Below are 72,089 nucleotides of genomic sequence, written 5' to 3' on the forward strand. Positions count from 1 at the left end.
TTTTCAAAATTCTCCTCATGTATTAGCCAGAGAACTTGATGACACATTAATTAAGAGGTTTGTTATTTTTAGAACTTCCTCATTTCTCAAATGCTTCATTCTAAATCATTTATGAAAATGAGCTTCACATTGTAAAGACATAATAAGCGATTTCAGCCTTTGACATTTATGAAGAAATATCATGCTTACTGAGAGCCCACTGTGGGTACAATTTTATTCTGGGTTTTTCCAACCTGAAGAGTATACTCGCCTTTAAATTCAGAAAACACCTAAAAGTATAGAAAAATGTCTATTTCTCAACTGATGACATCAATAGCAACTACTTATAAAACATCTCTCCCTGAAATAGGTCTTTATATAAAAACAAATTCAAAAGAGAGGGTCCTCATTCAAGCAGAGGAACCCACAAAATCTTGTTTCCTGATTGTAGGACTGGAAAATTTACATTTGCGCATCAGCCCTGATTTCAGATTTGTGGTAATGCCACCGATATGAATTACAAATTCGCATTTCAGAGACCTGTCAATCTAGGCGTCTATACCTTTAAAAAAAAAAAAAAGAACAACCTATCAAAATCAAGTAAGGAAAAAATAGCTTGTCCTTAACATGTTTCCAAGGTACTGTATAAAGGAAAAAAGAACAAGAATTAGTTCATGGAAATTTCTATTTCTTTTAGATCAAATTAATAAAGTCTCCTTTAATCACAGCCTTTAAAGATCCCAATAGTAGGAAGAGAAACATTTAATCCAGTAATAACTGAACATTTAACCTATCAAGGTGTTAAGTGAATTGGGAAGGGGAGGTAGCACGTACTATGACACAGCAGTAAATCTTAGGTACCAAAAAATTTAAAGGAAGTAGCACCAAAAGAGTAGGTATCATCAAGAAACTACATCATGTACTCACCCCAAATGGAATAATGAAGCATGCACCATCCAAAAACCATCACCATAATTCAACAGGTTCCAATGAGTCCCCTGAATCTACCTATTCCACCTATCAATGAATGTTTATGCTCTTATTTCCCTAACTCTACTGAATCAAGGAACTTTCATTCTTTTTCATTATATTCTACATGAAAGGTAGGCAACTGTTACTTAGAATTCATTGGTCCTTTCATCATTTCATTGGTGGTCTCCTAAATCCACTAAAACACATGTGGGTGGGTGGGCAAAGCTGATGAGAGGGATGAGAGAGAAAGAGGCAGTGACTCACATTGGCCTTTCGTAAGGTCTAATCTAAAACAGGTGAAACTGAGGGCTGCAATCTGGACAGGCATAAAAAGTCACTGTTCTATCCCCCACATCTATACCCCTCTTCTTAAAAGAAAAACCTTAGATGTGTTTCCAGATCAAAGAGTAAAAACTGCAAACTGCCCTTATATGAGAATCTGAACAGGTAGTAGGTAGTGTGGCCAGTTTCTAAACCTTGCTCAAGAAATACCACCCTCAGGGATCCAGGTTCAGACACAGCAACTGGGCCTGAGGCACAAATTAGGGCTGGGGACACCAGCTTTACTTACCACAACACAACTGCTTTTCTGAAATTACAGAATTACTCGCTTTGGGAAGGGTGAAATGTTTCTATAAAAAGAAATATTCAAAAACTTTTCTCATCATGTTAGAACAGAATATAAGCAGAGTAACATTTTAGTGATGTTGGTGTATCTTTTTAGTCCAAATCTACTTATTTTCCTCCTTGCTAACAAACTGCCCCCTACCCCAAATAAGGTGATCACATAGAAATAGTCTTGATATCAACCTGTTATAGGTTCGCTTTGCTATTTCTGTGGTCTGAGAAGATATCAGGGCTCACATTTGCAAAAGTAAATAAAAGGATCAACTGACACGATTATTATATTTTATTTAAAGGTTTTAAAAGATAAGGGGCAGAGCTCACAAAAATTACCTGAATCATTAAAAACCACAAAGTTGGAGAACTTTTTTTTAAGAGTGGATACCAAAATAGCTTTTAGGAAGAAGATAACCTATAAGTCTTTTAAATTGTTGAAGAAAGCAAAAGAAGGCTTAAGATATGAAAGATAAAAGTTATATTTATAAACATGCTAAAGAATACATTAAAAGAAACAAAAAAGAATGAGGAAAAATAAACTGTCTTAATCCTGTTATACATGAACATCGTTTCTATGGGACTCTACAGTCCACTTCAACAATATTCAAACAACAAAATCCCCATCACTGAAAGAGCTTCAACACTCCTTTGGAGTTGGCTATTACAGAATTTATCCTGCATATAGGGTATGCATGAAAAACATCCTGGAGACTCAGAATATCTGCAAACATGAAACTGTTTCTCTAAATTGCACTTATTGGTCTTGAATCCCGTAAAGGGGGGTCAACTACAACTTGAAGCTTGTCATCTTGCAGTGGGAAAGCAATTTGAAGCCAAAGGGAACTTTGCTATATAGTTCATTCATGTGGCTCTAAGTATATTCTATAAGCTTCTCCTCAATGCCAAATATCTACTGAGAATTAAAGAGGAGATGAAACTTTCTAACCAATTCTAAGAATTCATGTAATAAAGAGTTTGTATCATTTTAATCATTAATCATTACAGAGTTTATATATACTCAGTTTTCTTAAAGCCATAGATTTTATTATAGAGAGGAGAAAGAAAATGGCATTAATAGATCAAGCACATGAATTCCAGAATACTGAATTCCTTTTCCTCTTCCTTAACAACCAATTACATCCATGGACTGCAAAATTACAGCCACTGCAAAATTTTTAGTGTTTTGCATCTTGTCAAAGAAAGACCAATATTTTTGCTTGAGTGTCCCCTTAACCTTATGAGCTATTATTTTTTAACTTTCTATAAAATTTCTTTTCAAATAATTTATTAATTATAACAACTGGGAAGAGCAGTGTGAGGACCTGAATACTTCAGCCAAGCAGTGAAGGCAACAAACTTCCTTAAACCTGCTCTCCTGCCTGGATTTTTATATACTAAAATAACCTTTCTCTCTCACTTCTCCAGGGGTACCCAGAAGAGAGTGGCATTTCTTGGCCATCACAAGTCTCAGGTAGAATCTTCTCTGTTCTTCTTCAGTGTTCTAACAAAGGCCTCTGGACCTCTAGCTCATGCCTCTGGTAATTCAGTCTTGTTCTCAATAAGAGAGATCTCCAGCACAGGTAAAAGTAGCTGAAAGGCATCCTGAATGTAGGAAGCACTGTTTGATGCCTATAAGGATAAGGATTGAAAAATAAGAAAAAGAAAATATTGCAGTCACTTAAAAGAAAATATAAGACAACAAAAAAACAAATTAATTTTAACAATCTAACTGAAGCTGTAGCCTGGCAAATAAGAATACAGACTTAACCATTTCACTAAACTTATAGGGGAAAGAATGATCTAGCTCTTAAAACGATATGACAGCACCAAAAAAGAATGTCACCATTTTTGTCCAACTTGCCCATTAGAATGATAGCCATTCTTTGGCATCTTGCTCAAATTCGGCATTCAAAGCTTATTTATTCCTTGATTGAATGGGTAGATCCTGTCACAGCATTTTAGTCAATTACTCAAAGAGGATTTCAGAAGGCTATGAATCCTACATCAATAGGATTTCTAGTCCATTGTGATTGTTCTTCTTCCATGGACTCAACATAATCAGTGAACATGCGACAGGTGCTCACAAAGATAAACAAGGAATACTGCTTTTAAAGATGATAAAGTACAGATATGTTTCTGTCTACTACAAGAGACATATGAAAAACTTGGAATCATTATGCTCAGAGTTTGCCAGACTTCATTTATATCTGACAAGTTCTGACTTTCCAGAAGAATAAGAGTTCATTACATTAAAACAAAAATGTATAATTTCAAGGACAAGAGTGTTTCAAATCTGTAAGCAAGAACAACCAACTCAGAATAGCAAAAGGGTATCCATATCAAGTGAGTTTACCTTTTTTTGATTTATCAATGGCAAGAACCCTTATTTAAACTTCAGTGTGACGTTTGATACCAAATTTTGCAGCCAAAAGAGACCTCACAGCACATCTAGTTAAATCTCTTATTTTGTATATAAAGATAACAAGATTGCCAAGAAGGTAAACGCCTGGTCCATGGTCATAGTGCAAATCGGGGGACACCTAGGACAGGACTGGGCTCCTGGTTTGCAAACTTCTTTCATCTCTACCACTCTGCCATCTACTAAATCATAAACTTATTTTTTTAAAATTGCTTAAGTGATCAGAATAACTTCCCTGACTATTAAAGGAAAACTATGCAGTTAAGGAATGAAAGGCATTTCTTCATCAGTAATTTTAAAAGAATCTAAAACTAAAGAAGTAACACTCTAGTGGCAAAAATATTTCTTTCAATTCATATTTAAAACCTAACTGATTATCAAATATATTTTCTCCCCTCAGACTTAGATAAATATGTTTTAAACAAATCATCAAACATCTAAATTTTTGCACAATTAATTTACAAGATAGAGTTCTTTTTTTTTTTAATCTTTCACTTTTTCTGCCTTCTGTGGTTTTCTCTTTTTTTAAATATAAATTTATTTATTTATTTATTTATTTATTTTTGGCTGCGTTGGGTCTTCATTGCTGTGCGCGGGCTTTCTCTAGTTGCGGCGAGCAGGGGCTACTCTTCATTGCAGTGTGCGGGCTTCTCATGGTGGTGGCTTTCCTTGTTGTGGAACATGGGCTCTAGGCACACAGGCTTCAGTTGTTGTGGCACACAGGCTCAGCAATTGTGGCTCACGGGCTCTAGAGCACAGCTCAGTAGTTGTGGCGCACAGGCTTAGTTGCTCTGCTTCCCGGACCAGGGCTCGAACCCATGTCCCCTGCATTGGACCAGGGCTCAGACCTGTGTCCCCTGCATTGGCAGGTGGATTCGTAGCCACTGCGCCACCAAGGAAGTCCCAAGATAGAGTTCTTAAATCATGGAATCCAGAAAGCATCATACATGGCAGCAATATAATCCATCCATGGACTTAAACCACCTACCTTCTTAAATCTAATGAACTGACACGGATTATGTAAACACAGGTAGCTTTCTGACATAATAAAGCAAATTTCTGGGCAGGGAAATGACAAACTGTTTTGTTTTCTTCTGTTTTGTTTTGTAACTAATCTCCTCTGCATAAACCTTAGTCCTTTAAGGAGCAGTGCTAGCCTATCTGTAATTTTCAGCACATCATGTTTACTAGCTAGTCTCCAGAAGATGTTTCATTAATGAGAATTGTCCGTTAATTACAAAGGGGTAGTACTAAGTAATGACAACCTACTGCTTCTTCCTCTGCACTTTACCTGGCACCTTCATCTTTATGGTTTGTAATTAATGAACAGGAAATACGATAAAATATACACCATTTTGGTCATATCTGCATGAACACGGCTAAACTAGTGGAAAAAACAAAAAATAAAAACTTAAAGAGTTATTAATACATAATGCCCTAGAAGTTAGAGACTTAAAAAACAATTAGTACTACTAACCTCTAGAAATACTGCAGTGATTAATGGATTAAGGACGTCTGCCTTTTCCTTGACCTAGAACAAAGGATCATGTGTTAAGCGAGCATAGCACATTAAAAAAACAATAGGTAAAATATGATGGTTGGTTCAAGATGGCAGAGTAGAAGGACATGCTCTCACTCCCTCTTGCGAGAGCACCAGAATCACAACTAACTGCTGAACAATCATCAACAGGAATACACTGGGACTCACCAAAAAAGATACCCCACATCCAAAGACAAAGGAGAAGCCACAATGAGACAGTAGGAGGGGCGCAATCACAATAAAATCAAATCCCATAACTGCTGGGTGGGTGACTCACAAACCAGAGAACACGTAACCACAGAAGTCCACCCACTGGAGTGAAGGTTCTGAGCCCCACGACAGGCTTCCCAACCTGGGAGTCCAGCAACGGGAAGAGGAATTCCTCGAGAATCACAGTTTGAAGGCTAGCGGAATTTGATTGCAGGACTTTGACAGGACTGGGGGAAACAGAGACTCCACTCTTGAAGGGCAGACACAAAGTAGTGTGCGCATCAGGACCCAGGGGAAGGAGCAGTTACCCCATAGGAGACTGAACCAGACCTACCTGCTAGTGTTGGAGGGTCCCCTGCAGAGACGGGGGTGGCTGTGTCTCACCATGAGGACAAAGACACTGGCAGCAGAAGTTCTGGGAAGTACTCCTTGGCGTGAGCCCTCCCAGAGCCCGCCATTAGTCCACCAAAGAGCCCGGGTAGGCTCCAGTGTTGGGTCGCCTCAGGCCAAACAACCAACAGGGAGGGAACCCAGTCCCACCCATCAGCAGACAAGTGGATTAACGTTTTACTGAGCTCTGCCCACCAGAGCAACAGCCAGCTCTACCCATGACCAGTCCCTCCCATCAAGAAACTTGCACAAGCCTCTTAGATAGCCTCATCCACCAGAGGGCAGACAGCAGAAGCAAGAAGAACTACCATCCTGCAGCCTGTGGAACAAAAACCACATTCACAGAAAGATAGACAAGATGAAAAGTCAGAGGGCTATGTACCAGATGAAGGAACAAGATAAAACCCCAGAAGAACAACTAAATGAAGTGGAGATAGGCAACCTTCCAGAAAAAGAATTCAGAATAATGATAGTGAAGATGATCCAGGACCTCGGAAAAAGAATGGAGGCAAAGATAGGGAAGATGCAAGAAATGTTTAACAAAGACCTAGAAGAATTAAAGAACAAACAAACAGAGGTGAACAATATAATAACTGAAATGAAAAATACACTAGAAGGAATCAATAGCAGAATAACTGAGGCAGAAGAATGAATAAGTGACCTGGAAGACAGAATGGTGGAATTCACTGCTGTGGAACAGAATAAAGAAAAAATGAAAAGAAATGAAGACAGCCTAAGAGACCTCTGGGACAACATTAAAAGCAACAACACTCACATTATAGGGGTCCCAGAAGGAGAAGAGAGAGAGAAAGGACCAGAGAAAATATTTTAAGAAATTATAGTTGAAAACTTCCCTAACATGGGAAAGGAAATAGCCACCCAAGTCCAGGAAGTGCAGAGAGTTCCATACAGGATAAATCCAAGGAGAAACACGCCGAGACACATAGTAATCAAATGGGCAAAAAATAAAGACAAAGAAAAATTATTGAAAGCAGCAAGGGAAAAACGAAAAGTAACATACAAGGGAATTCCCATAACGTTAGCAGCTGATTTCTCAGCAGAAACTCTACAAGCCAGAAGGGAGTGGCATGATATACTTAAAGTGATGAAAGGGAAGAACCTACAACCAAGATTACTCTACCCGGCAAAGATCTCATTCAGATTCGATGGAGAAATCAAAAGCTTTACAGACAAGCAAAAGCTAAGAGAATTCAGCACCACCAAACCAGCTCTACAACAAATGCTAAAGGAACTTCTCTAAGTGGGAAACACAAGAGAAGAAAAGGACCTACAAAAACAAACCCAAAACAATTAAGAAAATGGTAATAGGAACATACATATTGATAATTACCTTAAATGTGTGAATGGATTAAATGCTCCAAACAAAAGACACAGGCTGGCTGAATGGATACAAAAACAAGACCCATATATATGCTGTCTACAAGAGACCCACTTCAGACCTAGGGACACATACAGACTGAAAGTGAGGGCATGGAAAAAGATATTCCCTGCAAATGGAAATCAAAAGAAAGCTAGAGTAGCGATACTCATATCAGATAAAACTGACTTTAAAATACAGAATGTTACAAGAGACAAGGGAGGACACTACAGAATGATCAAGGGATCAATCCAAGAAGAAGATATAACAATTATAAATATATATGCACCCAACATAGGAGCATCTCAATACATAAGGCAACTTCTAACAGCTATAAAGGAGAAAATCAACAGTAACACAGTAATAGTGGGGGACTTTAACACCTCACTTACACCAATGGACAGATCATCCAAACAGAAAATTAATAAGGAAACACAAGCTTTAAATGATACAAGAGACCAAATAGATTTAATTGATATTTATAGGACATTCATTCCTAAAACAGCAGATTACACTTTCTTCTCAAGTGTGCATGGAACATTCTCCAGGATAGATCACATCTTGGGTCACAAATCAAGCCTCAGTAAATTTAAGAAAATTGAAATCATATCAAGCATCTTTTCTGACCACAACGCTATGAGATTAGAAATCAATTACAGGGAAAAAAACGTAAAAAACAAAAACACATGGAGGCTGAACAATACGTTACTAAATAACCAAGAGATCACTGGAGAAATCAAAGAGGAAATCAAAAAACACCTAGAGACAAATGACAATGAAAACACGACAATCCAAAACCTATGGGATGCAGCAAAAGTAGTTCTAAGAGGGAAGTTTATAGCAATACAAGCCTACCTCAAGAAACAAGAAAAATCTCAAGTAAATAATCTAACCTTACACCTAAAGGAACTAGAGAAAGAAGAACAAACAAAACCCAAAGTTAGCAGAAGGAAAGAAACCATAAAGATCAGAGCAGAAATAAATGAAATAGAAACAAAAACAATAGCAAAGATCAATAAAACTAAAAGCTGGTTCTTTGAGAAGATGAACAAAATTGATAAACATTAGTCAGACTCATCAAGAAAAAGAGGGAGAGGACTCAAATCAATAAACTTAGAAATGAAAAAGGAGAAGTTACAACAGACACCGCACAAATACAAAGCATCCTAAGAGACTACTACAAGCAACTCTATGCCAATAAAATGGACAACCTGGAAGAAATGGACAAATTCTTAGAAAGGTATAACCTTCCAAGACTGAACCAGGAGGAAATAGAAAATATGAACAGACCAATCAGAAGTAATGAAATTGAAACTGTGATTAAAAATCTTCCAACAGGGCTACCCTGGTGGCGCAGTGGTTGAGAATCTGCCTGCTAATGCAGGGGACACGGGTTCGAGCCCTGGTCTGGGAAGATCCCACATGCTGTGGAGCAACTGGGTCCGTGAGCCACAACTACTGAGCCTGCGCGTCTGGAGCCTGTGCTCCGCAACAAGAGAGGCCACGATAGTGAGAGGCCCACGCACCGCGATGAAGAGTGGCCCCCGCCTGCCACAACTGGAGAAAGCCCTCCCACAGAAACGAAGACCCAACACAGCCAAAAATAAATAAATAAATAAATAAATAAAAATTAAAAATCTTCCAACAAACAAAAGTCCAGGACCAGATGGCTTCACAGGTGAATTCTATCAAACATTTAGAGAAGAGCTAACACCCATCCTTCTCAAACTCTTCCAAAAAATTGCAGAGGAAGGAACACTCCCAAACTCATTCTATGAGGCCACCATCACCCTGATACCAAAACCAGACAAAGATACTACAAAAAAAGAAAATTATAGATCAATATCACTCATGAATATAGATGCAAAAATCCTCAACAAAATACTAGCAAACAGAATCCAACAACACATTAAAAAGATCATACACCATGATCAAGTGGGATTTATCCCAGGGATGCAAGGATTCTTCAATATATGCAAATCAATCAATGTAATATACTATATTAACAAACTGAAGAATAAAAACCAAATGATCATCTCAACAGATGCAGAAAAAGCTTTTCACAAAATTCAACACCCATTTATGACAAAAACTCTCCAGAAAGTGGGCATAGAGGGAACCTACCTCAACATAATAAAGGCCATATATGACAAACCCACAGCAAACATCATTCTCAATGGAGAAAAACTGAAAGCATTTTCTCTAAGATCAGGAACAAGACAAGGATGTCCACTCTCGCCACTATTATTCAACATAGTTTTGGAAGTCCTAGCCACAGCAATCAGAGAAGAAAAAGAAATAAAAGGAATACAAATTGGAAAAGAAGAAGTAAAATGGTCACTGTTTGCAGATGACGTGATACTATACATAGAGAATCCTAAAGATGCCACCAGAAAACTACTAGAGCTAATCAATCAATTTGGTAAAGTTGCAGGATACAAAATTAATGCACAGAAATCTCTTACATTTCTATACACTAATGATGAAGAATCTGAAAGAAAATTAAGGAAACACTCCCATTTACCATTGCAACAAAAAGAATAAAATACCTAGGAATAAACCTACCTAGGGAGACAAAAGACCTGTATGCAGAAAACTATAAGACAATGATGAAAGAAATTAAAGATGATACAAACAGATGGAGAGGTATACCATGTTCTTGGACTGGAAGAATCAATATTGTGAAAATGCCTATACTACCCAAAACAATCTACAGATTCAATGTAATCCCTATCAAATTAGCAATGGCAGTTTTTACAGAACTAGAACAAAAAATCTTAAAATTTGTATGGAGACACAAAAGACCCCGAATAGCCAAAGCAGTCTTGAGGAAAAAAATCGCAGCGGGGGGAATCAGGCTCCCTGACTTCAGACTCTACTATGAAGCTACAGTAATCAAGACAATATGGTACTGGCACAAAAACAGAAATATAGATCAATGGAACAGGATAGAAAGCCCAGAGACAAACCCACGCACCTATGGTCAACTAATCTATGACAAAGGAGGCAAGGATATACAATGGAGAAAAGACAGTCTCTTCAATGGTGGGAAAACTGGACAGCTACATGTAAAAGAATGAAATTAGAACACTCCTTAACACCATACACAAAAATAAACTCAAAATGGATTAGAGACCTGAATGTAAGACCGGACACTATAATACTCTTAGAGGAAAACATAGAAAGAACACTCTTTGACATAAATCACAGCAAGATCTTTTTTGATCCACCTCCTAGAGTAATGGAAATAAAAACAAAAATAAACAAATGGGACCTAAAGAAACTTAAAAGCTTTTGCAAAGAAAACTACAAACAAGACGAAAAGACAACCCTCAGAATGGGAGAAAATATTTGCAAATGAATCAATGGACAAAGGATTAATCTCCAAAATATATAAACAGCTCATGTAGGTCAATATTAAAAAAAAAACAACCCAATCCAAAAATGGGCAGAAGACCTAAATAGACATTTCTCCAAAGAAGACATACAGATGGCAAAGAAGCACATGAAAAGCTGCTCAATATCACTGATTATTAGAGAAATGCAAATCAAAACTACAATGACGTTATCATCTCACACCAGTTAGAATGGGCATCATCAGAAAATCTACAAACAACAAATGCTGGAGAGGGTGTGGAGAAAAGGGAACCCTCTTGCACTGTTGGTGGGAATGTAAATTGATACAGCCACTATGCAGAACAGTATGGAGGTTCCTTAAAAAACTAAAAATAGAATTACCATATGACCCAGCAATCCCATTACTGGGCATATACCCAGGAAAACTATAATTCAAAAAGATACATGCACCCCAATGTTCATTGCAGCACTATTTACAATAGCCAGGTCATGGAAGCAACCTAAGTGCCCATCGACAGACGAATGGATAAAGAAGATGTGGTATATATATATATACACACACACAATGGAGTATTACTCAGCCATAAAAAGGTACGAAATTGGGTCATTTGTAAAGACGTGGTTGAATCTAGAGACTGTCATACAGAGTGAAGTAAGTCAGAAAGAGAAAAACAAATATCGTATATTAACGCATATATGTGGAACCTAGAAAAATGGTACAGATGAACCAGTTTGTAGGGCAGAAATTGAGACACAGATGTAGAGAACAAACGTATGGACACCAAGGGGGGAAAGCGGCAGTGGGTGGGGGGGGGGTGTGATGAACTGGGAGATTGGGATTGACATATATACACTAATATGTATAAAATGGATAACTAATAAGAACCTGCTGTATAAAAAAATAAGTTAAATAGAATTCAAAAATTCAAAAAAAAATAAAGTATGATCCCACTTTGAAACACACCCACACACACCCAAATATAAATATAAGCATAGACAAAGTCTGGATCAGACTCAGGAACGGCTTTAAATTTCGTTCTTTATTTCCTTCTATCCAAATTGAGAATGTATGCCTTTGTAGTTTTTACTGACTTTAAAAAGTATATTCATTTTGGAAGGGAGATAGAAATGGTATATTTGACCACAAAAACTTTAGAAAAATTTTAAAACAAAATATACAGATATGAAACATGCGCTCAAAATACTCAACTGGTTTTTAAGATGGGCTGTTTGGAAAATGTGGAAACAAATAATGCAAATTTAATACTCCCATGTGTTAGCACCTTAGAGTTGACTTGCTGGGTTAAAGTATCTTTATGAAACACATGGAAAACTTTAGCCACTGAAGATTAACTTCAGGAAACCCAGAAGCTCTTTTAAAGAAAATACTAAGAGGAAAAGAGAAGCTATATCATAGAATTATCCCTTATAGGAAAAATCTAAACTCAAAGTGAGAAGAATTAATTTGGGCCATGCTCTTAACTAAAATAAATTTAAGGGCCCAGAATAACTTTGCTGCCACACTGACTCTTACACACTTAACTACGAGCTGATTTTTTTTTAATTGAGGTATAATTGACATACAACACTATACTAATTGCATATGTACAACCTAATGATCGCTATCTGCATACATGGCAAAATGATGATAAGACTAGTCAACATCCATCACTATACAGAGTGAAATAATTTTTTTTCTCATGATGACAACTTTTAAGATCTACTCTCTTAGCAACTTTCAAATATGCAATACAGTATTATTAACTATAGGTATCATGCTGTACATGACATCCCCAATGCTGTACATGCTGTACATTATTTATTTTATAACTGGAAGTTTGTACCTTTTGATCCCCTTCACCCATTTCACCCAGCCCCCACCCTTTGCCTCTGGCAACCACCTATCTGTTCTCTGTATGTATGAGTTTGGTGTACTACAAAGTGATTTTTATTTGTCCATTTAAAATGCCCTTGATTTTAAGCCAATTCATGATTACTGATGTCTGAATTGTCTTCCATAGTTCACACACCTTCAGTAAATTTTTACAATTCCTTAAAACAAAACAAAAAAACTTTAGCTTTAATTACAACTCTCCTACTGGCTGGCAACTGCAAAATATGAGAGTTGACATAGTCTAAGTAAGGCGCTGCCCCTTAAAACTAGAATCCAACTTTGGGATTTTTATCTTATCAAGGTTTACATTCTCAGTACAGGTCTCGAGAGAGAGCAGCACAAAATATACTGAAGACTGTATAAAAAAGAACAACAATGAGTTGCAAAATTCAGTTAGACATAGACAAACTGATCCTAAAATTCATATGGAAATGCATAGGGCCCCAGATAGACAAAAAAATCTTGAAAAAGAAGAACAAAGTTGGAAGACTTACACTTCTTGATTTCAAAACTTACTACAAAGCTACAGAAATCAAGACAGTATGGCACTGGCACAGGATACACACAGATCAATGGAACTGAAATAAGAGTCCACAAACAAATCCCTATGACTATGGTCAATTGATTTTAGACAAAAAGGGCCAAGACAATTCAACAAGGGGAAACTTTTCAACAAATGGTGCTGGGACAACTGGATATCCACATGCAAAAAAAAATGTTGGGCCCTTACCTCACACCATACACAAAAATTAACTCAAAATATATAACAGACATAAACAGCTGCAACATAAAACTCTTAGGAAAAAACATGAGTAAATCCTCATGATCTTGGGTGAGGCAATGATTCTTTAGATACAATACCAAAAGAACAAGTGATAAAAGAGAATATTGACAAGTTGGACTCTATCACTATTCACTATCAAGAAAGTGAAAGGACCACCCATGGACTGGGAGAAAATATGTGCATATCATATATCTGGTAAGGAACTTGTATCCAGAGAAAATAAAGAACTTCTATAACTCAATAATAAATAGTAAATAATAAAAAGACAAATAATTAAAATCAGAATAAATAATAAAATAAACAACCCAATTTATAAAATAATAAGAAAAAGACAACCCAATTTAAAAATAGGCAAAGGACTGGAAAAGACATTTCTCTAAAGAAGACATACAAATGGCTAACAAGCACATGGAAAGATGCTCAACATCATTAGCCATCAGGGAAATGCAAATAAAACCCATAATGAGATAACACTTCATACCTACTAGGTCTGGTAAAATTTTAAAAAACAAAAACAAAAACACAAAAACAGACAATAGCAAGTGTCAACAAGGATGCGGAGAAACTGGAACCCTCATACATTGCTGGCAGGGATGTAAAATGGTGCAACTACTTTGGAAAACAGTCTGACAGTTCCTTAATGGTCCATATTACCCATATGACCCAGAAATTCCACTCCTAGCTATCCACCCAAGAGAAATAAAAACATACATGCATGCTCATAGTAACATTATTCATTACAACCGAAAAGAGTAAACAACCCAAATGTCTATCAACTGATGAATAGATAAATGTCATATATATCCATATGATAGAATGTTATCAGGTAATAAAAGGAAATACTGATACAATGTGGATGAACGTCAAAAACATTATGCTAAGTGAAAGAAAGCAGACACAAAATACCATAATATTGTATGATCCCATTTATATTAGATGTCCAGAATAGGCAAATCTATAGACAGAAAGTAGATTAGTGTTGCTTAAGGCTAGAAGAATGTGGAGGGCAAGAGAATGGTAAGTGACTGCCAATGGTATGAGGTTTTCTGGGAGATGATGAAAACGATCTAAAATTAGATTTTGGTGACTGTTGCATGGCTCTGTAAATATATTAAAAACCATTGAAATGTACACTTAAATGGGCAAATTTTATGACATGTAAACTATATCTTAATAAAGCTATTCTAAAAACAAAACAAAACAGACATTAGCCCAATAAAAATCATGAATTCTTACCCCAGCAGTTGTTAGGCAGGTGGTGAACTCTTTAGACAGAGAGGACAACTCTTTACACAACACAACTGTCATCCTAGGAAAGAAGGGAAAAAAGGAGAGTTCTTTTTCTTTTCTCTTTTTCTTTCTTTTATTTTTTTCTCTCTTTTTTTTTCATAAAGCTACTATCAGAAGAAAACAAATCACTCCTGGTACTCAATGTAAAAGAAGGCAGCTTTTAAAGCCACTAAACACGCCTAAATCAACTACATATTTGGGGAGCCATGCTATAGGAAGAGAAGGTTCAGTCCTTAGAGAAATACTTATCTACAAAATTCTCTAGAAAATACTATGCTTTCAAATTAAATCAAAGGAAATAACTAAGATACATTTTAAGGAGACAAGGTAGTACTTAAAAGATCCTACATTCCATTTAGAAATATAGTTAAATTAAATATTTATTCATTCATTCATTTGACAAATACTTACAGAAAGGCTTCTATGTACCAGGTACTTCTGAGCACTGGGGATATATTAGTAAACAAGCAAAGCACCAGCTTTCATGAATACTAACTTACTTGCTGATTAACAGGGATACTATAAATATAGAAAGAGATGGATGTTTGTATATGTTTATAGTTATATATGTATACATTTATACACACACAAAAGTATACATATATTTATATATATAATATGTACTAGATGGTGATATGAAAGCAAGTAAAGAATTCGAAAATGTAACAGGGAAATGCAAATCAAAGCCACATGAGGCAGCAACATGGATGGACCTACAGATTGTCATACTGAGTGAAGTAAGTCAGACACAGAATGACAAATATCATATAATATCGCTTATATGTGGAATCTTAAAAAAAAAAAGAGTATAAATGAACTTATTTACAAAACAGAAGTAGAGTCATGGAGGTAGAAAACAAACTTATGGTTACCAGGGGATGTGGGGCGGGGGGGGTGGTGAGGGATAAATTGGGAGGTTGGGACTGACGTATACACACTACTATATATAAAATAGATAACTAATAATAACCTGCTCTATAGCACAGGGAACTCTACTCAATACTCTGCGATAGCCTACATGGGAAAAGAATCTCCAAAAAAAAAAGTGGATGTATGTATATGTATAACTGATTTACTTTGCTGTACACCTGAAACTAGCACAACATTGTAAATCAACTATACACCAATAAAAATTTAAAAAACAAACAAAAAAACACACAATGAGATATCATCTCACACCTGTCAGAATGGCTATCAACAAAAAGAAGACAAATAACAAATGTTGGTGAGGATGTGGAAAAAAGGGAACCCTTGTACACTGTTGGTGGGAATGTAAATTGGTGCAGCCACTGTGGAAAGTAGTATGGAGGTTTCTCAAAAAACTAAAAATAGAACTACCATATGACCCAGGAATTCCACTGCTGGGTATATATCAAAAAACCAAAAACACTAATTCGAAAAGATACATGCGCTCCAATGTTCATAGCAGCATTATTCACAATCGCCAAGATATGGAAGTAACCTAAGTGTCCATCAACAGATGAATGGATAAAGAAGATGTGGTTTATATACACAATGGAATACTACTCAGCCATAAAAGAGAACGAAATTTTGCCATCTGCAGCAACATGGATGGACTTGGAGGGCATTTATGCTAAGTGAAATAAGTCAGACAGAGAAAGACAAATACTGTATGAAATCACTTATATGAGGAATCTAAAAAATACAACAAACTAGTGAGTATACCAAAAAAGAAGCAGACTCACAGATATGGAGAACAAACTAGTGGTTACCAGTGGGGAGAGGGAGGGAGGGGCAATATAGGGGTGGGGAAGTGGGAGGTACAAACTACTGGGTGTAAGACAAACTCAAGGATGGGGAATATAACCAATATTTTGTAATAACTGTGAATGGAAGGTAACCTTCAAAAATTTTATAAGACTTTTTTTTATTAAAAAAAAAATTAAAAAATAAAACAAAATAAAAATCCTACCCTTGAGGAGGTTAAACTGATCAATGTAATAGTGAATTAGAGTTAGAGAAAAAAAAAAAAGAATGAGAAAATGGTAGAAGATAGTATTAGATAGGGTGGTGAAAAAAGGACCCTCTAAGAAGTAAAGGAAATTCAGTGAAGGAAAGAGCCAGGACTGGAAGAGCATTCCAAGCAGTGGAAATAGGTAGTTTTCCAAAGAATAGGCTGCTTTGGGATTGTGAATCCCTCATCCTAAGGATGTTTAAGACGAAACTAGGCCCCTTCTTATGGGATGTTGTAGAGGGGCAGTGAAACCGTAGGCGAAGAAATGGCCCAGAGAACATCAAGGGTCCCTTCCAAACCTAACACACTAGACACTCTCACTCATGTTTTTTTCTCCAATGAAAATTCTCATTATTTAATTAGGAGATTTATTTAGAAAACAGTAGGGGTTTTTTTCCTCCTGTGACTACCTACATTCTATCATTTTTCAAATTTTTATTCAAAACCAGCAATATACTGGAAAAAAAGGGTTTGAAACTTAGACAGACCTGGGTTTAAATCCCAGTCTGCACAACCTGGGCCTAATTTACTTAACTTCTCTTATGTTTGTGTTTCCTCATTTTTAAAGCTGGACTGATCATTTATCTTGAGGGTTGTTTTTAAAGATTAGAAATGATACACATAAATCCCTTAGCATGGTACCTGGCATATAATTAGCACTCAATAACCAACAACTGTTATTAAGAACTGAGGTTATTAGAACTATTTTCTGTTTTCACTTATACAAAATTCTACTTCAATTAAGGTCAGTGATCTGAAAAAAAAAACTAGTTTTCCGAGTATGAGTTGGTTAATAAAAAAAGGGCAGATTTATAATATAGATTTATGGCTCAATGAAAATAAACAACACCCTTGGCTACTTATTAACTAAAACCCAAAATGAACAAACCTCTAAGATGTGAATGGTACAATGTGAACAGCATCTTATTGAGAGGAAAGTTTCTAAAACTTTGGGGAAAAACTGAGAAAACTCTTTCAGCAAACTGTATCATTTAGAGGGATACTCATTACACTTACTGGGAAAGGGCTCTGCTCCTTTCTATGGCTGTTACTTCCTGCTTCCTGCCATGCAGAACCAGAGCCGCTGTTTTGTGAAACAATTCAATTGAGCAGGCAGTCAATTCTGCTAGGCTCCGGATTGCAAATGCATGGATATCCTGGACGGAAAAACAAAACAAAGCATAACAAAACAGAGCATTGTTTTTTTTTTTTATACAAGAGGAAATGACACCACCCTGCTTCTCCCATACTGAAGTATACAGTATCTTGAAAGCAACAGAGACTAACAGCTGCCCTTCAATAAACCTCCTCTTCTTCCATAGTAGTTATATAATTTTATAACTGGGCTCATAGCCATAAAAACAGAGGCTCCCCTGAAGTCAGGTGTGACCATGTGACTAAGTTTTAGCCAAAAGATTTGAATAAAAAGTGTCATGTGCAGCTTCTGGGAACCTTCTCATGATGCCACATACATGCACCCTTTGTCTCTTTTCCTTCACTCCTTGCATCCTATAGTCTAGAACTAAGATGCTGCGATCTTGGATCACAAGGTAGAAATTATGGATAGCAGTACAACAAAATAGAAGGTGCTTAGGTCCCTAATTGTGATACCACATTGAAAAAAAAAAGCCTTAGTTGTTTTCATTACCTCTATTGAATTGTTATTGATTTGCTCAATTTTTTCTGCTTCCAACTGTTTTTTTCCTTCTTCCTTCTCTTCTAATGGTTTGGCCAGAGGTGTCCTGATCCATTCACAGGCTGTATTTCTTGCCTAAATAAGAAAAAGATTATAGTTGGCCCTCCATCTACACAGGTTCCACATCTTCGGATTCAACCAACCACGGATTGAAAATATTTGGGAAAAAAAAAAAATCCAGAAAGTTCCAAAAAGCAAAACTTAAATTTGCCAAGTGCTGGCAACTTAAATAGCATTTACATTGTATGTACAACTATTTGCAAAGCATTTACACTGTATTAGGTATTATAAGCAATCAAGAGATGATTTAACATATACCAGAGGATGTATGTAGGTTATAAACAAATACCACACCATTTTATATCAGGGACTTGAGCATCCCTCAATTTTGGTATCAACAGGGGGCCCTGGAACCAGGATACCTCTGAGGATATCAAGAGATGACTGTACAGTCCATCAGCAATTCGATTCAGCTCACCAAGATTACTGTGCACCCACCAGGAACATTTTAGCATCATGGAAGTCACTGTTCTTGTTCTCACCCAAACAAACATACCATCTAGCTTTTCAGTACTTAACTTACTAGATCTCCTTACAACACTTAACATTTGTGACCACACATTCCCTCTAATCCTTTGGTTTTTTTTAAACTGAGGTGTACCTTACACACAGTAAAGTGCACAAATCTTCAGAGCATGACAGGTTACATGTGTATATGCCTGTGTAACTGTGACCCAGATCAGGATACAGAACTTTCCCATCACTCTAGGAAGTCCCCCATACCCCTTCTTAGTCCCGAATAGCAGCCTTGGCTCTCTACTTATCTCACCCTACTCCCTCCCCTCTCCATCGATCCTATTTCAGTAATTTTAACTATTCCCTACCTGCTGCTGACTCCTGAATCCTTATTTCCAGCACTAACTTCTGAAAACAACATATTCCAACTCCCTTCTGGACATACGCATCAGGATGTCCTATAGGCATCTGTCTCACATGTAACATGTGCAAAATTTAAATTCATCATCTTTCTCTCCCTATCCCTAAGTTTTTCATCCTCTTATTCCCTTGAGCTTTAGAAGAACCACCATATACCAGTCATCCAAGCCAAAATGCACGAGCCATCCTAGATTCTTCCTTTCCAATCACCAAGATAGTCTGATTTTACCGTACGTATTTCTCCACTTTGCTCTTCCTCTCTATTACCACCACTTGAGTTCAAATCTACTCTATGGCAAGAGCACTCTGATTGGTCTCCCTGCTTCTGATATGGCTCCTCTTAAATCCATCTTCCATAATGGTACCAGTGATCTATCTAAGCCCACAGCTGATCACTCCGCTTTTCTTCAATGGCTCTCCATCCACTATATCATGCTCTTCGACATGATCTAAAAAGTGCCCATGACCTACTCTACCTACTTCTCTAGCTTCATCTCTTACCACTTCCCACTTTATGATCTGATAATAATGACCTGTAATATGCCTGTTCTTTGTTCATGGTATTCCCTTAGTCCGAAGTGTCATTTCCATTTTTTTTTTCCCCTAAATCAAGGCAACTCAATTTTCTTTCAATCCTCCACCCAAACACTGTCTGCTCCAAGTAACTTTCAAAGGCATCCCAGGAGATTGGGCACCTCAACAACCCTTTTCTGTACGTCCACAGTCCCCTAAGTACACCTTCAACTTAGTACTTACCAAAATACACTGAAGTTAACTATGTGTTATCTCCTAAATAAACTACATTATTACAGAACAGTGGTAGTATCTTATTTGGATTAGTGCACCCAGATGTTCCCTATAGTGTTGAGAGATATCTACTGTTTTTACCTAGCTGGCATGTATATCTCCTTTCTTTTGGTAGTAAGTTCTAGATTTTTCTCAGTTCATGTGGTTTGGATGGGGTTACTTTCATCCTCTGACTCCAAGGCTTGGCAAATGATTCAGGTTTAGCTACCAAGAAATTAATCCCCCTGTCTATACAGTGATTAGTTCCTGGATGGAAAAGTGACCCAAGCTAGGTCAATGGGCATCAGCCTCAGGACATCTCATAAAATTACTGGGAAAGGGAAGTCCTCTTTCTGTTGGAGTTACTCAACTGGAAAAAGTCTCCTGAAGCTGCCAGTAATCATCTTACCATCATGTGGAAAAGCATCCCTAAGAATGAACAGAAGAAAGCAGAGTCAAGAGATGGAGAGAGGACAAGTTTCTGGGTGGAGAGCCATGCCTGAAGCCAGTGTTGCCCCTTAGTTTTCTAGTTTCGTGAGCTAATAAATGTGCCTTTTTCTTAAGCCAGGCTGACTTGAGTTTCTGTCATTTGCAACTGAGAAGAGTCCTGGTTTCTAATGAAATGTTTACTGTCATTAAATTAAGTCATCCACTTGAGTAACTTTATATACACAGAATGTGCTCAGAGCTGTAACCAGGCAATAGGAATCCAGAGAAGATGTTGAGAGTCATTCCAACTGAAAACTGAGAGAATCACAGGCTTTATTACAGACATAGTATTGGGGCTGAGCCTTTAAGGATCAATAAATGGGGCTACACCCAAGGGTACAACATGAATGAGCTAGAGCAGAACCTGTGAACCCAGACAAAAAACAGACATTGATTTATGTGAGATGGAAAAAAGAAGAAAAATAGAGAGATATAAGGCCACATAAAACGAAAAGAAATCTGATACTATAAATTTAACTTACTTGGAGATATTTTAGTAGGCATAATACATACTCAAAATAACCTCTCTAATAAATACATTAAGTTATTATAACCTATCGTGCCAACTCAGTGTAATTGATCATCCCTTTCAAAAAATACCAATGCTTGGGACTTCCCTGGTGGCGCAATGGTTAAGAATTTGCCTGCCAATGCAGGGGACACAGGTTCGATCCCTGGTCTGGGAAGATCACACAGGACACGGAGCAACTAAGCCAATGCACCACAACTACTGAGCCTGCGCTCTACAGCCCACGAGCCACAACTACTGAGCCCGCGTGCCACAACTACTGAAGCCCACGCACCTAGAGCCTGTGCTACATAACAAGAGAAGCCACTGCAATGAGAAGCCCACACACCGCAACGAAGAGGAGCCCCCACTCGCCGCAACTAGAGAAAGCCTGCACACAGCGACAAAGACCCAACGCAGCCAAAAATAAATAAATAAAATAAATTTTTAAAAAAACCAAACCAGGGCTTCCCTGGTGGCGCAGTGGTTGAGAATCTGCCTGCTAATGCAGGGGACACGGGTTCGAGCCCTGGTCTGGGAAGATCCCACATGCCGCGGAGCAACTAGGCCCGTGAGCCACATCTACTGAGCCTGCGCGTCTGGAGCCTGTGCTCCGCAACAAGAGAGGCCGCGATAGTGAGAGGTCCGTGCACCGCGATGAAGAGTGGCCCCCGCTTGCCACAACTAGAGAAAGCCCTCGCGCAGAAACGAAGACCCAACACAGCCAAAAATTTTTAAAAAGTAAAAAAAAAAAAAACCCAAACCAATGCTAGCCACCCTCCACACCCAGAATTCAGTCTGGAACGTCCCACTGATGAGATCTAGAGACTTAGGAATTAAAAGGCACCTTTGAGCTTAGCTTCTCCAACAACTTATTTTTTTTTCCAGCTGAAAAAAAATGAGGCCTGGAGAACGAATGAGATTTGCCTACATCACATGTGAGAGTCAGAATAAGAATCAGAACTGTGTTCTCAGACTTTTGCTTCATTGCTTTTCCCCTGCATCATACAGACTCTCATATAAATTCCTGGAAATAATCAGGCTCTGATCCTTAATCATTCCACATCTTACGTCTCAACACCCGAAATATAAACAATACAAAGATTGCTTTTAGAGAATGACTAGGACTACCAGATAGGTAAGGGGTTACTTTTTAAAAACAATTTATTTATTATGATGATCTATTTGAGCAGAGAAACTATGTCTCTTTCATTACTGTTTCCCTAGCACCTAGCAAAATAAAGGTTTATTGTATATATGTTTATCGAACATCTAAATGTATAACATACTGAGCTAGCTTCTTTAGGACCATAAACAGTGAGTATTTACTATGGGCCAGGCACTTTTAAGAGCTCTGTGTGTATTAACACATTAAATCCTCACAGGAACCCTACATTATCCCTACCTCACAGATAGAGAAGCTGAGGCACAGAGAGGTTAAGCAACTTGCTTAAGACCACACAGAAAGTAAAAGATGGCAAAGCTGGGATTTTAAGAACTGATAAAGCACAGATCCAGCCTTGAAGAAATTTAAGTTTTAGAATGGGAGGTAAGATACACACATTTAAAAACAAACAAACAAACAAAAACCAATGATCATTTTACGAAAATACATTTGCACACAGTTAAGTGAATAAAGTGCTAAAGAATACATATATCAATAGTATGTTAACTTTTACATAAGAAGGAGATAAGAAAACATATCTGCTTGTCTTTAAAATATATCTGCTTATCTAAAAAAGAAACACAGGAAGGATATGCTGGAAAACAAGAAAGTTTAATATCTAAAAGGAGAGGGGAGAGTGAAGTGGGTGGGAATTGAGAGGGAGTGACACTTCTGAATATATTTTTTGTACAGTTTTGACCTTTGAAAACATATTAATACTCTATATATTCAAAGATGAAATTAAATTAACATGGGGAGACAATAAATAAATCATAAATTTTTTTATAGTTTGGTTTTATAGTAGTATGGGCAAAGCAAGGAAAACATTTCAGATGCATTACAGGACTGGGGAAATTAGGAAATGCAGTAATGTTGTTGGGAGACAGAGTTCTTACTATGAAAGAGAGATACAAATGTATAATGGGGAGAGGCAAGGAAGAACCTGTAAGAATGGACTGAAACTGGAGTTATCAGTGTGAACTCATGATCTCTAAAATATGAATGTGAGCATACACATGGACACACACACACACACAGGTGCACGTATGTGTACTTGAATACATTTCCTAGGCCAACAGGGCCTAGAAGCAAAGATACCCCAAGCAAAGAGCACACCTAGCATCCAGGTTTGGGCCTGTAATATCAAAAAGGAACCATGGCTCCTTGAAGAAAAGGTTCATTCTGGAGAGAAATATGGAAGGTACAAGATCTCGTTATGCCAGAAAATAAGGAAATACTCAAACAATAATGGGGGTATGTCACACAGGAGTCAGCTTGAAGGACAATTTGAACAGCAAAATAATTAAGGACAGTAATGAATTACAAACCAATGGGGAAAAAAACAGAAACCCATGAGACCATATCAATAACAAACAGATAATAAAGAGATAAGGGGAAAAGGGAGAGCTCTTAATTCTAAGTAGAATGCCGAGAGCTCACTGGTAAATGTGGAGCATGTACTGGGATTGAAACAAATCATCATTCAGCAACCATCACAGTAAAGACTGGTGCAGCAAGAATCATGAATAGTTGCTAAATCTAGGATGCTAAATTATGAGGAGCAGGATATTTGTATGGTCTTAAAATGTCTCCCCACAGAAAGCTCATTAGTAGCACAGGAACAAAATCATAACTATACAGTGAAAAATCAGACAACACATCATCGTGTGCCTCTAGATATGATACCCTGTGCAGGATACAACATCACTTACAAGAATGCATAACCTGATTTTAATCATGAGAAAACATCAGACAACACTCAAAATGAGGAATACTCTACCTTTATAAAGGGGGAAGGGGCTTGTATTTCTCAAAAATGTCTAAATCATAAAAGACAAAGAAAAGCTAAGGAACTATTCCAGATTAAAAGAGACTAAAACAAACAAAAAAACAAAACAAAGCAAATACAGATTAAAAGAGACAAAGTACGTGACAACTAAATACAATTCGCAATCATGTACTGGCTCCAACATTAGAGGAAAAAATTGGATATGAAGGACATTATCAGGTCAATTGACAAAACTGGAATGTGGACAACAGATTAAATAAAGTATGGTATCAGTGTTAAATTTATTGCAGTTGATAATTAGTGCGGTTATAGAAGGGAATATCCATATTCTTAGGAGATACATATTGAAATATTCAGGAGTACAGGGCTATAATGCTTACATTTTACTCTCAAAAAATAGTCCCAGGGACTTCCCTGCTGGTCCAGTGGTTAAGACACCACACTTCCAGTGCAGGGGGGCATGGGTTCTATCCCTGGTTGGGGAACTAAAGATCCCTCAGGCCGCGCGGTATGGCCAAAAAAAAAAAAAAAAAAGAAGTCCCAATAGTAGTAATAACTTGTGTGTGTGTGTCTATGGGGGAGGTGGAGAGGAAGGGATAGGAAGAGGGAAAGAGAGAACACATTTGCAAGCACAAATGATGAAGCAAATGCAGTGAAATGTTAATAGGTGTATCTGCATAAAAGCTATATGAATGTTGTTTGTACTTTTCTTGCAACTTTTTTCTAAGTTTGCTATTACTTCCAAAACAAAAAACACTATGACACAAGCTAGAAAGTGCCGTAAAGTGCTACAGACAAGACAAGGAAGAGGAGCTGCTGAGGCAAGGTTCTGAAAAGCTTTCGTGAAGAATGCAGTGTTTTTAGTGGGCATGGAGAGGAGGGTAACTTCCCTTAAGCATCCTATTCCTTACCGTGGGGTACGCAAGAGGTGACTCTGATGACTATACAATGGCTATCAGCTCTCCCTGGCCAGGAAGCAATGTGTGCTGCTGCAAACCGATCCTAAGATATTTCTCGAGAAGAGGGTGAAGAGGCAGCAAGCAGCCCAAGACCCAGAGAATACTGTCCCAAGAGCTGGCACTGGCGTATATGTTAGGCGGGTACTACCCTGGAAACAGTATCTCCTGACCCACTCTGAGCTTTGACTGAAGTCCCTCCATGCTCCAGATGTGTGAAGACAGCTCAGGCATCACTACCAAAGACCAAGGCTCAGGCCATGGACTCTCTCATTTCCACAAGCTAAGTGGTCATCATCTGAGTTACTGGGCTCTGGGAAATGGCAAACTCCAGCTACCTAAAGGCAGGGGCCACATCCCATCATCTCGGAATCACTCAGAGCCCTGAGAACAGTGAGCCGTCAATAGAGAACTAGCCCATTGGTATCATGATGGCTGGTGAGTGCTGCCAACTTTAACTGACCAATGCTATGGCCTAATTTAAGCTTTCAGACAAGCAAAGCATTCCAAATGGAAACAGGTGAGGATGGCAGATGTGTTGGGGGGCTGGGGGTAAGGGGGTGCGGTGTGAGTTTAGCACACTAACCTGCGAGACCAAGAGGGAGACAGGAGGTATGGAACTCAGAATACACCCTCGGTTTTGGTGACATCCTTGCCAGGAATTTACAACCTTACATTCTTTATCCACTAAATATATATACGTAAAAAATTGAAAATCAGCACGAAGGAAAACTTACCCTAGTAAGTTTCTCCGGTTTGGAGGAGACATGCAGCTGGGAAAATAGCTCTGTTATCTCTCTGGTAAAGTCTTCATCCCCTAGAAAAACAAGTCCCACATAAAACACTGCAGAAAGACTGGTGAGGATCATTGCAGGGGGACAGAAGAGGAATGAGAGTAGCAGCTGTGGCAGTAACAACAGCAGAAGCAAATTATATGAGCAAGGTGCTTTAGTGCTTACAGAATCCTTTTATGTATATTTTATTAATGAATTCTTCCAATAGGCTTCTAAAAAAAAATGCGTCATTATCCCATTTTAGAGATGAAGAAACTAGGGCTTGAAGAGGTTAATTTATATCCCCAAATCTCATAACAAATTAGGAGTCAAACCTTGGGCTTCCCACTCCCAGTCCACAGCCTATGCTCTTTGTATTACATCCTAGAAGTATGAATGGAAAAGTGATGAAAGCAGACTACTAAGCGGGTACTAGGCATGTGCTTCCAAAGAAATGGAAACTTAAGCTGGGACATAAAAAACAAGTACAAGTTAGCCAGGAGAATGGAAGAGCTTCAGGCAGAGAAAACAAGTACAAAGATCCAGAGGTGAAAGAAAGCGTGGCAAGAAGTTTAACATGGTTGGGAGTGTCCTAATGGAAGAAAGAGAAAAGGGGTAGAATGAAGCTAGGAAAGTAAGCAGGATCCAGGTAATAAAGGGCATCATAAACCATGGTGAAGAATTCAAACTTTTATTAAGAGAATGAGGAGCTGCTGAATGGTTTTATACAGAGACAGGTAAATCCAATTACAATTTTAGAAAGATCACTTTAGCTCCTGGGTGGGAATGAAATAAAAAGAGAAACATGAAGGGAGGCAGGAAGCCTGAGGCAATATTCCAGGATCCAGATAAGAATAAGGGTAGATAATAAGAAAGGAAGAGGATTCCAGAATGTTGGAAGGATAGTAAGGAAGCTGTTGGAATGAGCTTGATGAGCAATGATGTGGAACATGGAATACTTAATACCTGAGAAACATGCAAACAAACAGGTGAGTCAAGATCAAAAACAATCAACACATCCAAACAAACGACAGGAAACGGCTCTTTTCCTCTCTATTCATCTAAATCCTATCCAATCTCCTCTTTAAAGCCCAGCCCAAGTTTTCTCTCCACCAAAGACTACAGAGAGAAGTCCTGTACACAGAAATCTCTTAGCACTTACAATCTATGTGAGTATTTCTTAGTCACCAGTTCATGGTTACCAGGGCAAATTAGTACTGCTTCATACATGTTTTCTCCCCAGAATCCTTAGGAAAAAAATCTGTCTTGGTTCTTCTCTCTCCATCTGCTCTTTTGTCCTCTCTTGGCATTCAAGGCAGAGAATTCAAAGGGTTTAGTGATCCCAGGTATAACATAGTTTGGGAAAAGCTGATCTCACTAAATGATACAACTGTGACCTATATAACTCATGTAAACAACTCCTAAATCATATTCTACTAATAACCTGACTCTCAGGAAGGCATTTTGCTTTCCCAGCTAAGCTCTAAATTATTTGAGACAAGGGATGGATCTGAATCCAAGTGGGATGCAAGCACCTCAAAGGGTTCACAAAAAATAGAGTGCAGGAGGAAAAAAATGCAACTTTTACTTATAGTCATTTATCTCATTCTTCAAGAAGTACTTTTTTAGGATATACTTTAGAATGTAAATAATATATTACTATGGTAGTATATATGTATAATTTATACACATTCAAATATACACATATTGGGTCTAAGTGCTCAAAAACCTTTTACTGCTAAGGGTTGATCCAAAAATGTTTGCATTTGCAACATGTATAGACCTGGAGGGTATTATGCTTAGAGAAATAAGTCAGATAGAGAAAGACAAAAACTATGTTATCACTTATATGTGGAATCTAAAAAATAAAACAAATTAATATTAAAAAAAATAATAAGGTAAAATAAAATACAGGGGGAAAAAATGGAGACCCTTGTCGTGTAACCCCCACAGACTTGAGCATAAAAACCAGTTGTTGCATTAGAATAAAGTATGTAAGGATGGAAGCGAGACAGGGTTAGTGCTTTGGAGGGACTCAGGAGAGAGGCTGGCACCTCAAGCAGGAAGTCTCCTAAAAAAGTGAAGGCATTGAGTATATAAGATAGAGGGACAAGGGCTAAGGATGCTGATAGAAACTGAAGATGATCAACAGCACCAGAACTAGGTTCTGTGGTTTTCTCTCCCCTCTGCTACCACTTTTTTTAAAAAAACTTCATTGAGATATAATTAAATACCAAGGTCAGTGTTGCATTCTCAACCAAAATCACTGGGGAGGGCCATTGGGAAGGGTGGCATGCAGCACTCCAGTGCTATCTTTGCAGAATCCTGATCTCGGGCAAACAGTTAGGGAATAAAAATATTATAGACACAAATCCATCTGTTTAGAAATTCCCTTAGAGTCCTCTGAATGGTATTTAAAGATCAGGATTTCTGATCACTATGTGAAGCCAGATGTCGACTAAATTAAACAAATCCTGTTAATGGCACTATGTACAAATAACCTTAATTAAGTTCATAAATAACCAGGGATTGTCACACCAGGGCTTAGTTACGAACAATGGAGCAACTTAAGCAAATCAAAATTAATTTATGGGTTTCCTGCTAAGTGAGACTTTGAAAATGCAGATCTTTATTTATTTACTTACGCCATCCTAATAACGAAAATAATAGCCACCATTTGTTGAGTGTTTACTATGAGCCATACATTAAACATAATATTTCATTTAGTCCTTATAACAAACTGAGAGGAATTAGCTACCTCTATTTACAGTTGAGGAAACAGACACTCAGGGTTAAGTAATTGCACAAAGTTGCATGGCTTAATAAATGGCAGATCTTGATTTAGAACCCAGGTGTAACTCCAAAACCCATCCTTTTATCCATCATGCTTATTGCCTTCTCAATACCTCAAGACAGCTTTAAAAACTCATATTCAAGGACCATTTCATATCAGGACTCTTTACATAGAGTAAGATACCATTTAGCAAGATATTACATAACCAGACAACTGGTTTAAGAAGATGTGGTATATATACACAGAAGGGACTACTACTCAGCCATAAAAAGAATGAAATATTGCCATTTGCACCAACATGGATGGACCTAGAGATTATGATACTAAGTGAAGTAAGTCAGAGAGACAAACACAAATACTGTATGATATCACTTTTATGTGGAATCTTTAAAAAAATAGTACAAATGAATCTATATACAAAACAGAAACAGACTCATAGACACAGAAAACAAACTTATGGTTACCAAAGGGGAAAGAGGAAGGGGGGATAAATTAGTAGGAGTATGGGATTAACAGATACAAACTACTATACATAAAACAGATAAGCAACAAGGATTTACTGTATAGCACAGGGAATTATATTCAATATCTTGTAATAACCTATAATAGAAAACAATCTGAAAAATATATGTATATAATTGAATTACTTTGTTATACACCTGAAACTAACACAATACTGTGAATCAACTACACTTCAATTTTAAAAAAAGAGTTAATGTAATTGGAGAGATTTATTTCAAGGACAATCACTGCATATAAACACACTACATCCCTCCCACTCATATGCTGGATTTCCATGTTACCTTTCTTCTCTTCCTCCTCTTCCTCACAGAACTCTGCTAGGGAAAATGCTTCTTTGAGTTGCTCCAATTCAAATTTTAGAGTCTCTAATTCTTCTCCACTTAGAGAATTAAGAATAGATTTCACCTGAATTGATATAAAATAGTAAGTGGGAGTATGAGAGAAAAAGAAAAACATTCTCAAATGGAGAAGAGGCTATGGATCATATTAAAATTAAAACTATGAACCTATGTTAAGAACCTTAACACAAGAGGCAGGTCATCACAGTAGGTGCGGAGAATTGTGCTTCCAAAAATAATATAAGCCAGAAATGTCTGGAAATTATTAGTGCTTAACAACAGCTTAGAAATTAGGAGGAAATGAAATAGTCTTGAATCAATTAAATGCTAACAGGTAACTGTATCCAAATTGGCAGCTTAAGCCAAAGAAACTTACAAAAAGAAAAAAAAAGAACAAGATGAAGGAAAAATAATAGATGTGCTATTAAGACCTCTTTGTTAATCTGTCCATTTTTGTTTAAATTTAGAGAAACAACACTTGACTCATTCTATTTCTAGCAATTAGTTCAAATATTAGTTTTTTTGTTTATTTTGGTATAGTATTTTCAGAGAGTCTCAAGCCTCTACCTGACATACATTTCATCTTCCAACTGCACAAAAGGAAAAGAGACTATGCAGTGTGCTTTCTGCTTAAAGACTACTCCAGTTGAAATTTTTGGTTTGGAATTACCTTTATTTCACTTTCTCGGGAGAGCATCTCCAGAGCTTCTAGATGTGAAAGGCCTTGAAATTCATCAAAGAGTAGCCCATAATGAGTTTTCTTGTCCGTTTCCATGGTAACCTCATTGGCAGTCCATAGCTCTTCTTTCTCCTTTGCCTCTCGTAAAACCTGAAAGAGATCGAGGCATTACACTGCAACAAGTAACAAGAGCTTAAGGGTGAGTTTTGAAAGTCGAGGAAAGCAAACTGAGATGGGTAACACTGCCCTTTCATTCTTGGAATTGTGATTCAAATCGGATAGGCTCAGGAGCTGCAGGGAAAATATGATCACATAATTTGCTCCTAGACAGGGTAAATAACACCCCAGGAACCAGGTGTTTCTCTGACAGTGGTTTTACCATTAATCTAATAACAACCCTGAAAGGGCTTGGCATCTTATACTGCACTGACAAGAGGCTCCTGCAGAAAGGACAGAGGAGGAAAAAAAAAAGAACTGGGCATTTTTCTAAGCATTAGAGCTGTGCATCCCCTTACCAAAAACAAAACAAAACAAAACAAAACATAAAACACTGAAAAGTCCTCAAAAGGAAATAATAACAAGGTCCCAAATTACCAAAGGCAAAAATACAGATCAAAATACAAACAGGAATGCAAACAGTACCTGAGACAGTGTGGAAGTCCGGTTCATCAGACCCTTGGTTCTTTTAAATCCAGGATCCCCTTCTGCTATTACATCCATTGTCTTTTTCCCAATGAATTCTAAGGCATCCAAACCCCCACTGATAACACTCTTTCCCTAGGAAACACATGCAACCTCATTACAATAATACTGAAAAAAGACACCTGCATGTTTTGATTTCATAAAATAGTGGCTAACAATAGCAACCACTGGCAAGAACAAGGAGCAACTAAAACAATCATACAGTGCTTGTGGGAATGTAAAGCAGTATACCCACTTTGGAATATTATTTGTCAGTATCTACTATAGCTGAACATATGAATATCCTATGACCCAGCAACTCCACGCATGGTTAAATACTCAAAAAAATGTGTAGAGGTTCATCAAGAGACATACAAGAACACTTACAGCAGTACTATTATAAAAGCTAAAAGCTGGAAACTACCCCAATACTTACCAACTCTGGAATGAGTAAATGTTACATAGTCACTCGATGGAATACAACAAAGAAAATGGAATACACCACACAAACTATACCGTGGATAAATTATACAAACATAATAATGAGTGAAAGAAACTAGATACACTAGAGTACATTCTGTATGATTCTGTTCATATAGCACGGAAAATTAATCTATGATGGCAGAAGACTGGATTGTGGTTATCTTAGACGGCAAGAGGGGGAGGCACAGAAGACTGGGAGACGGCACAGGGGAGACATCTGATATACCACCCCGCTGTTTCTTAGTCTGAATGTGTTCATGTCATGAAAATTAAAACTGAACACTTATGATTTCACTTGTCTGTATACAGATTATACTTCAATAAAAAGTTAAAATTAAAAAGTACTAGCTATCTATCCTCATGTAGGAAAGATATTAAGCTTCCTATTTAATCCTTTCAAAAATGTTTCTAATCATCTATAGTTTTATAAGTATTTATCATAAACATCTCATTTTCCCTTTGCCTAAAAGATATAATTATGACAAAAATATTTCTGTAAAGCAGAGATGTTTTTCTAGGGCCACCAAACTAAGAATTCTTAGTCCATAAAATATTATGTACATGGCCTCTCTATAACTCTTCATTTCCCGCTCCCTCTTTTACGTCTTTTAAGTTTTCAAGTTAGCTCTCACTCTACCCTAAGATCAAAGTGAATGATCTTCAGCAATTTGAACTCCCATAAGAGGAATCAGTCCCCATGACTTTTCAAGGAAAAGAAAGAGAAAGAGACAAAAACCCATTATAATCATGGAAGGAAACAGGCCACCTTGCAATTTTTACTCACTGTGCTCTGAACAGCAGTAGAGATGGTTGAGAATACCCCAAATGGCCCACTCATTGGAGAGGAGTTTTCATTCTCTTTGGCATTTGTCTCTCCTATAGGGGGGAAGGGATGTGTAAATATGAAGAGATAGTCCATAAATAGTTTTGCTTTATTAGCATCTATATGAATTTTTAAAAATTAGACCTTATTTCCAACACACAAGGCCTTAGTACTTTTTGTATTATTATTTTAAACCATTTGCCTATTTTAAAATAAAAGTTAAGGCAGTTTTTCATTTTCATTTCAAAAACAAAATCCAGTCTTTTGAAAAACCTACTGACATATATAACAGACTATATACTGTGTGATTCCATTCATATGATCTTCTGCACAGGTAAAACCACAGGGTCAGAAAACAGATCAGTGGTTGCCAAGAGATAAGAATAGGTGGAGGGGAGTGACTACAAAGGGGCATGAGGGGATTTTTTTTTTTTTTGGTGGGGGGGAGGAATGAAAATATTCTCGAGTCTTGTCTATACAAATATAAGAAATATTCTATATCTGTATAATCACAATGGACTGTGATTACATAGCATAAACACGACGGTATGTTTGTTAAAATATGTAAAACTATATACAGTTGGCCCTCTGTTCTATGGATGCTGAACCCGTGAATACTCATTTTATATAAAGAACTTGAGCATCTGAGGATTTTGGTATCCACGGGGGGCTCTGGGAACCAATCCTCCCATGGATATCAAGGGATGATTGTATCTAAAAAGAGTGAACTTTACGTAAATTATAACTCAATAAATGTGACTTTTTAAAAATCCGGTCTACTTTCAACTTTATCCTGGAAAATTATGCTTCTTCACAGGATTCAGACACGCATTACAAAGATTTTTTTAAAATCTGTTCTATTTTATTAACACTAAAATCTCTTACAGGAGATCAACAAATAATCTATTGTAGGGAGGACTTCTGCTTCCAACTATGATGGATTATCTGGTGTCAGACTTGCCCTTCTACCATAGCATCTAGAAAACTGGACAAAATGTAAGAAACAATTATCTCCAAACATTGGACTACAGACCGTACTGTACTATGGTTCAGGAGAGAAGAGAAACAAATGATGAGAACTCTATGGTTGGCTTGCTTTCCAGACCACAGCACAGGGAGGGGAAACCCAAGCAGAGCACGGCAGTCTTATTAAGTAGAAGAGACAGAGACTGGAATCTAGGAAAGCTGAAGCACCTGGAATTTGCAGGTCGGAGTACAAGCATACCTCATTCTATTGCACTTTATTGTGCTCTGCAGATACTGCATTTTTTTTTTTTTTTTTTTTTACAAACTGAAGGTTTGTGCAACCCTCCGCTGTCAGATAATGGTTAGTATTTTTCAGCAATTAGGTATTTTTTAATTAAGGTATGTACATTGTATTTTTGACATAATGCTACTGCACACTTAATAGCCTACAATATAGTATAAATTTTTATATGCACTGGAAAACCCAAAAAAGAATTTGTGAGACTCGTTTTTTGCGATATTCACTTTATTGCAGTGGTCTGAAACTGAATCCACAATATCTCCAAGGTATGCCTGTACTGGAGAGGAGGGAGATACAGAGGTAAAGAGTTCCAACTATCTACAAAGGAGTGCCCTTGAGTCTTTGGCTGAATACTAAGCTGTTCCTGCACTGGAAAACTCCACGATACTGGGCAAAGAACTGCCATGGGGCTATAAACTAAACAATGCCCAAAGCTCATGCTAGGCTGAGAGACATCTGACTTGCAACCAATCAAGTAGAGAGACCTAGTTAAACACCTGGAAATTAGGTAGAGACCTCAGAAGGGTCAGAGACTTAGTAGTTGAGCTAAACTAGCACTTAACAATAAAGACTACTCTAGAATCACCCTCAAGAAGTTCAAAATCGAGACCAAAAGATCAATCTAAGCTACAAATATCTTAACTGCCTTCCAAACAAAACTCACACCCTTTAAAGGACTACAAAATCCATTCAGCAAGGTAACATTTCTAATGTCCAGCATCCAATCAATGAAATGAAAATGTTATCTATATACAAGAAAAAAAATTGGTCAATAGAAACAGATTCAAATGACAGAGATGATAGTCAAGGACACTAAAATATATACATAAGGAGGTGAGAAATGGAAGACAAAAAAAGAAACAAATGGAATTTCTAGAGTTGAAAAATATATCTAAAATTTAAAAGTCACTGAATGGACTTAACAGCATTAGACACAGCAGAAGAAAAGACCAGTAAACCTGAAGCCACAACAAAAACTATCCAAACCGAAGCACAGAGAAAAAAGGCTTAAAAAAATGAACCATGGAACAGCACCAAAACTAACACATTAAAACATTTTTTCATGCCACAGTAGATTCAAATTCAGCTAACTCTTACTGGGCTCTTACTCAATTGTGCCAAGCACAAAGCTAGGCAATTTTTACAATCTACATTCATGGCTTTACTTATTTAATGTTTGTAACAGTCCTCTGCAATATAAAATATCATCCCATTTCATAGATAAGGAAAGTAAAGAGACACCTGAGTGGTTAAAGCCAAAGATTCCAAATCCCATTTCTCATCAGCCCCATGATGCCCTGAATATCAGAGTCAAAAAACATCTACTGAAAAAAATGAGCTTAACTATTCCATTTCAGTTTATAACTCTAGGCCTTAATGTTTCCATATACTGACCTGTTGCATACTGGACTTCAGATGAAATTTCACCGGGACTAGGGATTCCAAGGGAAGTCTCTGCCTTCTCAATGACATTTGAAATACCTTGTCCTAATAAGAAAAAATAACATTTTTATATTTGAATTTATTTGCTACTAGTCACCAAAACTGAAGAAACAAACTGAAAATTAAAACCACAGATTTTCAAATTCATTACAACCACAAGACATGTTATTTTGACCATATATAACTAATCTTTGGGAGTGTATCCTTACCAAAGGGAAAAAAAAAATTGATTCATTATCACCAAAGAATAGTTTTATATTAATTCCTAAATGTCAACCTTCTAATGAAAAATGTTACCAATTCTAGTGGCAGTATAAATCAGCGCATCATTACTAATGTATCTTCAAACTATAAAGCCTTTGAGTAATCATGGAAGAAGAATGATTAACCAAGTCGTTTTGAACACAGATCTGTAGCAAAATGCACACAAAAATTAATAAAATGACTGATGATCTTACCTACTGTGGCTACTGTAGCTGAGGCTGAGGAGAGCAAGGACTTGCCCCAACTGCCCCAATAGCCCCATCCGGTCTGGGGTACATCTTTGGAAACAGTCTCCTATTTTTCCCAGTAGCCAGAAAAAAAAAGGCAAAGAAAAATGGAAAAATTAGAGGAAAATAAGAGTGTATATACAAGGTAGCTAATTATTGGCCAAAAGTATGGGTGAACAGATACATATCATTTGGCTCAAGAAGTGTATTGCTTGACTGACAGATGTATGTTACCTGCAATGTAAGCATCACATAGCAAAGGCAACTACTCATAAAAGCATTTATAGAACTGAGAAAATTGTTTTATGGTTATAAAAGGAAAGAAATAGGTGCAATCCCAATTTGGTATTGATTCCATATTCCTTTTAACCCTAATACTTTTTAATCTCAATGTTTTAATAGATACTCTACTTTGCCTGCAGCCTGTGATGTCTGAACAGGGAGAACGTCTGAAGTCTCAAGGTCACTGGAAGGTTTGGACTCTGGTCTTTTCCGAGTAGAAGCTACAGGTTCTGATTTACTCTCTGACTTGGCACTTTGGTCAACTGACTCAAAATTCTTGGTTGGCTCACAGTTCTCATCTTCAAGGATGGAGGTTGCTTCAGTTATCACTTCAGTCTCAATATCATCTTTATCCGACATGATTAGATCATTGCCTGGTAAAATAAAAGTCCCCCACCCCCCAAAAAATTAATTATATAAGCTTGTTTTTGGTAAAAGTTACTTGAATAAACTTTTTGAGATTATCGAGTCACATGCAGGTGTAAGAAATAATACAGAGAGATCTAATATACCCTTCACCCAGTTTCCCCCAAGGGAACAATTTGTGTAACTATAGCATATCACAACCAGGATACTGATAGATACAATCTCCCAACATTACTCAGATTTCACCAGTTTTACATGTACTCATTTGTGTGCGTGTAATTAGTTCTATGAAATTTTATCACATGCACAGATTCATGTGATACAGAATAGGATTACCACAGTCAGGATACAGAATAATTCAATTACCAAAGTCAGGATACAGAATAATTCAATTACAAGGATCCCTTGTGTTATCTATTTTTAGCCACGTCCCGCCCTCCTCCTAACCCACAGCAACCACTGATATTCTCCATCTCTATAATTTTGTCATTTCAAGATGTTATATAAATGCAATCACACAGTATGTAACCTATTGAGATTTACTTTTTTCACTCAGCATAAGTCCCTCAAGATTCATCCAAGTTGTTGTACCACTAGTTTCTCCCTTTTTATTGCTGAGTAGTGTTCCTTGGTATGGATGTATCTCAGTTGTTTCACCATTTACCTGTTGAAGGATGTCTGGGCTGTTTCCAGTTTAGGGCTATTACAAATAAAATGGCTATGAACATCTATACACAGGTTTTTATGGGAATATAAGCTTTCATTTCCCTGGAATACATGACCAGAGTGCAATCGATAGTACTTGCTTAATTTTATAAGAAGCTGCCATACTCTTTTCCAAAGTAGCCGTACCATTTTACATTCCCACCAGCAATGTATGAGTAATCAAGTTGCTCTTCATTCTCACCAGCATTTGGCAGTGTTATTTTTTATTTGAACAATTCTCATATAGGTGCACTATGACAGCTTAATATGGCTTTAAGCTTTAAATTGCATTTCTCTAATGGCTAATGATATTGAACATCTTTTCATGTGTTTATTTGCCATCTGTATATCCTCTTCAGTGAAACAGCTATCTTTATCTTTTGCTCATTTTCTAATTGGATTTTTTTTTTACTGTTAAGATTTGAGAGCTCTTTTTATATTCTAGATTCAAGTCCTTTGTCAGATATGTGGTTTGTAAACATTTTATCCCAGTTTGTAGCTTATCTTTTCATCCTCTTCAAAGAGCTTTTCACAGAGCAAAAGTTTTTAATTTCAATTTATCAACTTTTCCTTTTGTTGACATTTTTAAAAAATCTTATAACTTATTAATCATTCCTACCTCAATTTTTCAGAGAGAAGATTATGAAATTTAGGCTACCAGAATAAGATTTACATCAGACCAGCTTTTGAATAGCAATGTTAACAAATTCAATTCCTTCCAGAAGTACGGCTCTTTGACAATTAAACCCAAGATATTATTGGTGTTTTTACAAGGAGAATATGCTGGTTTCCAGGATAACCAAGTATTACCAGGGAAGAAACAAACGTGTCTCACACATACATACACACACACACACCCCCAGACCTCGGTATGTATAAGCACACGTTTTTACCAATGTATACTAACCACAAAATTAGACCCAATCCATCAATGCCATCAAAACATTTCTAACATACTAAAAAAGAGAGACATACTAACAACTAAGGCAGCCTGGAAGTAGCACTATAACTGAGGTACACACAAAATGTTAAAAGAACAGAGAGCAAGAAAAAGTATGCTAGGATCAGGAAATAACACTCATGAACTTTAAATACTTGAAAAAAGCATAGAATAGTGATCACAAACTGGAATTTTGAGTCCCAAATCCAGCCTACAGATTTTTTTGTTTGGCCTGCACAGTGCTTAAACTTTTTTCTATACTAATTGGTAACATTTAAAAATCAGAGTTCGTTTACAAATAGAAATTTCCAACTTCCCTTGTAAAACTGAAAGATGTGGCGACACTGGGCCCACATTCGACTTGTTAATAACTAGCTCATGCCAGATATTTGCTGGGGATCTTTTAGACAGGGTAGAGTAGTGTTCTCTAGTTCCCCATAATCTCCACCCAAATTCACTTGACTCGTTTATGTTACCTGATTAGCCCCTGTAGGCATCTGAACTTGTAATACCTGCCTTAAAGGGCACTTAGGATTCTGACAGATGAAGATGCCAATGAGAGAATTCAAGGGTGTGTAAACAACACAGGGGAAATCTCAAAGGTCTGAGGTATGACAGCGTGGAATACAGATACCAGGAGTAGTTAATATGGCAAAGAGAATGATGGGGAGGCGTAAGGCTAGAAAGGCAGATTTATATAACATTCTGGATCCTAGACCATATGGTATATGATATACATACGTTTCCAAAACACATAGAAAAAAACAATCTAGATACAACTATCCATAGACATAAAAACCAACTGTGAAACACTCATTCATTTACTTGCAAACATTTTTTTTGACTACCTGTTGCATGCCAAGCTCTGGAGGCTGAGAACTAATATAAGACACAATTTCTGCCCTACTTACTCCAGGGCCCTAATAGGAAAGGCTACACAGTTCTTGCACAAAGTTCCATCAATGTTTCGTGTAGCTGAAACATTGATGGAATATCTTTTTGCTCTCCTTATGCTCTCTCCAAGCTACAACACACGGTAATATGCATGTAACATACACATTATATACTATATATAATATGTAGTCAGGCTGACACTCTTCCAACTCTGTACTTGAGTGACTGTGGGAAGTTAGTTCACCTATCTGCGTCTCCGTTTCTTCATCTGTAAAAGGGGGAGAGTACTACCTACTTGCCAGGATTCCTAGAAAGACGAAATGACCCGGTGGATGTGAGGGGTTCGGAACAGAGCCTGGCCCGTAACCCCTCACGGGTAAAAGCTGCTGTTAGTACCTGGTGGTTGTCTGGAGAAGGCATTACTATTTTTACTAATATAACGATTTGTCTCGAGATGTACAAAATCCGCTCTCCCTTCTTCCTAATTACAATAACAGGTGCCAAACCGGAGTTCTGGTGTAAGCCTGCGCTCCTAAGTTCTCCGACGCTGACAACGACGAGAATTCCTCACCCAAGCGGAACGCTTCAATAACCAGAGCGCTTCCGCAGCCTCAGCGTCCACCGCGAGGCGCCCGCCGCCCAGCCCCAGGCCGCTTCCTCCCCTTCCGCGGGGACCCCGAGACCCCGCACCCGGCCCGCCTCCTCCCAGGAATCGCCGTACCCAGCCCGCCGCCACCCTCACCGCCTCCACAGCCGCAGAGAAGCCTTTCCCTACTGCCCCGGAAGTCCTCCTTCAGGACGGAGAAGGCCTTGCCTACCCGAGAGAACTTCCGGGTCAAGCAGCCGCTCCAGCCGGAAGAAGCTCGGCGAGGATCTGGTGAGTGAGGGCTAGTTCGCGGTCGTTGTCGAGGGCTGGGGTGGGGCGGGGGTGGGGGTGGGTTACTAGCGGTGCCGAGGCGTGGATTTGAGCCGGTGGGTTGGGGTACGAGGTGACGGACGGTGGGGTATCCGCTGCCCTTTTGCAAGCCTGGCCTGGGCTGCAGGAGTTCGGCCATCGTATATTTACGGAGCTCCACATACCTGCCAGGCACTCCTCTGGGCGTTTGGGACACACTGGTTTACGAGCGACTGTGGCTTTGTTCACAAGTAGTTGACAGCCTAGCGGAGGAGACCGACTATAAACAGGTCAACAAACAAACACGATTATCTAAGACTGTAGTGAGTGCTTTAAAGAAAATTAAGCAGAATAAAGTGACGGAACGAAGCGAGGGAGCAAACCTTTTGAAGATCTGGTGAAGGGTATTAGAAGCAGAAGGAATAGCAAGTGCAAACGCCTTATTGTGGGAACAAACCGAGCCAGGTCAAGGAAGAGGAAAAAGGCTACTGTGCGTGGAGCAAAAAGAGGAAGATGAGAGCAGAGACTTAAACTGGCCAACCCTTGTAGGGGCTATGAGCCAGGACAAGGATTTTGACTTTTATTTGGAAAGCAATGGAAAAGCACTGAAGGTTTCTGTGCCCAAGAGTGGCATGCTGTGATTTATGACTTTAGGTTACTCCTGACCCTTCATCAGAAAGATGCACCTCTTCAGTTGCCCTTGGACAGTGGAATGCATGAAACCCAAACTGACAGCCAGAAAAGCATTAGAGACACCCTCCCTGTAGAGATGTGAAAAACTAAGTCCCAGAGAGGTGAAGGCACCTGGCCTTTTAAGAACCCGCGTCTTCCAACTCCATTTAATGCTTTCAGAATGACCATTTTAATGTCTCTACATAATAATTGTCACTTCCTAAAACTCTTCAGATGGTTTCCTTTGCTTTGATGGTGTTTCTCTAAATTTAAGGGCATCAGTATCACCTGGGAGCATGTTAAAAACGCCTATTCCCAAAAAAAACTAGAACACTTTAAGTATAAAATAGGTGTTTTCCTCTGATTTTCTGTTGTAATGGAAATGCATAGAATTGGGGTTTTAAGAATAGAACCTTGGTAAGCCACTTAACTGTCTTATCCTTAAAATACTGCTGATAATAATTATAATAAAAAGTGTTCAAACTTTTTGTTCTTAGGATCCCTTGACACTTTTAAAACTTATTGAGAACGGCAGAGAGTTTTTGTTTGTGTGCTTATATCTATCAATATGCCATTTTTCCCCCTCACCCCTTCCCTTGCCCAGAGTTCCCTCATACCCACCCTCACCCAGCACTCCCTGACACCCTCCCTCACCCAGAGTTCCTCAATATGCCATTTTATATATCAAAACAGCTTTTCAAAAAGCTGTTAATTTATTTAAAATGATATGTTCATTACATGTTAACATAAATAGCATTTGTATGAAGAATATTTTCCAAAAAAAAATTATTGAAAAGAATGGCATTGTTTTACATTGTTACAAGTTTTTTTTAAATATCTGGCTTAATAGAAGACAACTAGATTCTCATATCTCTTCTGCATTCACTCTCTTGTGATAGCATTCATTATGTAGCCTCTGGAAAACTGCACCATATTGTGTGAGAATGAGAGTGAAAAGAGCAAATAATTTTCTAGTATTAATACGAAAATCATTTTGAAAAAGTCTCAGGGACCCCAAGAGGCCCCTGCACCACACTTTGAGAATCGCTGAATTACAGTAAGGTTACGAAAATCAAAAGATACGTGGGCTTGATTTGTAAGTCATTAAAACTACATGCACAGCAAAGATGCAGATGCCCAAGAAATCTGCATCTTTATTTTTTTTTATAAATTTATTTTATTTATTTATTTTTGGCTGTGTTGGGTCTTCGTCGCTGCGCGCGGGCTTTCTCTAGTTGCAGTGAGCGGGGCTACCCTTCGTTGCGGTGCGCGGATTTATTGCGGTGGCTTCTCTTGTTGCGGAGCACGGGCTGTAGGCGCGCAGGCGCCTAGTAGTTGTGGCTCGCGGTAGTTGTGGCTCGCAGGCTCTAGAGCGCAGGCTCAGTAGTTGTGGTGCACGGGCTTAGTTGCTCCGAGGCACGCGAGATCCTCTCGGACCAGGGATCGAACCGGTGTCCCCTGCATTGGCAGGCGGATTCTTAACCACTGCACCACCAGGGAAGTTCCGCATCAGGCATTCTAACGCCAGAGTCCATGCTCCTGACCACATAGCCATGATGACACTGTAACTTTGATCTTGCAAAACTGGAAGAATTGTATTGTGTGGCTATCATTCAAACTATGTATATACTGGACAGGTAGACCTGAGGGTGAGAGTGAGGAGTTCTTTTTTAGTTATACTGAGTTTGAGATACTGGGAGGGTGGGGGGCAGGGGGAGGTTCAGACTATAGAGAAAAAAATGGGCAAGGAGATCATAAGCCTAAGCTTGTCATATCAATGTCTTTGTGTAGCTTCATAAGCAAATGCTTATGGCAAAAATGATCAAAGTCAAGGGCATAACAAATAACCATGGTTTGAAGCACAGCTTCAGCAAATACAGAAGGTGTTCCTCAGTGTGCCAGAAAATACGCTGACGTTTGAGCCAAGTGCCCAAAGGCCAGTGATGAGGTGTGTGATGGCTCTGAGATACTGTTGGGAGCGTAAGGGCTATTCAGAAGCTTTTTGGAAAATGGCCCTCAAAATGATGATTTCTGCTTGCGTATTACTAACCTTTTTATGTTATCTGTAGCAGTGGTCAAGTGTAAGCACAACAGCTTTACATTTGTTCTCTGAAAGGATAGAGGAGTGCTAACAGTCTGCTCTTCATTTCCTTTTTCTCCCCTCTGCCAATTCAGAATGCCACTCTGACCATTTGTGTGCCTCGTGTAGGAAGCTTCTCCATTTTTCAAGTGTAACAGTGCAGGCTGAGGAGAGTGGATGAGCTGTAAATACAGCCTTGAACGCAGTTAACTATGGAGAATGAACCGTTAACATCCCAGTATACTTGGAGCAAAAACCAGTACCATCTGGGCATCAGTGTTTTTCCTTCCTTTGAATTATCCCAGAACTATTTCTGCAAACAGCTGTTTCCTCAGCCAACTTAATATTGAGCCACAAGAATGGAAGTCAGCCACATTACTTCCTTATTTACTTCTGTTGAGAATTGGAAGAGAATGGAAATATTTCTTCTCTCAGAATTTGGCAGGAACAGCAACAAGGCAATCTGTTAGGGATGATAGCTTAGGCGCTTTTCTTTTCTTTCTTTCTTTTTCTTTTTTAATGATATAGCCAATATCCAGAATGATTCTGGAGGGTAAAATCATCTACATTTCTGATTATTCATGATCCTAGAAAAGCTAACATTTTACTGTACCTAAAAGATGAAAAAGGAGTTAGATTAAACTTAAATATCACACTTTTCGGTTATCCTATTCATGCTGAAGAAAGGTAATAAAACATTCTACCAAGTAACTTCACCCACAAGCATAGCGTAGCCCTTTTTAACTGTTTACAGGAAGGTGGCACTTTGGTTTTCCTTTTTGAACTCTTTCTTCTTGCCCTCAAAATGTCAGCTGCTCCATTGAGAATAGCAGGCATGATATTATGCAAAGCCCCAAACTTTTAAGTGAGTTGCATTTCTAAAATTCATGAAGTCCTCCTTTCTCTTTTGTGTTCACAGCACAATTACACTTCTCTTCAGTACTTCTCTTGTATATAGTTAGCTGTTTCTGCCCCTGCCTTCCAGGTTTTGCTGATCTCAATCTTTTTTCTCCCACCTGACCGTTTCTCCACTTCCTTCATTGTTTGCACAGTCTTCATTTTTGTGGTTTTAATTTTGAATAAAAGTAGATAAAGAAGTTTATTTCTTTTTTTTTAATATCTTTATTGGAGTATAATTGCTTTACAATAGTGTGTTAGTTTCTGCTGTATAACAAAATGAATCAACTATACATATACATATCTCCAAGACGTTTATTTCTTAAAAAAAAAAAAAAAAAAGTCATATTGAAGCCAGGAAGTAGAATTCTGTCAGGAGCCGGAGCAGCACGTGTGAGTCCCTCTTTCTCTTCCCCTCTGCAGCTCTTCCCACCACCAGCAGCCCCCATCTCCTGTCTCCTCTCTCTTTCCCTTCTCCACCCCTGTTGTCCTTTCTCTGACCTGATTGCCTCAGCTCCCTATAAGGCTTCTCTTCCTCAGATGGCCCTAACCCACGGTGTCTCAATCCAAATTCCAATAACAAGATTCTACTTAGCCAGTGGGTTGACTTCCTCCTGGGCCCAAGAAGGCAGGGCTCCAAAAAGGGAAACACGGGCTAGGTAGATCACAACAAAAACTCTCTACCACAAGCTCAGGACACATTAAAAACAATGTAATATAATGGTTGGGCTCCAAGGTCAGTTTACAATTCCTGTTTGATCCATATCATTGTAAAATATTTATTTGCAATGAGAAAAAGAGGAGTGTGAAATTTAAAGACTGAAATTACCTAGTGGTGGTTCCCCTCCCCACTCCATGTTTTTTAAATGGTTGCATGGTATTCCAAGTAAAAGTGTTTTATTTATCTTAAATAATGGCTTGGCTGTAAGGTGTAGATTTTAGCACCTGAAAGGACCATCAACAATAATAATATCTAGAGCTTATTCAGTGATTACTATTACCAGACTCTGTGTTTTTTATATACTGTCTCATTCAGACCTTGCAAAAGTCCTGTGAAAATAGATGCTATTATTTTCCCTGTTTTAAAGTTGAGGGGACTGAGGCACAGAGAGATTAAATCATTAACAGAAATCGTAAGGCTGGTTAGAGTCAGAGCCAAGATTCAAGCCCAGGAAACCTGGTTCCAGAGTCTGTACTCTGAACTTCTCTGCTACCCTGCCTTTATCAGAGGACTGCAAGTATGATGTTCCAGGGTAAACAATCCAGAATGTAATCTGAGTAATAGTTCTCTCATATTGGAAGTGTTCAGACAGTCTGGAGCAGGGCTGTTGTAGAGGAAATGAGGAAGTATATTAGTGCTTGCTAGTCCATGGACCCTCTGCCTCAGCATCACCCGGGGAGCTGATTAAAAACCATGAATTCCAAGGTCCAAACCCAGAGGTTCTTATTCACTGGGTCAGTAGGTCTGGGGTGGAACCCAGTAATCTATATTTTTAACAAGTTCTCTAGGTGATTGTGATATTCAGCCTGGTTTGGAAACTCTGGACTTGGTAATCTTTTATTCCCACCATTATCTCCTAGGACAAGATGGTAAATGAAGACTTTGAGGGTTAGTGGTTGGTTCAAGGAATGCATTTAGGCATTATGCCTTTAGGATCTTTCGAGATTACAACATTGGCTCTTTTTGTCTCAGAGAATATAACAAGTGCTAGTAAGTGCATGTGGGCCTGAATAATTATGATCCCTGTCATATAACATTCTTCAATTTACAAAGATCCATAACATACTTGATTATATTCAAACTATTCTCTATCAGTGAGTATTTATTGAACATGTGCTAGTTACGAAACATAGCATTAAAAAAATACAGTCCCTGTGCTTAAAGGGCTCATAGGTGAGATGGTGTAGACTGCCTGGCAGTACAGAGCAGCATATACCAGAGCCAGGTGAGTAGTGTAATGGTGAGGGCTACAAGGGTCAGGGAATAGCCATCCTGCATCCAGGTATACTCTGGATCCATGTGGGAGGAACAGCCAGGCCTTGAGAGGAGGCTCAGGGAAGCTGCATGAAGAAGGGATTCCATACAGCAGTAACACTGCCAGGACACTGTTGCCCCACAGCCCTGTCACGTGGAGGCTGTTCATTCCCCTGAAGCTCCTGCATCTCAGAGCAGGGAGAGTGAGTCCATTTCTTCTATTTCCAGTGTCTTCTACCTTAGCTGCCTTGATCCTGGGGGGACATCAGCACCCCCATACGTGATCTGCCCCACTTTTTGAGCCTCTCAGTTCTTTGACTGCTTCACCTTGGACAGTTATCTCTTTCACGCACTTCAACCTGCCACTCCAGTTCCCAAAGTCTACCTCCAGTTTTGCTGTTGGTCGAAACTGCTCCCCTCCAGAATCAGGAATCAGACCCATTACTCTCTGACCACAACTTGTAGCTCTTTTTACTGAACACCTTCTAACCAGTGACCCCTCTGCTTTTTCCCTGCCCCCTGTCCCTTTACCTAGATGGTTCTCTTGCATTCTCGATTCCCATTTATCCTCAGGTCCTATTGCACACCTTACTTTCTCAGGGAGGCTTTCTGCGACATGGTTAGCTCTCCATGTTGGGTGCTCCTGTAGCATCCTGTACTTTCCCTTGGGTAGCATTTAGTGTATTTTGTATGTACTTAGTGTCTATGTCCTCTACCCGACTGAGCTCCATGAAGGCAGAGATAGTGTCTGTGGTAGAGTAGGTTGGCACAAAGTAGGTGCTCAGTAGACACTGTTGAATAGATGAAAATGTATACCTCTGGTCTAAAATAGTAGGTTCTAAACTCTGTAGTAGGAAGCGGTGGGGAGGAAAGGAATGGCAGAATAAGAAATGAGGTGGTATTAGAATAAAGTGGAGCTCTGGGAGGTTTGTTTTGTTTTGTTTTTTTCAGTTTGAAAGCAGTCACTGTTTATTAACTGACCAGATTACAAAAATAATCATGGTAGATACCTTAGTTCATCCTTCAAATAAGCCTGTTGATCTGGTCTTCCCTGTTGCCAGCATCTCCACCTTCTACAAAATGGGTCGTCTTTTTCTTCATTCCACCTCATGGAGAAGACAATTTGAAGGGCCACAGGAAGTTGTTTGCTTCTTTGAAACGTTTTCCGACAGTATAGATCTCATGAATCAGACCCTCCATGCAGATAATACCATATTCGCCAAGAGATCGAGCAATCAACACGTTATCCGTCAGGGCAATTCGCTTCTTGTTGATTTTGCCATAAACACGCTTGTAGATCAGTTCACTTACTGACTTCAGGTTTGGCTACCCCCATGCAATGTACGGTTCCACAATTCTCAGCATGTTAATTGAAGCCTTGTCGTGCTTTCAATGGCAAAGGTGCCATTGAAAATCTGACGGAGGCGAAGAAGCTGCAACACCTTTCGAACCTTTGGGCTCACACCATTGATACCTCTGATCCTGATGACAAATGCCAATTTGGGTTCCACGGGTACGTGGAAGTTGCCAGCTTTTCTTGCCATCCCAGCCATTCGAATTTCAGTTCTGTGCATCTGCCGGTATTCCCTGTGATAGTGCTTAGCTTTTTCATAGATAAACTTCCTCCTTGCCTTTCGAAGCATCTTTTGGGCAAATTTCTTCCTCAGGCACTTGATCTTAAGCTCTGCGAAATTCTTTCACTTTTTCTTAAGGGTTTCTGGCACAGCAGGAACCTTCTTTTTCTTCTCTTCTGCACTCTCCATGGTTCCAGCCGGGAAAGAGCTGTTTTGTTTTGTTTTTGTTTTCTCCACAGAGAGCAGGCCTCCAGCTCAGAGCCTTCTACAGATGGCAGTATCTCTAGAAGTTAATAATATGACTTTGTTTGCATTGTGCTTATGTGTATAGTTACTTTCATCTACACATGTGATACAGACTTTCCTTTTAACATAAATGTATGAAAGAAAAATGAGTTTTTTAAAGAAAAGCATAAAAATTTGGTTCATGGATATAGCAAAAAAAAAAAATCATAACAGTAGAAGAGAGGAATGAAATTTGGGAAATGCCAACTTGGATGAAGCCACAGATACTCCTTATGGAAGTCCTGGGGAAAACTTGGAGCACTTTTTCAGCACACTCATTTCCTGTCACTGTTGAGAGCCACGAGTCTAGAATAAAGGACAAAAATCACATCTGCCAATTGTAGTGAAAAAGTTGGGAGCTTACATATATCAAGCCCTAGCACAGTGCCTGGCTTACTTCAGTCATTTAATAAATGTTATTTCCATTGTTTCCACCCTCCACTCCCTCCTAATAGAGACCAGGATTCTCCTGCTAACGTATAGTATACTCTTAAAGGGCAAGTCACAGTGAAGAGGTTAGATCAGATCACTTCTATAATCCCCTCCAATGCCTAAGTGCTTTGTTTCCTTTAGTGTCATTTTAGTGGGGTTTTGGAAAGAAATGGAAACAAGCACATGTGTTCATCTATTATGTATAGCAAACTCTGAAGTTCTTTGTTTTACTCTAAATAGTCCATCCTTAAATTTGAAAGAGAAAATTATTGTCATCATCCAACCATCCTTTCAAGGTCTAATGAAGATTAAATGATATTTACAACTTAATGTAATTTAGACTTTGAGTAGTTTAACGGAAACAATGATCAATTGCTTTTTATGTTGTATGATCAAGCAGCTTTCACGTGAGTATACAGGGGAGTAAATGTCATTTCCAAAGCTAATTATTTTGGGCCCTTATAAGAAATAAAGCTAGGTGTTTCATCCCATATTTTATAGAAATAGAATTTGAAATATTTCTTTAAGAGTCACTGATTTTAGGGGCTTCCCTGGTGGCACAGTGGTTAAGAATCTGCCTGCCAACGCAGGGGGCACGGGTTCGAGCCCTGGTCCGGGAAGATCCCACATGCTGCAGAGCAACTAAGCCCGTGCGCCACAACTACTGAGCCTGCGCTCTGGAGCCCACGAGACACAACTACTGAGCCCACGTGACACAGCTACTGAAGCCCGTGCACCGCAACGAAGAGTAGCCCCCGCTCGCTGCAACTAGAGAAGGCCCGCATGCAGCAACGAAGACCCAACGCAGCCAAAAATAAATAAATAAAATAAATAAATTTGTAAAAAAAGAGTCTGATTTTAAAAGAGGAATCAAATTACCAGGAAGTTCATCATAATCACATAGATTCTTAGACTGGGATATCATTTTGCTTTTATTTATGATATTTTACTCTTCTTTTAAATGTGTCTGACAATCTTCCCTGTAGTTTACATCTGTATTTCTACCAACCAGACATTTAAGGTGTCAGTTCCTCCTTTAGCTAATTTTATAGACTTTGAGCTAGAAATCTGGTGTTTTACAAACTTAAATATACTGAATTTTGTTTCTTGGTATTGAAGAAATTATTAAAGGAAAATTCTTTTGTCTAACATTCTTGACCAAGAGGGAGGTTCTATAGCCTCAGAAGTCGGTAACTATTTATGTACATGTAGTAGTGCAGTTTTCTTTCTAATGTTAAAACAAAAAAACTACTTCAAGTAGCCCTGTATTATTTATATCTTATATGTCTGTGTACTTGAATTACTCAAATTTTGAGCTCCATGGTTATGATTATAATGTACCAGTTGATTTAAATTATTGATATAACAGCAGATGGTAATGGTGCAGGTTGGAATAAAAGACCATTAAGCTAAATATTTTAACCTTCATTGGCTCCCTGTTGCATGGAGTTTGTCAGAGTGAAATAGAATCACAGCAGTTCAGAACTAGAAGAGCCCTTAGAGATTGTCTCATCCAGTCCCTCATTTGACTCATGAGAGAACAAGCCCAGCTATTTGCCAAGGACCTACAGCTAGTTAGTAGCAAAGCTAGTACCAGAATCTAGGTCTTTCGTTTCCCAATTCAGTGCTCTTTCTACCGATTCTGTTGGGATTTTTAGGTGGTGTTCTCTCTATTTCACTCCCTAATGGTGATGCCAATTATTCTAATCAGTTTCACATCTATTTATTTTTAGGCCATAGAGTTTCACCCCATTATGAGTCTTTCTTGGTTAAACTTTATATCTGGCTTTCTTTTAGGTTGGTCTCCACTCATCTCTTTTAATCTTGAAGACTTCAAAATATACCTGGATCTACCATTTTTTTTGAAAACTCCAATACCAAGCAATCAATGACCCACCGTGCTCTTGTTATAATATAGAAGCTTTTCAGTTCTTCAATTCTAAACAAGATTTTCTCCCATTTTCCCATGAAGCCACATTGTTGTCTATTCACTTTAGTGGTGAGTGTTACTGTGCCAGCTGCTTTTGCTTTGGAAGATGTAGGCTTCAACCAAATGACCCCACTGGGAGCAAATCATAGTTCTTCCAATGCATCATTTCTCCCAAGTTTTGAACTCTCAGCAGATTCCCACTCAGGTGATGATGTCATCATAGCCAGAGAGGGAACTAGTGTTTCAATCGAGTGTCTTCTCACAGTCGACCACTATGAAGGCGTCTATTGGTACAACTCAAAAGGACAGCAGCTGGATAACAGAGGCAGAGGTAACTATGCTAGAGTATAATTAATCAAGGTTACTCATTTCCTATTACTTCTTTCTTCTTGGTTTTAAGGCATATTCAACAAGAAATCTCTAAGATGAGGTACTACAGTAAATAGTTAAAACTTTGGAAGGCCTGGAGTATTATACCTATCAGAAAAAGCAAAATAATGGTAATTACTTAACCAGAAGAAAATAAATAGAGAATAGTTATAAATTTAAAAGATGTTCACATAATGATGGTGAGCTATTTTCTCTCCTCTTGGTGAGCTGGTTTCCTTCTTCATTCAAGGTAGACTCCATCAGGGTTGCTGCATACAGCTGTGCAGGCTACACGCTGCACAACTCCAGGGGCACCATTCACCTAGACTGTAATGTGAGTAGTACAGTGTGCTGGCCCTGTGTGAATACAGCAAGAAGGATTTGGGTTAGACTTAGAGTCATAAGTAAAAATTTTTTGCTCAGAAATGAGTTACTAAAAATGTTGGAGGGGGCTTCCCTGGTGGCACAGTGGTTGAGAATCTGCCTGCCAATGCAGGGGACACGGGTTCGAGCCCTGGTCTGGGAAGATCCCACGTGCCGCGGAGCAACTAGGCCCGTGAGCCACAACTACTGAGCCTGCGCGTCTGGAGCCTGTGCTCCGCAACAAGAGAGGCCGCGGTGGTGAGAGGCCCGCGCACCGCGATGAAGAGTGGCCCCCGCTCGCCACAACTAGAGAAAACCCTAGCACAGAAACGAAGACCCAACATAGCAATCAATCAATCAATCAATCAATAAATCTTTATTAAAAAAAAAAAATGTTGGAGGAAATCCAGGATGTTTTTTAAAATAGTTATAAAGATCTGTGCATAAAACTTTGTCCCTCAGAATCAGAAGGGCACCGAGGAGGAACTCTATAAGCCCTTTCTATTCTATACCTTAATTTACTTGAAAACAGGAGAGTTTCCCTTGTATTTTTTTTGTCTGTCAGTCTTAAAAATATCACACGAACATCATAATAATGTGACCAAGGTCTACTTTTTGACAGGTTTTTATTTGATTTTGCTGTTTATGAACCCGTGAACACATCTTAATCAGAATACTATTTCCTTTAATTAGTGTTCTGTTAGAAAGATTTTTTTTTGAAGACTACTTGTGTTAAAACACCTTAGGAAGAAATCTCCATGAAATATCAATGGCATAAAGATTAAATTCTGGGATCCTCACAAGCTACACTTTTTGGAAAAGGCCCCTTTATATTTTTTGCTAGAAAGATAGTCTAATCTCTTGGAATATAAGAATATTTGGCTATTCATATTAGAGTGGAAAACAGAAAAGGAGACAGATGGTGCTTCCTTCTAAAGCATACGCTAAACATTTTAACCTTCTACAAACTGAGTAACTGGCCACCAAGGGATTGAAGAGTTTGGATGTTAGAAAGAACAGAGCTTCTTAAGAATATAGACCTATTAAATCAGAATCTCTAGAGTGGTGCCCAGAACACGTATTTTGAACGTGATTTGGGGTTCCCTGTTTGGATCCACTGAACTAGACTCTTATCTCCTTTGGCTCTAGGGTCCTAACAAACCCATCTAAGATGTGAATTAATCAATGTGATTATTACAGACTGACTGTATAGACAAAGCTTAGGTTAGGATGAGACCAGCCAAGTGGAATGGCAGTTTTATTTTCCTATTTTGCCCTTACTTTGAAAACCACTAACATCTGTCATTGATGCTTGCAGCAGCAGCTCTGGACAATTATATTAAATTTTATGAATCTCAAGTGAGAAGTTTAAAGAGCATCTTAGTCTAGTATAAGGTTCATAAATCTTGAGCTATTATCAGCAAGTGAGCTAGAGAGTTTAGATTGTGGTTATAGTGGTTGATGAATGGAGTCTATGTAGTTCATCATACCGTGGATTCACAGGGTATCCTTTTCATAGCTCCAAGTTTATAGAACAGAAGCATATAAAATAATGACTATATTCATAACTACATGTTTTCCTATTTTTACTTTAGTAAAAATATAACTATAGAATTTAGAAAAATTTTTATGATGATAAGAATGGGCACAATCCACAGTACTTACTAATTGATGTGCCACCCAAATAATCCCGAACCATAGAATCTCAGGGATGAAAGAGATCTGGAAGATTAGACATTGAAATGGTGCTTAACAAGCAGTCACCCAGCCTCCTCTGGGACACCACCTCTAGGCATTGGGACTCATACCTACACCGCACATTAGCCCATCTATCCCATCTTTGAATGGCTTTCATAGTTAAAGCACAGAGTACACTGAGAACTTACCACAAAGGTGAGAATTGTGCAGGCAGAGCCAAGTTGTTTTTTTTTTTCCAGGTTATTAAAGGATGTTGAATCACGGTGGGTGGTCAGTGTGCTTTGTTTTTCATACTCATGTGCTTTTGTATACGCATTCCCTGAATGAAGATACCTTCATGTATGGAAGAGAGGCAGCATGTTTTAGGTTTAAAACAAGCCTAGGCATCTTAAGGGCAACTTTTTTCTCTCTCCCAAGCTGGTCATTTAGCCTCGCTTGTGAAACATATCTTTTGGCTTGTGCAACATATCTTTTGGCTTGTGCTTCATTTACTCTTGCCAGAAAAACAAGATACTATCATCAACCAACCTTTTCTAACAAGACAAATTAACATGTGCAAGGCATGCCAGATTAGCCAGTTAGTAATTGAACAAATGCATTAAATTGGTAGGGTTTTTTAAAAATAGTTTTTGTCTTAAATAAATAAGTTCATTATTGAAAGTAAACAGTTTAAAAGGAAGTAAAAATTACTCATAACCCGTTATATAAATAACCATTGTTTTATATTTCCGAGGCACATCCTTCTAGTTTATGAGAAAGTCTCGGTAGAGACTGTGATACAGACACACACACACACATACATATTTCTTTTTAAGTTTAGTCATTTAGCATTATGTCGACACACCTGTCTCCCTGAAAGGCTTCTTACATCTAGCGGTGAAAAGGTAGTTATGATAATCATTAGTGTCAGGAAGATCTTGATTCCCTTTTTTAAGTTCCAGGCTGTTTAAATTCTGACTCTGAACATAAAAAGTCTGCCCTTTCTTACATCTTTTAAGGAAATAGCAGAACCTAATAGAAGAGTTGATTTAAAGTACTCTCATGAAGAGGTGGAATATTGATAAGGCAGTTGGCATATTTAGTAATGGTATTCTTTATGCTGTAATTTTTTATTTCTGTTGGGTTATCAGGTGGAAAATGGTTGGTTTCTGATAACTTCCTGAATATCACCAACGTAGCCTTTGCTGACCGTGGGCTCTATACATGTTGTGTCACCTCTCCGATCCGTACCTCCTACTCGGTCACCTTGCGTGTTATCTTCACCTCGGGAGACATGAGTGTCTACTACATGGTTGTTTGCCTGATTGCCTTTACAATCACTCTCATCTTGAATGTCACACGGCTGTGCATGATGAGCAGCCATCTTCGTAAAACTGAGAAAGCCATCAATGAATTCTTCCGAACTGAAGGGGCAGAGAAACTGCAGAAGGCCTTTGAGATCGCAAAACGCATCCCCATCATCACCTCAGCCAAGACTCTGGAGCTCGCCAAAGTCACACAGTTTAAAACCATGGAGTTTGCTCGTTATATTGAAGAACTGGCAAGAAGCGTCCCTCTGCCACCCCTTATTCTAAACTGTCGGGCCTTTGTAGAGGAGATGTTTGAGGCTGTGCGAGTGGATGACCCTGATGACATGGGAGAAAGAATTAAAGAGAGACCTGCCTTGAATGCTCAAGATGGCATCTTTGTCATTAACCCAGAGATGGGCCGGAGTAATTCACCAGGAGGAGATTCGGATGATGGTTCCCTGAGTGAACAAGGCCAGGAGATAGCAGTTCAGGTTTCTGTCCACCTTCAGTCAGAGACCAAAAGTATTGACACAGATTCTCAAGACAGCAGTCATTTCAGCCAGCCTGATGATACAGGATCTGCTGAATTGAACTCTAACTACAAAGATGGGGCATATGAAAGCTGCCAGCTGTGAGCTACCCCAGTACCTACAAAAATGGCTCTCAGAAAAGGAACCTGTTTCCTGCAGGAAATAACATTTTTACCAAAAGATAAGTAGGACTTTCCCCTTGCTAATATTAAGCACATCAGAACATGAATTATTACCAAAATCTTTCTAAAAATTCAGTGTTTTCCCTATCTGATCTTTCTCAGTCATTTACCGTGAGCTTGATTAGATGACACATGTTGAGATTTAAAGGGGCCTGAGACATCAGCATAATGGGGAAAGTACCACACCCAGAATCACATGGCTTCTCTTCTGGTCATGGTTCTTCCATTGTTAGGGCTGACACTTATCTTTAGGCCTCAGTTTTCCCACTAACAAGATGAGGTATTTGCACTGTATGATTCCTAAAGTCATTTCTGGCCCTCTAACTTCTTACCTACCACCTTTAAACCAAAAGAATCTTCATCCCATTTCTGAATAAACCCTTCCCTAGACTTTGAGTCCCTTTTTATGGAAAGGACCAAGCTGAAACTTCTTTCTGTGATTTAGATTCCCACACCAATGCTAGGCATAGAGGTGTGGGTGTTTTTCGGATGTCTTGCTGGTGGAGCATACAGTTGTATATGCTAGGTTGAATGTCTCCAGTGTAGCCCATGTCTGTATTGTTATACAGATATCAGGGAGCTAACTGCTCATTAGTAAGCTACTTTCCATGAGTAAATTGGAACTTGTGGGGGTGTATCATGTCTTTTTAACTTACTGAGGCATCATTTAGCTCGTTGAGCAGGCAGTGATTTCCCACCTGTTCTCCAAAAGTGAACAGTTCGTTCCTAAAGAATAATGTCTTCATTGTTTTTAGAATAAGAAACAATGTCAAATCATCTGTGTCTGGTAAATTAATGGATTTTGACGTTTCTGTTCATAGAATTTCTCAGGCCTTCCCTTTTTAAAAGTACTGGACTCTATGAGACGGTTCTGTGTTTGGGATCCCATTCCAGGAGAAAACCCACAGCTGAATTCCTCTTTAGACCTCTGTCAACACTCTTGCCTTCCGTGGTCTTAAATACGGTGCTAAAGGTTGCATGCCTCCTTATCTTGTTCGTCTTGTTTATATTTTATTGTTGAGCTTTTTATTTTTGTGTACTTCAGGTGTAGAATTTTGAGCTAGGGCTGCTTTTGTGGCCTTTCCGAGAAGCACTAACCTGAAATAAGATTAGATAATGGTGTGTGGTGTGTGTTACTATATTAAATATATAGATACTAATACAGATGGATATATATACACACACATACAGGTGATCTAGACATACAGAGGGAGAAAAATTATGAGGGATGCCACCTGATTCAACTGTGTATAATAAACACTTAGGACAGTATTTCTTGCCTGGCTGAGATCTGATATAATGGAATTGTACATACTCTTCAGAATAATTTCTTCAGCTACAGTAAGCTTGGTGTCATATAATTTTAAGAACTTGTCAGTGGAACTCCATGTGCTTCACGTTTCTTCATTTGGCTTCTGATTACTGAAGCATTACTTGAACAGAGGTTCCTGAGGGAGATGTTCGGGGGAGGTTTTTATCAGGATTTTAATTCAAGGTTTCAAATGGAGGAAGGCAGGAAATTTGAAGTGTGACCAGATAGAACTCCTTTCTCCTTTGTGAAGGCTTATCAGAAGTAATACATCTGCTCTGGATAGCATGAATGAATCGATGTGCAGTTTTATCAGATGGTATTACAGATAATGATAATGCTGCTTTTTCTGTCTCAGGCTGTTTCCATGGAAACCTCCAGAGCCAAACAAAAGCTACCCGTCATTTAGCCAAAGCTTGTCTTGGCTCATAGACCTGTATTTCTTTAAAGAACACTGTTTTCATACATTTGGGTATGAGAGCAAGGGCTCTTGAACATGCCCTAGATTATAGAACACTTTTTCCCTTCCCAGAATGTTTCTCTTGAAAATGTAAAAAATTTTAAAATCCCTTGTCTGAGGTCTGTCCCCTGAATGCCCCTCAGATCTTTAGATAGCACCTTGCAACCTGTCCCAATATAGCAGGTTTGGGGTCATTTTTAGAATGTAGCTTGTCACATTAAAGAGAATGGATTTACCCCACATGTTCTCATAACAGACATGGGCGTTTGGGACCTTAATGTAGACATATTTAATGATCAAAATCCTGAGAAACAGGGCTTTGGAAAAATACAAGAAATATTGGGAAAAAAATAAGTTTGCACAATACTATATAACAATTAAGTATAGGCTACTCCAGTGTATCCTAGATAAATCACTTTAGAATGTAATGGTGACTTAATTTGGTGGCCAAAGTAACTGGATTACTTTGAGTATTCCAGGTTAAGGTGCCACTGATAAGGAATTAAAGTAGGTCAAAATTTAAGTGGAGCTGGTATTACTTTCTAAATCTAGTTGTTCAGAGGAAGAAAACCACACTCACTAACATTTTCTGTAGCTAATCAAATACTCTTCGTATATAATTAATACTCATGTTATCTTTTTGTAAAATCCTTAACCTTTTGAACTTAAACTCCAGTCTAACAGTCTTTTGACGATAGTGGTAGTGTAATTATCCTTCTGTCTTGCTAGATTTTATGGTTAGTGAAAATGCCTTTACTCAACAAACTGTATTTGAAATAGTTGTCATCTCATTTACAAATTTTGTCTTGTATTGTGATTTAATGAACCTTACTGTCCTTATGAAATGAAATGGTGGCTTTGTGAAATAAATTTACCAAAAATAGACATGTGAACATTTTTAGAGATTCCTTACCAGCTGAAATCAGACAGACAGGCATCTTATGAGCTGATAATGCAACTAGTTTATAGGCAGTTTGATAAGCCTGTCCTCAGAGTCACATCTGTTCTGATAGTTTAGTTCTTGAGTCTGGCCCAGTGAGCGTTTATATTTCCTACCAACTACCTTGATATAAATATCTTGGGAGTCGCTGACCTGGAATGGTTGTGAGAAGGCTCCTGGCTTCTTCACCTCACTTACCATGTATTTTAAAGTCAAAATACCCAGCTTCCCTTTTGTCCTCCAGCCACAGTGAACCCCTTGGCACAGTCCTCTCCACGCCCTGCATGTAGTTACACCCTAAATCAGACTTTGTATTCTGTGTCACAGAGCAGCATGGGAGCGTGAATGCTCATTTTCCAGGGCCCGGCCAGTCATGGATGCTAGCCTTGCCTCCGCACACTAGCTACGGTAGCACAAGTATATCAGATTTCCTGAATCACCATTAAGAGAACACAGTCTTTTGTCACCTAGGCCAGCAATGTTAAAAGTGCTAAGCCTTATGCATAAACTCCTAGGTTCTCAACACATTTCATAAAAGTAAGTGAGTTGTTTAATATGGTTCAGATGATGTTTAAATGGTTACCATATTAATGAATACTTACATTATAATTTTGTCCTTTTTTAAAAAAAAGTTGTACTTGAATGTAATGTATTAAATGTTCAATGGAGTATATTTCATTTGTCTGAAGTCTTCTATAGAGATACATTCATTTTTATGTGTCATGGAATTTGATGTTAATGATTTTAAACAGGAGTAAATTTGAAGTCTATTTGGTTTCTACTATGGCTACCCATTTGAATTTTACAAATATTTACTAAGCATCTATATGTTTTTGGTGCTATGAGCCATACTGAGATGGGTGTCCTGCCCACAGTTTACCATGAGAATGTAGTTACCAGACCATCCTCACTAGGCCTAAATACAGCAGTTTCCCACTTCTGAGGTAAAGTATTACTAGGAAAGGGAGAGCTTGAGCAAAGACTAGAGATAGGAAGATTTAGCACATGTTTTAGGGAATCTGTGATTAGTTTGTAAAGTTTGTGATGAGGTGTGGCATTGGGAGGAATAGCAGTGGTAGAAGCAAATGTCTGCAGTCCCATGGGTGTGAAAGCAGGCATGGAAAAGCACAGGCTCTCAGGAGACAGGCAAAGAGAACAAGTAGAGGTGCAACTCATTACTTAATTACCACAGGCTCCTTAGAATGAACACCAACCCCTGTCTCCCTGTGGCAGAAGATCACTGGACTTGGAATCCTGACTCCACCAACTAGCCATGTAACATTGGAACTCAGCCTCTCTGGACTTAAGTAAAGTGGAGTTGATAACGCCTACCTCACAAAATGTGAGGATTAAATATAGTGACATGTAAGCAAACACTGTGCAAGCTGTAACGTGCAATATAGTGTGAGGGGCTGGTAATCACATAGCCATGGTGTTAGCTTTGTTAGCAGCCATGTCCAGCTGATGACTGGTTGCATTTGGACTCAACTAAAACTTCCTCCAGATCTCTCCCAGTTACAACTGCAGTTGGCTGCATGCCCTGGAAACCCGATTGTGGTGGCCTACCCAAATAAGAGGTTTATTTTTCTCAAATAACAAGTCCAGAGAAAGTCAGTCTGAGGCTGATGCAGGGGCCCAAGTTTGGCATCAGGGGCTCCATTCAAGTCTTTTTCATCAAAGGACTTCTAGATTCCTTTCCACCCTTAGCATGTGGACTTCATCTGCATAGTTGCAAGATGTCTTAGATTCGGTTCCCCCAGGAGTCCCTGAGACAAGAATTCATGTGCAAGCAGTTTATTTGGAAGGTGAACCCAGGTGGGTAGGAGAGTAGGGAAGTGAGATGGAAAAGAAAGCCAATACAGGGTGCATTAAGGAGTGGGTTATTGCTGTGGGCAGCTGGGGTTCAGTCCCTCTGGGGACCTCAGGGCACTCTATCTGCCCTCAGTGTCTGTAGCTCATGCCTCAAAGTTGTCCCATCCGAAGGCCAAGGAGCACAAATGTTTACGCACCAACTTCCATCTGTCATGGAGGGCTGCTTCCATGGTCACTAACTCTCTGGCACTTCTGACTGCCACATACATACACACAGGCTAAGCGTGATCCTGTAGCCAGCAGAAGCCCTCTGCTAGAGTCACAGGAGCTTTCAGTAGGAAGCCTGTGATGAATATAGCAATGGTGAGTGTCAAGGGATTATGGGCAGAGCACTGACGGCACCTGCTACACAGGACAGCTGCTTCCCCTTCAGCATCATGTCTACATTCCAGGCAAGGAGACAGGTAGACAGTCAAAGGGCAAAAGACATAGCAGCTGAGTCTGTACCTTTTTATCAAGAAGGTGATAGCTTTCCAGAAGCCTCACCTGACTTCCACTATACAGCTGCCAGAACTAGGTTACATGACTACATGCAGTAGCTGTAAGAAAGCTTGGGAAGATGAAATTGTATATTTTTTCACTGGACACATTGCACCAAAGTGTTTTATTATTAAGAAAGTGAAGAATGGAAGTTGTAGGCAACTGGTAATGTGCAACAAGGTCAACTTCACTTGAATTACAGGAGCAAAATGTGGTTGTGTGGTGGATATAGTTGCAAACCATGTTCCTTGAAGATACTCACACGTGTGGACGAAGAATGTTGTGTACCATATCAGTAAACAAAGGATGTTGCAGCCATCAAGCCATCAGCCATTACAGCCACCCTGACTGTGCACCCTGAGGGGATCCAGGATGGAGAAAAACAGGATACCGGCCTAGATAGTTAAGGTGTGCATCAAAGGAATGGTTTCGATGAGCCCAGGCTCTTAACATCTTCCCATACATAGAGAAGTATTAAGTTCATTAACTTGAGGTGTCTGGTTTTTCTTTAATTAACAGTAATCTTTTGCTGTTCTGACTACCTGTTTTTTGTTGCAAAAATTCATGTATATCCTGGCTACTCCCTTACCTCTTCAGAACAGTCCCTCAGAACCATCTGAAAGGCTGTCTCCCAGGCTTAAGTCCTCAGTATGTCCGCCGAATAAAACATAATTCTCAACTTTTACGTTGTGCATTTTTTTCAGTCCACACATGCATGAACAAAGCAAGAATCAGAAGCATTAAATCTTAGGTTAAATCTTCAAGCCATCACTTATATAGTCTCCAATACACGAGGCTCAAACAGCAGACAGACAAGTTATGGGATTCTGCTGGGGCATAATTGGCTTATCTTAACCTATTTATTCATTATCAGATATGTACTGGCCACCTGCTATGAGCAAGCAATAACAAAGTTCCTAGGGGACAACAAGGTTGGCTTACTGGAGAAAGAGAAGAAATAAGCCTGTGTGGCTGTGAGGGGAGAATGTCAGAGAAGCAGGCAGGGGCCGGGAATAAGGTTACAAGATTTCAAAGCTCTTTTTGGCTGTCCCCAGAAATGTGTTTCTTAGAAGAAATGCTAGCAGTGCCTAATTTGGAAGAGGAGATTTACCGATTTAGGGAGGGAAGTTTGATCATTCAGTAGTACTATTCGTTTTGTCCTGAAATCATCTGCAGCTAAAAAAACAAAACAAAACTCGATTGTCCTAATTTTCTTTAAGGAATCAAACTCCTTCAGAGCCCCTTAAATTCCAGTCATGTCCTTGAGTTTTCATGTTTTCACTGGAACCTATTGATTAGGAAATATATACGTAAATATACATATGTTGCTCCATCTGCCTGGATGATCGTGGCTGCTACCAGCGTGCTGCTTCTTCCTGACAGTTGGAAACACTCTGCTTTGCCTCCTGCTTAGCTGTGTGAGAAGGAGGACTCAAGTGTCCTAAGTGATGATAAATCAGCCTTCAGGGGGGCCTCCTCACCATAGAAGAGCCACCCCCTGGGAAAGAGTTTGTCCCTAAGCAGAAGGGAAGTTTATCAGGAGGAACACCCTCTGAGGGGTAGTTTTGCCATGTGAATTTCATTGCTCTTTCAGAAACTACAGGCAGTTGGACCATGCCTGAGTCTACTCTGCTCAAGTCCCTTGACCCTTTGAACACCTAAGGCTATGCCTATTCAATTTTTCAACAGATGTTTGTTGCACATAAACGAGGGACACTATCCTGAGCAAAATCAGAGGTGGTCCCTGCTCTTTGGAAACTGACAGCCTATGGGAAGACAGATCCTATTCAAAAAGTCACATGTAGGGTAGATAATTAAAAACTGAGAAGTGTGCTAGAAAACGATTCTCTGAGAGCTTGGAACAAAGGAATCCGATCTCATCAGAGGTCAGAGAAGAATCCCCTGAAGAAGTGACACTAGCAACAGCAGGCATTGCTTGAGGGCTTATTATGTTTCTGTCCTGAGCCAGAGACAGAAACATAATCGAATGCTGCTTAGAAGGAATTTATAGACCTGTTGAAAAAGTAAGATGTTCCTGCAAATAAACCGTCTGAAAGAGACAGTGTGGCATCAAGTGCTAAATGGATTAGCACTAGATAATAAAAGCTTAAGGAGTTAAAGGTGAGAAGTGAGTGGTAGCAGAGGGTGGACAATACCTTGTGGATTGGGTGAGATTTGAGCCAGACCAGGAGGATGAATAAGCCTTGGACAGGGAAGGAAAGGTGTTAATCTGGTCATGGAACTCAGAAATCTTCAATGGTGCCCTGCTGTCTTAGCAGTAAAAAAAAAAAAAAAAAAATCCAATTTCTTGACCCTCCATGATCTGCTCCCAGCCTATCTTCCCAAGTTTACCTTTTAAAGACCCCTCCACTCTCTTGGAAATACACTAACATTCTACCTTTTATATTATAGTTACTCTTTCCTTACAAGTTTATGAGCAACTTGAGAGATGGCATCATGTACTAGTTACCTGTATTTGTAGCCCCTTATTCCTTAGGATAACACCTTTTGTATAGAAGAGACAGTAAATGTTTGTTTAATGGGATGGGAGGGGAGACGAAACTGTTGTGCTGTGGTATATGACCACATTGGTTAATGTGGGACTTGGGGGTGAGGGCTCGGGAGGTGTGGCTGCCCCTTTTCCAACAGCACTCTCTTCCTTGGAGACATCACTGACTTTTAAATTTAAAACTTTTAAAAAGTTTTAAATACCATCTTCACGCTGGTGACTCCAAATTGATATTCCCAGCTCTAAATGCTCTCTTCCAGACCTGTGGATCTAACACCTCCTTACTTGCCATCACCACTTGGCCAGGCATCTCTAAAAGGCATCTCAAAATTAATATATCCGAAACAGAATTTTTGATTCCCTGACCTGATAACAAAAGCATACATCAGTTTCTATCTCCACCATCTTCTCTCAGTAAATGGCACCATCAGCTAGTCATTTGCTCAAGACAAAAATCACTTTCATCCTGGACTCAATTTACCTTACTCTCAATGTCCAATAGATCAGCAAGTTCTCTTGTTTCACTTCAAAAACCATATATCTAATCCATCCACTACTCTCTTCCTCCATTGATGTCATCCGGTTTCAAGACACCATCATCTCTTGCTTGTACTATTTGATGTTCCCCACTATTGTCCCCAGGTGATCCATTCTCAGCAGTGCAACCAGAGTGAACTTTCAAAAGCATGTCATCTCCTGCTTATGTTCTATAGTGTCTCCCGTCACTAGAAGAAAATTCTAGAAGAAAATCCATACTCCCCACCATAGCCTGTAAGACTCCCTATGAGCTGCTCCTTCCTGTGTCCACGCTCATCACCCACCACCCACCACCCACCTCAATCTTCCTCCCAGCCACCCTGACCTCCTTGCTGTTCCTCAAACACACCAAGCTTGCTCCCACCTCAAAACGTTTGGTCTTGTTCTTCCCTCTGCCTAGAATATCTTCCCCCAGATGTTCCCTTCATTGGTTTCTTCTTGGCATTCAGATCTCAGCTAAGCTGTCACCATTTCAGAGAGGCTCCCTGACCATACAACAGCAGGTGCCCCCAGGGTTGGGGTTAGAGTCAGGGCTAAATAACTCTAATAATAACTGTTAATTTTACCATAGTGCTTGTCACTATTTGTCTTAGTCCACTGGGGCTACTGTAACAGAATACCATCGACTGGGTGGATTAAAAAACGGAAATTTCTCTCTCACAGTTCAAGAGGCTGGGAAGTCCAAGATCAAGGTGCCAGCAGATTTGGTGTATGGTGAGAACCAGCATCCTGGCTTGCAGATGGCTGTCTTTGCTGTGTCCTCACGTGGTGGAAAAGGGTGAGAGAGCTCTCTGGGGTCTCTTTTATAAGGGCACTAATCTCATTCATGAGGGCCCACCCCCATGACCTAATCACCTCCCAAAGACCCCCACCCCCTAATACTGTAACACTGGGGATTAGATTTCAGCATATGAATTTGGGGGAACACAAATTCAGTCTATCACTCTATTAGATATTGGTTATTTATTATTTATTTACTTGTTTATTGTATTATTTCCCCCATCTACAATATCAGCTACATGAAAATAGGGACATTACTTTATTTCCTATTATATTATCAGCAACTAAACAGAGCTTGGCACCTCTAAATTGACAATCACTAAATATTTGTTGCATCACTGATATAGATAGATGGGTGAATACTGGTTAACTGTGTAAACTTAAAGAAGTCATTTAGCATCTTTGCCTCAATTTACCTCCTTCCCTGATGTAGATGGAAGGTAATATACTACTTATCTTTTCTGGAACACAAAGAATGTGGTTAAGATAAATGAGAAGGCTGAAGACTTTACCACTTATTATGAGAAAAATATTGGAGTGTATGGGCAAGGAGCCATTTGAAAGTGGCGATGACAGGCTAATGGAGAAGAAATTCATTTGTTTTATTACCCGTGAACCTCCTGGGGACTGAGTAAGATGGAGGAAAATGAAATGTATCCATTTGTAATATAAAAATTCATAAATACAGCTTTTATTAATTCAAAGTAGAGTAACGCTTTGTTTTTCTGGCATCAATAGGTATTTTGCTAAGTGTTTTGTTTTTTCAGATAGTTAATGTTCCCATTGTAAGAAGATTTTTTTCAATTTGACTGTTTTAATGGAAATAGTTTTCAAATGAATTTCAGTGCCACTTTCTCTGGCAGCACACTGAGCAGAGCCTTTTGTCAATAACTTGGGAATATCATTACAAGCTTACATTACATACTTGGGTATAAAATAGTGATAAAGTCTGAAATCACAGATGTGTAGACCTTTTATACTTCCTGAGATCTTTTATGTATATTGCATAGGGTTTTTTTTTTTCTCTTCTCTCATTTCTTTAATCAACAAGTAAGACACATAGTACCTGCAGGCTGGCCACTAAGAACTCTGCCCAGAGTGATAAACAAGAGAAATGTGATTCCTGCCCTCTTGGAGCCCACAATCTGCTGGGAAAGATTACAGTGACTAAGGAAGGACAAATGTGACAAGAATCTCAAAGGCCTACCCTGGGGCTTGGGAAACACCTCCCCAAGGAAATGGCCTTTAAGCTGATTCCTACAAATTGCTCAGGGGAAGAATGTTCCAGGCAGACGGAAAAGCATGTTCAGAGGGTGTGAATGGTGAGGCAAAGGTGCATTTGAGCAGAAAAATTAAGACCAGCAAGTCTCCTGATGATGCTGTAGTGTCAGGGGACCAGATTGCAGACCCCACCTCCCATAAGCCCAGGCTAGGAATCTGAGACTTCATTCTAAAAACAAATTATATGCTTCTTTTAAAGAGGGGAGTAACACGATCAGCATTACCCTTCAAAATATGTATTAGAAGAAAATAACCACTAAACCTATGCTTTCACACATATTTTTGGTTTAAATGAAGTTAAGTGGTGCCACAGTTATCAACCTTCCACAAAGTATGGAATTGACAGGTGATGCTCAGGGCCATAGGGACAGTGCAAAAATCGAGAAGAGGATGTTCAAGTTTGGGAAAGTGTGGGTTTCAGAAAGGAACCTCATTATTGGAGGCCTCTTACAGTACGGTATATGTAAGAGCCTGATTTAATTCGGTTCGACATTATCTGAAATACCCGCCATATACCCAAGAGCTAAAGGAAAAGTTTGTTCAGTGGATGAACATGCATTGGAAGCAGATGCCTGAGTTTCAGGCCTTCCTTGGCCACTACCAGGATGGACCCTGGCCTTCGGCAAGTCTCTTCCCCCATGGACCTGAGCTTCCTCTCCTGCAGAATAAGATGATGCCTGTGCAAGCCACTCCGCCTGGAATGCTGAGATGCGCATAGCTTAGCAGGCAAGAAGCTCAAAGGGGGGCTCCATCACCTACTCACCAAGTGACTTTGGACAGGTTACTTAACTTCTTTGAATATCGGTTTACCTATTTGTGAATGCCCTACCTCACAGATGATTGTGAGGGCTAAAACGCCTGGCACAGACAACGCAATCAGGAAATATTAGGATCACTCTGTAATTTTACAGCTTAATATCTGCTGGCTCACATATTAGCCCACTAAAGCAGGAAAAAGAATTTGCAAATGAATGTTTCCTTCAGGAAAAAAGTGGCCCCTTATGAATTAAGAACTCATTCCACATATTACATTTTTCTGTATCCTTTTGAGACTTAGTAACATTTTGGGAAGCACCTTGCACCACCCATCTGTCCAACATTTGTGCTCTGGAATATCTTTCCTCTAACAGCTTGGCCAAACTCTGTTTTGAATGTGTTCAGTGACACTGTCCCTAGCCTATCTATTCTGAGCATGTTATTAACCTGAGCTTGCATGTATCAGTATAAATTCTGCTAAGAGCCAACATTTCCTTAATTTCTGAGCATCCATGCAGAAATAAGCTTGCATGGTTTCTTTGTGGTCTCTTTGTAGACCCCAAGGGTATTAATAGCAAGTCATACACCCTCCATTTTTCTTATTATTTTTAAACAACTGGGTTTTAAATAAGTTTAATATAGGCACATTGTTTAAAAATATGAACAGTATAGAAAGGTTTTAGGTTAAAAAATCTTTTCTTTGCTTCCCGCCCCCTGATCCCTAGTTATACTCCCCATATATGAACAGTATTTTATACATTCTTCCAGAAATGTTTTCCCTCCCTTCCTCTCTTTCTATATATATTCTACATAATTATCTTTATTTTACACAAATAAGACAATAACATCCCACCTTCCTTTCTCTATGTATTTTATATCATTGTATTTATTTTACACAAATGGGACTGTACTATTCAGACCTTATGTCTTGGACATTTTTCCATAGGAATACCTATAGATCTGCCTCATTCTTTTGAGTGGCTTTCTGACATCCTATTAATGGAATGTACCCTTTAACCAAGCCCTGTTGTTGGACTTTTTAGATGTTTCCAATCTTTTGCTCTCACAAACAGTTTTCTAAAAAATATCTCTGGACATACTTCTTTGCACACTTGAGAAACTTTATCTGTAAGATACGTTCTTATAAGTTTTAAAACCCAGAAGAGCATCCTCCTGTGTGTTCACCAAGCCATCAGCCTGTCTCTGCTAACGTCAGACCTCCAAAAAGAGCTCCTTCCAAGGCTGGTGGCTGCCTTATTGGACAACACAGGTACAATCAATACCTTGAAAGATGTTATCAATCTTTACTGTGAAGACAGGTGATAATGTAGCAGAGTGCCTAACGAATATCTGAATATCTGACACACCGTAGTTACCTGTAAATTGTGGCTCTTAGTCATATTGCCTTTATGCTTGTGAACAACCGGTGAGGAATTTATCTCCACGGCCCGAAGCTAAATATAACTAGAGTCAATGGGTTGGTATAATATTAGCAAATTTAGGTGGCACTATTTTTATGAAACAGCCATTTATTGAAGATGAATGTCCAGTGGAACAGGAAAGTCCTTCTTAGGTAGTAAAGGAAAACCTATGAGGCATTATGCTTCAATTTTAGAAATTTTCTCTGGCTGGATCTCCAAGAAGCCTTGACATTTTCAAAAATAAAAATCAATTCATAGCTGGTAGGTATTAATCTTAGCATTTTGGGAAAAAGAATTGCCAATTTAAACAAAGTAGTGTTGATTTTGATCTTGAGAACATGAGAACATGATCAGGCATTTGGGTTCCATTCATTCATTCATTCATTCAACAAATGTTTATTGAGCACCTGCTAGGTACAAGGCAGGCTTCTAGGTTACAGGGGATGCAATGTAAACCAAACAGATATGGGCCCCGCAATTAAATAGCCATGTGACCTTGGACAATCCTCTTGCCCTTCTTGGACTTTATCTTCCACATCTTTAAAAGAAGCTGGCTGAACTACATTGTCCTCAAGGATCCTCCCAGATGTATCATTCTGTGCCTCTCCTTAATGCGTTCTTAATGGTGACCTCAATGCAGTGCTGCACTAATTGCATAGCACATGGGGACACCACATAATCCTTCACAGGAGTACTGCCAAGTTTTGACCAGTGGGTACTGTATTAGTTTCCTCAAGCTGCCACGACAAATTACCACAAATGTGGTGGCTTAAGACAACAGGAATTTATTCTCTCACAGTTCTGGAAACTCAAGTCTGAAATCAAGGTCATCAGGGCCATGCTCTCTCTGAAGGATCTATGGAAGAATCCTTCCTTGCTTCTTCCCAGCTTCTGGTGTTGCCAGCAATCCTTAGTGTTCCTGGGCTTGTAGCTGCATCACTGCAATCTCTGCCTCAGTCATCACATGGCCTTCTCCCTGAGGGTCTGTGTCTCTGTTTTCTCTTCTTATAAGGACAACAGTCAGTGGAGTAGGGCTCACCCTAATCCAGCATGAGCTCAACTAGTTACACCTGCAAAGACTCTATTTCCAAATAAACTCACATTCCTAAGGTTCCAAGTAGACATAAACTTTGGGGGGGACACTATTCAACCCAATACAGATACTATTTCCTTTTGCTTCTACCAAGGGTATGGACTGTTACAGCAGTGTCCACCAGCGGACACTTAGCTGGGGAGGTCACACGGCCTAGTGCAGAGGGGTGCTCTATGAGGAAGAGGTAGGGAGTACATCTGAGCATCAAGGCTGGCAACAGAGGACGGAAGCATGTTTAATGGAACCTGTGAGACTGTGCCTTGCAGACAGGTACAACAGGACGAGCAAGGCCAGCTTGTGCATCCAGGACGTTCCAGGCAGTAAACAGCAACATCGTGTTGGGGGTGACGGTGTAAAGGGAACGACAGCTGAAAGCTTTCCTCCCAGTTATAACTGGGAGACTTTATAACAGTGCTGTAGGCATGATTACTTCTAATTAATTGTTGGTTTCTTTGGTACCGTTTTGAGTCATTTCTTCCTTTCTAGTTGAGCACCCAAAATGCAGGGATTTAAAAGGGTGGCCCACATGCAGGAAGGCCGACAGCAGGGCCTTGCAGAGCAGGGGTCAAGGGCTCTAGCTCTGGAGGCAATTCCAGGATGGAACCTCTGCTCTCCCCTCTTACTGGCTGTGTGTCTTTGGGAACATTAGTTCGTTTCTCAGAGCTCAGGCTCCTTGGCTGTAAATTGGGGATAGTAATAGAAACGTCTCATAGGATTGTGGTGAGGAGAAAATGTTATGTTGTGAGGAGAATAATTCATGTGCAACATTAAACAGTGCCAGGAGCATAGAAATGTGCTTAATGTATGTCTGTTGCTATTAAAATATCTACTAATCTTTCCCTGCGCTGGAAGAGCTTTCCCAACAAAGATAGAAACATGTTGTTACTTCTCTCATATTAAAAAAAAAAAGACCTCTCTAGACTGTATCTTCTTCTAACACCTTCCCTTTTACAGCAAAATTTCACAAAAGAATTGTCCTGTGTCTCCAATTCCTCTCCTCCCATTCCACAAACAGGCCTCTGCCCTTCTCCCAACCCCTCCACTGACACCATTCTCAGTCAGTGTGGTCCCCCGTGACCTCAGTGCTGCTAAACCCGGAGGTCCATTCTCCGTCCTCACGTTACTTGCCTGGTCAGCCGTTTGTGACAGTTGAGCAGTACCTTTCTCTTGAAACACTTTACCACTTGGGCTCTTGGGACACCACTGGCTCTTGGTTCTCCTCCTACTTCCTTCTGACATTGGAGCGCCCCTGGGGCTCCCCTGAACTTCTCTTTTCCATCTACGCTCCCTCCCTGAGTAATCTCAGCCAGCGTTTGTACCTTAAGCACCATCCCCGACAGCTCACACACCTAGATGTCCAGCCTGGACATCTCCCCTGAACCTAGTCAGCATCTCCATTTGAATCTCAGATAGACATTTCAAAGTCAGCATGTTCAAAATCAGATTCCTGATCCCCCTCCACGGGGAAACCTCTTCCTCACACCGTCTGCCCCACCTTAGCAAATGGAAACGCGTCCTTCCAGCAAATGGAAACCGCGTCCTTCCAGTTGCTCGGGGTAAAAACCTGAGAGTCATCCTGACTTTTCACTTTCTCTTACACCCTGCATCAAATCTATGAGAAAGTCTTGATAGTTCTACCTTCAGAACAGGTCCAGAATCTGGATCTATTACCTCCGCTGCTGCTGCTCTGGTCTAAGCCCCCTTCATTCCTCACCTGTATTACAGCAATAGCCCCCCAACTCAGCCGTATTACATCAGTAGCCTCCCAGCTGAGCTTCCTGCATCTTCCCTTGACCCCCTACAGCCTATTCTCGACCCAGAAGCCAGAGGGACCTCACTCTTGGCTGCACATTAGAATCACCTGGAAAAGTCTTAGAAATTTCAATGCCCAGCCCATATCACACTAATCAAATTAGAATCTCTGGGGGTAGGACCAGAGGGCACAAGTGTGGTTTTGTTCTTTTATGTCAGATCATGTCACTCCTCTGCCCCAAAACTTCTAATGGCTTCTCATCTCAGAGTAAAAGTCAGAGTCCCTGAGATGGCCCAGGAGGCCTCGCATCAGTGGTTCTCACACTGCGACAGCATCTGACTCAGCCGGAGGGCTTTTTCAGACACAGCCCGCTGGAACCCATTCCCAGAATTTCTGACTCAGTAGGTCTGGGGCGGGGCCCTATGATTTGCATTTCTCGCAAGTTCCCAGGTGACACTGATGCTGCTGGGCAGGGGGGGCCACACTTGGAGGCCCAGTACCTTGTGGGGTCTGGTCCCACATCCCTCAGACAGCATCTCCTGCTGCTCTTCCCCCACTCAGTCTGTTCCAGCCAAACTGGCCACCTTGTTATTCCTAAAATGGCCAGGTGCTTTCTCACTTCAAGGCCTTTAATCCTTGATGTTGCGTGTACCTGGATTCCCTCCCTCATCTCTCTCAAGTCCCTCTTAGATGTCACCATATCAGTGAGGCTTTGTACCTTATTGAAAAGGGCTATCCTCCTTCCCCTCCCTAACCCTCCTCCCTGCTTTATTTTTCATATAGTTCTTCTGAACATCCAACATACAATTACACGTATATGCACGTATATTTTCTGTCTCCCACTCCCAACTCACACAAGAAAGCTTAAACCTCATGAGGGAGAGGACTTTGTTTTGTTCACTGATATGTCCAGGGTGTCTAGAACCGTGGCTGGCACGCAGTAGGTCTCAATACATCTAAACAGAAAAAAAATGCAGAAAACCCGGAGACCAGACAGGAGTGCCTTAGTTCTGTTGATAGCCACGAGGGGCCGCTGTTGCGCCGCAGAACGGACAGGAAGGCTCGCTGCTGCTCTGCCTCCCACAGCCAAGGGTTTAACATAGACCCTGGGAGGGAAACACCTGGGTGGCCAAGCAGGCCCAGCTGGGACATGGAAACAAGTTTGTTATTGCCTCCTAAAGCTTCGTGCCCAACACCAAGCCAAGCTGCTCCTGGAGATCCGCTGCAGCCCATATCCAGTAAGCTTTTGGAAGGCGGCATATCAGGGTGAAAGCATTTGAACAAGTCCCCAGTGGGGTTTGATGGATACCAGGTCCTGGGGAAAGGCTGAGGGGAAGGAGTGAACCTGGCCTGGTCAAGGTAGACACAGCCGAGGGGCAGAATTAGACAGAGTGGGGTAGTCACTCCAAGTTTAAATCCAGAAGCCAAATTCTCAAGAATTCCAGAGGGGAGAGGTGAGCCTAGTTTGAATGTATCCCTCCCTGGATCTGGGATGTTCCAGGGCTCACTCTTTCCTCCTTCCTCATTAATATAGCCATCTATCTATCCAGATGTACATGCATGCATATACCTGAAGGCTCTAAGAGAATTCGTTTGCATTCTCTGTGACATAGTATATTAAAGCTCTGAGCTTAGGAGTTAAAAAAAAAAAAGCTTTAGTTTCACCTCCAGCTGTGTGACTCAAGTCTTACCTTATCTGTGTTTCCTACCTCATGGATTAGTTGTGCTGAAATATTAGTTGAAATATTGTGAAAGCTTCTTGTGAACCATCTAAACATCAAAATGTTTGTGTTTTTTTTTTTGCATGTGTGTGGGGCTGCTTTCACAAATGGCACTTGAATCCAGCAGGGATTTATCAGAAGATCCCACCCAGCATAGAGTCCAAGTGAGCCACAGATTTATTTGTGTGTTGGTTTGCATACAATTTAAGGACAATATTAATAATAGTAATAGCTAAAAAGTATGTAGCATTTGCCTCAGGCCAGTAAACCCATTACACACTTCATCTCATTTAATCCTTACAACAAATCTAAGAGGTATGAGCTATCCTAATCCTCCAGTATACAGATGAGGAAACTAAGGCTCAGGGAGGTTAAGTAACTTGCCCTAAATGACAGGCTCATAAATGAGATTTGGACTCAGGCAGTCTGCCCCCTCCCTGTCCTACACCAGAGCCTGTTCGGTGACCTGAAGGGACAGTGAAATCATCCTGGTGGACCAGCCTTGGACCTTAGACCTGGTGTGCATCCCAGCTTTGCTACTTCTCAGCGGTATAAACTTGGGCAAATGATTTATCTGCTCTAAGCTGCTGTTTCTTCCTCTGTAAAATGAAGATAATATTTCCCTTGAAGGGTCGTTGTGAGGATTAAATGGGATAACACGTAAAGCACCCAGCCAGTCCCTGTGAGACTAGATGTCCATTAAACATTACTCCGCCCCTGACTCCTCATTCAAGATGAAAAAGCAAAGCACTGAGAAGCTAAATGTCTTAGCTGACATTTTCCAGTGTGTTTTCCCAGACTTTGTGGTCAGTCCATGGGCCATCTCCAGATAAGGTTTTCTCTTTGCTGCAGTTGGTAGTCAAGGATCTTGACTTTTCTCAGTTCCCTCTTAGCCAAGGTGGGACCCTGGCAGATAGGGCCCATCAGAAGCCTTTGCCCAGCCACCCTTCCCTCTTGCTGGCCCTTCTTTTCTGCCCTCTCCCCATAAGTTGAAAAGAAGAATAGGACAAGGAGAAGTTAAAAGCTCCCTTGGTCATCAAGAGAATTAAGGTGAGGAGAAGGGATAACGTGGAGGGGAGAGATTCATGGTTTGGGTCATGCCTGCACTCCAGTCAAGAGCCTCTTAGCTCTAAGCCACCCACTTAGGCACAGCAAGATTCACTTAGCCACGCCATCTAGAATCGCATTTAGTATTAAAGCTGAAAGACCTCGGAGATTATTTCATTTTCAGCCAAGCTTCGTGCTTGGTAGATGAGGCATCACAGGGTGACTAACTTGCCTGGCGTCTCACATTAGCAGTCTCCCCAGCCACCCAGGGTCCTAGTTCCCTGGCCTCTTTGCCTTTTACCACTTTGACTCCCATGACCTCGCCATTCTCTGTGGGTTCATTG

The 72,089-nt window shown here is 39.5% G+C and overlaps 2 protein-coding genes and 1 pseudogene across 3 annotated transcripts; 1 reads left to right on the forward strand and 2 right to left on the reverse strand.

The window, feature by feature from the left end:
* Window positions 1-1,846: 1,846 nt before the first annotated feature.
* On the reverse strand, window positions 1,847-39,406 carry FAM114A2 (family with sequence similarity 114 member A2). 2 transcript variants are annotated; one of them, XM_061188363.1, is made up of 14 exons: window positions 39,358-39,406; window positions 35,840-36,084; window positions 35,396-35,495; window positions 34,890-34,982; window positions 32,189-32,280; window positions 30,883-31,017; window positions 30,232-30,390; window positions 29,505-29,628; window positions 25,872-25,951; window positions 18,458-18,580; window positions 17,827-17,966; window positions 14,781-14,853; window positions 5,469-5,522; window positions 1,847-3,201 (listed from the first exon to the last, which is right to left on the reverse strand). In XM_061188363.1, exons 2-14 carry the CDS (start codon window positions 36,068-36,070, stop codon window positions 3,100-3,102), a joined length of 1,506 nt encoding a protein of 501 aa, XP_061044346.1. In that variant the 5' UTR covers window positions 36,071-36,084; window positions 39,358-39,406; the 3' UTR covers window positions 1,847-3,099. The 2 variants fall into 2 exon arrangements, with proteins under 2 accessions (XP_061044346.1, XP_061044347.1); XM_061188364.1 differs by having other exon boundaries at window positions 39,337-39,381.
* Window positions 39,407-39,452: 46 nt separating this feature from the next.
* MFAP3 (microfibril associated protein 3) lies at window positions 39,453-57,159 on the forward strand. The gene is made up of 3 exons (XM_061189894.1): window positions 39,453-39,492; window positions 49,223-49,686; window positions 52,916-57,159. Exons 2-3 carry the CDS (start codon window positions 49,392-49,394, stop codon window positions 53,707-53,709), a joined length of 1,089 nt encoding a protein of 362 aa, XP_061045877.1. The 5' UTR covers window positions 39,453-39,492; window positions 49,223-49,391; the 3' UTR covers window positions 53,710-57,159.
* Window positions 46,146-46,897, reverse strand: LOC133090091 (large ribosomal subunit protein uL30-like; annotated as a pseudogene).
* Window positions 57,160-72,089: the final 14,930 nt, after the last annotated feature.

This window comes from Eubalaena glacialis, chromosome 4 (genome assembly GCF_028564815.1).
Source record: "Eubalaena glacialis isolate mEubGla1 chromosome 4, mEubGla1.1.hap2.+ XY, whole genome shotgun sequence".
In the NCBI taxonomy this organism is placed as follows: domain Eukaryota; kingdom Metazoa; phylum Chordata; class Mammalia; order Artiodactyla; family Balaenidae; genus Eubalaena; species Eubalaena glacialis.

Coding starts and splice junctions, on each gene's coding strand:
- FAM114A2 (XM_061188363.1), bottom strand. CDS start 36,070: ATGTCGGATAAAGATGATATTGAGACTGAAGTGATAACTGAAGCAACC. Junction 34,983..35,395: donor AGCTACAGTAGCCACAGTAG/GTAAGATCATCA, acceptor TTTTCTTATTAG/GACAAGGTATTTCAAATGTC. Junction 18,581..25,871: donor AACCGGAGAAACTTACTAGG/GTAAGTTTTCCT, acceptor TTTCTTATTTAG/GCAAGAAATACAGCCTGTGA.
- MFAP3 (XM_061189894.1), top strand. CDS start 49,392: ATGAAGCCACATTGTTGTCTATTCACTTTAGTGGTGAGTGTTACTGTG. Junction 49,687..52,915: donor GCTGGATAACAGAGGCAGAG/GTAACTATGCTA, acceptor TTGGGTTATCAG/GTGGAAAATGGTTGGTTTCT.